Source organism: Urocitellus parryii, chromosome 5, assembly GCF_045843805.1.
Source record: "Urocitellus parryii isolate mUroPar1 chromosome 5, mUroPar1.hap1, whole genome shotgun sequence".
Classification (NCBI taxonomy): Eukaryota; Metazoa; Chordata; class Mammalia; order Rodentia; family Sciuridae; genus Urocitellus; species Urocitellus parryii.
The window spans coordinates 98,046,963-98,119,051 of NC_135535.1; the positions used below are offsets into that span (position 1 = coordinate 98,046,963).

At 36.0% G+C, this 72,089-nt stretch overlaps 4 protein-coding genes and 1 pseudogene across 4 annotated transcripts; 4 read left to right on the forward strand and 1 right to left on the reverse strand.

Annotated features, from left to right (window-relative positions):
• The first annotated feature begins 4,069 nt into the window (after positions 1-4,069).
• Positions 4,070-5,044, forward strand: Tas2r42 (taste 2 receptor member 42). The gene has a single exon (XM_026412104.2). It carries the CDS (start codon positions 4,070-4,072, stop codon positions 5,042-5,044), a length of 975 nt encoding a protein of 324 aa, XP_026267889.2.
• Positions 5,045-26,625: 21,581 nt separating this feature from the next.
• Smim10l1 (small integral membrane protein 10 like 1) lies at positions 26,626-28,118 on the reverse strand. Its single transcript, XM_026412109.2, has one exon. The coding sequence runs from the start codon at positions 27,764-27,766 to the stop codon at positions 27,503-27,505; it is 264 nt and encodes an 87-aa protein (XP_026267894.2). The 5' UTR covers positions 27,767-28,118; the 3' UTR covers positions 26,626-27,502.
• Positions 28,119-42,053: 13,935 nt separating this feature from the next.
• On the forward strand, positions 42,054-42,995 carry LOC113199232 (taste receptor type 2 member 43-like). The gene has a single exon (XM_026412103.2). The coding sequence runs from the start codon at positions 42,054-42,056 to the stop codon at positions 42,993-42,995; it is 942 nt and encodes a 313-aa protein (XP_026267888.2).
• A 3,967-nt stretch (positions 42,996-46,962) lies between these two features.
• On the forward strand, positions 46,963-50,695 carry LOC113199231 (taste receptor type 2 member 14-like). The gene is made up of 2 exons (XM_026412102.2): positions 46,963-47,034; positions 49,766-50,695. Exons 1-2 carry the CDS (start codon positions 46,963-46,965, stop codon positions 50,693-50,695), a joined length of 1,002 nt encoding a protein of 333 aa, XP_026267887.2.
• A 14,093-nt stretch (positions 50,696-64,788) lies between these two features.
• Positions 64,789-65,718, forward strand: LOC113199229 (taste receptor type 2 member 140-like; annotated as a pseudogene).
• Positions 65,719-72,089: the final 6,371 nt, after the last annotated feature.

The following is a 72,089-nucleotide window of genomic DNA, read 5'->3' on the forward strand; positions in this document are numbered from 1 at the left end:
AGTTAATCTTAGTTCATTTTTTAAAACAGAGATAACTCAACCATTATTTAAATCCCAACTATTTTCAATGAATACCAAAGTGCTATAGAAGGAAATTTTAGCTATTTAGGTTAATATCTATTTTTCTTATTCTAACCAAGTTTTTGTAGCAGGGCTCCACTTCATTCTTTGAATATAACCCTAGCTGCTTTGCCACTGTGGCTTATTTTAAGACTCAACATTTTTTTTCTTTTTTTTCCCCCTCACCCACCCCTTAACTACAGGGGAAGCAAGATTAACCTTTCTCCCAGTCTAGGTGTAGTTATCTGTCATTCTGGTCATCGACCACAGGAGTGAAGGAATCCATATTTGGGGGCTGGTACCAGCAGGTCCGAGAAATGGCTCCCTCTCAAAGCTATCCATGAATTATGACTCCTGACAGGGCACAGCTGAAGGGTGTCCTTTGGGGTCCCCTCTTTAAGAGCCCACTGTTGTGCCTGGCAGTTAGAATCACAGCCTCTGGGACAAGAGTCCCTGATATTTCTCTTTTGCTAACAAAGCAATAAAACTTCTTTTTCCTTCTTCTTAAAATCTTGTCCTAGTTATGGGATTGACATCGGGGACAAAGACCAAGCTTTTGGGATCATTTTGACAACCATAAATAGAATTTGAGAATTTTCTTTTACTGTGAATCAAGAGTATACAATTTCACTCACTTCAGGAGATGAAAAAAAACTTATGGTCATTTACTTGGAAAATTCAGGACGTGGGATCTCTAAAACAAGACTAGGATCTCGAGTACTCAGTAAGTGGCAGCCATAGTGCTAGGCATTTTTAGTACATTGTCTTGTTTAGTTATCAGAGTAAACTTCAAAGCAGTGATATTGTTGCTATTTTACAGAAGAGACATATAACACTGTTAGTACCACAAAAGCTCTCTTCCTGTACCTTCCCAATCACTGTCACCACACACTTCTCAAAGATAACCGCTATTTTGATTTCTTACACTATGGCTTTGGCTCTTAATAAAGTGTATGTTGGGGCTGGGGTTGTGGCTCAGTAGTAGAGTGCTCGCCTCACACGTGCAAGACCCTGGGTTCAATCCTCAGCACCACATAAAAATAAATAAGTGAAATAAAGGTATTGTGTCCAACTACACCTAAAAATAAATATAAAAAATGTGTATGTAAACTTTTGTCTTTGTAGGATTCATCCACATTTCACTTCACTGAAGCTTATTTATATTGTTTTATTGTATGAATGATATCACTATGAGTATTCTCAAACATGTTCTTAGGTGAATGTATGCATAAATGTTAATAAATAATATTAATCAGAGCTGCACATTTGATGCTACCTATTCTTATTACTGTTGTTACAATTTTTTATAATTCACAAAATATATCCTTAAAGATGTTTATGATTTTCCCCACTTGCTATTGTTTGGTTTCTTCTAAACTAAATTGTAGACTCACTTTAAAAATCACTTAAATATTTAAAAAAATACTTGAGCAAGTGGACATAAATAATGTGTCAATTACTACAGTGGACCTTAGGAAGAGTCATTCTAATCAGCACAAAATCCTTTATGCTAATAAGAATGGCAAATTCTGGTAAGTAGTTTCCTTTAGGTTCAGATTTTTGACCTATTAGATAAGAGAATATTGTAGGTGTTGACTCCAGTGATGTTTCAGATATAGACTCTACAGTTCCTGTGAGCAAAACAGAATAAATCCTATGGTACAGTACAACAAGATGTATTTATTTGTAAATGATCAAATTACTGCTGATGATGGATGATAGGACGTGCCCCAGACACTATTATTCCTATGCTGAAACATATTCTGACCAATATTTTTCCTCACATACTTGAATGAAGAAATATTTAGGTTGACTTTTACAATTTGTAAATGTTTTCCCTAGATTTTCCATAGCTATAGTTACAGATACAAATTTGTTTGGTAAAGGAAATGCAAAAAGTGATGAAATATCAGTTTGCATTTGCATATTAACAAAAAAGAAGTTTATCTTGTCATCCATCTCCTCACATGCAAAACTAGGCTTCAGTATGGTAAAAAGAAAAAATATCAAGTGATGGGGCTAGGTGGATTTGTAGAAACCTTACTAAATGATCATATTCTAATACTACATTGAAGGATATGTTTACATTTACTGTATAATCTCCATTATAATCTATGAATAAATACAGTTTCTGTTTTATAAGTTTTTGTTTTAAGTCTTTTTCTTGCCAAATTGCAATTGGTGAAGACCTCTAAAATATAGATGTGGTAAGATGGTTATCATTGACTTGGTCCCAAACTCAAGAGGAATAATTTCAGTGGATCATAGACAGGTATAATGTTTACTCCAGGTTTTTGTAGGCAACATTTTATCAGAAAAAAAGAATATTTCATTATATTCCCTTTTTGCTAAGAATGTTTATTATTAATAAATGTATAATTGACCAAATTATTTTTTCCTAGGGTTTTTCCTTTAATCTGTTAGTATGTTGAATTACATTAACTAGGTCTTTTTTTTTGGTAGTGAGGATTGAACCTAGGGGCACTTGACCATTGAACTACATTCTCAGCCTTTTTTATTTTTTATTTTGGGACAGGGTCTTGCTAAATTGCAGTGGGTATCACTAAGTTGCTGAGGCTGGCTTTGAACTTGCAAGCCTCCTGCCTCATCTTCCTGAGTTGTTGAGATAATAGGCATTACTGTTTCTTTAATTTTTTTAAATTTGATTTTTTAGTTATTATTTTATTTATTTATTTATATTTATTTTATTTATTTATATGTGGTACTGAGAATCAAACCCAGTGCCTCACACGTGCCAGGCAAGTGTGCTACCATTGAGCCCCAGCTCATCATTACTGTTTCTTAAATGCTTTTCATAGTCATGAATTTCTTTCCTCTGGACATGAATCTGGCCAAAGCTATTATTCTTTCCAAAATACTCCCACATTTCTTTATTTTAATTTAGCCTTGCTGTAATAAATTCAGCTTTCTTTCTCTTTTTCTTCCTTTTTTTCTTTTTCACTGTTTCTTTGTTTTATATGAAACAATCTTCTCCCTGCCTGTTAAGGCCAAATTCAGTATCATGTCTAGGGCCAAAAAAATCTACATGTAACAAAGGGAAAAAGCAAAACTGGGGTGCACATTTAGCTGTGAATATGTTACTTTGAGATATCCAAGGAACATAGAATGAAATTAAATGTTGAAATTTGTTGAAATTACCAGTTACAGGCTTTAATTTCAAAAAAGTAGTTTCAGTTTTGGTGTCTTTTTTGCATATTGTTTGATCAATCCAAAATGTGACTTGTCAGTTTCTTCATAAATTCTAAATATCTTCAAGATCCAAGGCAAATGAACCTTTCCCCTTTCTCTCCCAGGATAGTGTTTGTGAATTTTTCTGTGTTGAAGTTTCATTTTATTCTCGGTTCTAACTGTTTCCATCTGTTGTCACTATTTTATGGATTTATTAGTGCTTTCTTTTCTTGTGGTAACATATATTGCATTTGGAAAAGGTCAGACAGATAGCAGATTGTCCCAAAATGTATTGATTGCATAGCTAAATCATTTAGTTTTTTTTTCTATGAAAAATAACAAAGATATTTGGATCCAAATAGTATAGTGTTTCAGGTCAGGAGGAAAGTACAAATTAGTGAAAGGGAATCTGACCCAAATTTGCATGTTAACACACTTGATTTTAACCTTTTAAACATTGAAAGTTCAAGCCAAGGACACAGAAAGTGTTTGGTTTAGAGTTTAGCAGTTCTTTCAAAGAAACAGAAATGTTTGCATGAAGCTATGCACAACTGCATTCCATATCAGATCTTTCTGGATAAAGATCAGGATTACAATAGAAGCAGAGAAAAGGATTTTCCTTCCTTTCTTTTTTTAAAAGAAAAGGATTTTTTAAGCGTATGTCAGACTGCATCCAATAGCAAGCAGTTCTGATCAAGCCTGAAACTGCAATAAGAGCAACAAAGACAAAAATCAGAAATGAATGCCGTTCTTCAAAATTTTGATTGTAAATTGATCAATGAGATAAAGTATTAGAAGTTTGGATTTTTTTCCTATGGAAATGTTCACTGGATCTGGTACATTGTATCTGATATTGTTAATAGCAGAACTGGTCATTGGAATGCTGGGGAATGCATTCATTGGAGTGGTAAACTGTTTGGAATGGGTCAAGAACCGAAAGATCTCCTTAGCTGACTGCATCATCACCTGTTTGGCTGTCTCTAGATTTTGTTATCTGTTGGTGGCGTTGTTTGATTCATATACAGTAGTACTATCTCCATATTCGTATGGCCTTCATAAATTATCGATCTCTGTCACTAGACTTTGGAGTGTGATCAATTATGTTACAACCTGGTTTGCCACGAGCCTAAGCATTTTATACTTCCTCAAGATAGCCCACTTCTCCCACCCGCTTTTCCTTTGGCTGAAGTGGAGAATGAACAGAGTGGTTCTTGGACTTCTTGTATTTTCTTTGTTCATCCTGACTTATGATTTTCTATTGCTAGATAGCCTTACTGGTGTCTTACTATATGTCTATGGGATAGATAAAAGTAATCTAACTTTATATTCAGATGAAAGTAAAATTCCTGGTGTTAAGAGACTAATTCTTCATGGCTTGAACTATCTGATCCCCTTTGTTCTGACTCTGGCCTCACTGCTCCTTTTATTTCTGTCCTTGGCGAGACACACCAGAAATCTGGAACTCGGCTCCATTGGCTCTGGGGATGCCAGCACCAAGGCCCACAAGAAGGCCATGAAAATGGTGTTGTCTTTCCTCTTCCTCTTCATAATTCACTTGTTTTCCATGCAAGTGTCGCCTTGGCTCTATCTTGCATCTCAGAAAAGCAAGTTAATTATTTTTTTTACATTAGCATTAAATATCTTTCCTTCAGGCCACCCATTCATTCTGATTCTGGGAAATAGCAAGCTGCAACAGACAGCATCAAGGGTTCTGTGGCATCTTAAATGTCACCTGAAAAGAGCAAATCCCTTAGCTTTACACATACGCTTCCCAGAGTCTTTTCTGAGAAAGTAATTCCACGAGGAGCCTTCGAGGATCACTTCTACTTCTTTTTTTTCCTCTTCTTCTTCTTCTTCTTCACCCATTTAAGTATTGAACATGCCTGAACTTTTCCCTGACTAGACTGTTTTCAATGATAATAAACACACAGTGAGAAAACAGAATTTTAAAGAAATCATTTTTGTTTAGTGTAACAGGGGTTCACCTGATGCTTTGACTATATATCCTTTGTGGCTTCCAAACTTACATATTTTTCCCCCAATCTTCTTTCCTCTAAACTTCTCCTTCCTGATCTTTTCCCTGATCATTTCCTTTCTGATCTCTCCTCCCTAATCTCATTTTCTCTGAATCACCTCTATAACAGCTCCCTGTTCCTGTAGATGGGCAGAATCACAGCCTTTGGGACAGAAGTCCCCTGTGTTTCTCCTTTGCTAGCAAAGCAATAAGCCTTTTTCATTTCTCTCCAAACTGTGTCTTTGTTAATGAATTGGCATTGGAGACAAGAACTGAGCTTTCGGCAATAAATTTGGCACCCCAGATGGGACCTGAGAGCAGCTCCACTCCAGCTTTCTTTGGCAGATGTGGCTCTCCAAGCAACCCCCACTTCCATACTGAAGATAGGTGGCTGGTGAGTTTGTTGAGAGCCTACCTCTCGAGAAATTGGGATAATGTGTGAGTTTGCCTTGCACCAAACCAGAGTAGCTGTTCCTGTGAATAAAGGGAGGGATTGAGGACCCATCCCAGCAGCTGCTGAAGCTCTGTTTTGCTTCAGGGAACTCCCGCCTTCTCTCCCTGAACTACATAAGTTGTTCCACTTTGAGAAAAAGGAAGCTGAGCTCAAGAGAGTTATGACAAATTTGGCCATTCTGCAAACTCCCACAGTGTGCACACCAAGATCCTTGATTCTACACATCTGGTTCCCCTTTGTGGGAACATCTGGTCCTTCTTCATGGGGACATCTGTGGCACGGCTGGTGTAGAAGTTACAGTTAAGCAGGAATTGGGAATTTGGGATTTTCCCCCTATCTGATCTATTTGTTTTAAAGGTTCCCATCTGTTGGCCATGGTTTGGGAATTCCCTCTGCTTGTCTGTTTTGTTTGAATCTGTTACTGCCCCTTTTAAGACATGGCCAGTACTGCATTAATACTATAGTCTCTAAGGATAGATCTTGACTAATCAATTTAAAGGTTCCCATCTGTCAGCCATGGTTTTGGGGCTCCTCTCTGGTTGTCTTTGTGTTTTTTTTTTTGTACAATCTTGCAACTGGCGTTGGTCCCCGTCAGAGGTGAAGTGAGTTGAAGAAAGGGCCACCTATAAGTCTAAGATAATGTTTTACTGTAATGTTCTGGCTTTTAAATAGCTTTCTAGATTAATGTACGATCTTGCAGTTGGAGTTGGTCTGTCAAAGGTAAAGTAAGTAAAATAAATTTGTGCCTAATGTCTGTTTGTTTTAAAGGTTCTTGTCTGCTACCCCATGATCCTCTAGTCTGTTTTTTTTTTTTTTGATATGTTACTGGACCTTTAATACACGGGCCATGCTGTGTTGAACTGACCAGTAGTCTCATAAGCAGAGGGATCTTGGCTTAATGGGCCACCTACAGGTATAAGCCTGTCTAAGAGAAAGGCAGTTTATGGTAACACAAGCTGGCCTTTGAATTTTTTTTCCCTAGATTATCATACAGTCTTGAAGTTGGTCTGTCAGGGGTAAAGTATATGAAAGAGATTCTGTGTGTACAGGCCTTGATGCAGTTGCATGATAAAGGTTCTGAACCGTCAGGAACTAAGTTGAAGGTGCCAAAAGGCACTGTCTCTGGTGTGCAAGAAAAACCTGGCTTCTGCCCTGCCTTTCAGCCCCTTTGCCTGGGTGTATGGAGATTGTCACAAAGGATGTGACAGTAGGTTCTGGCACTGTCAGTTTATGACCTGGAGACAGGAATGATCTCCCCTTTTAAGATCTGGCAGGAGTCTCCATTTGGCCAGGGGATGTTCATCACTGAGGAAAAGCAATCCTTGCTATAATAGTATCCCAACCAACTAAATGCCTGGGGAGACTGGCAGAATAAACAACTGCACCCAGAAGAGAAAGACAGAAACTAAGGCCAACCTGTGTTTTGTGGGCTGCCTCTACAAAGGGATCTCAAGGAAGCCCAAGGAAAAGGATGGAAAGGGCCTCCTTCATTGCATATCAATATGCCTAGTATAAGAAAAAGCCCAAAAGGAGCCTCTGGATACAATTGACAGTGGGAGACTCGCTTCAAGTTGATAGCATTATGATAATGGTAACAGAGACAGGTCAGGCTCAAAAATATCCTGTGCTTCAACCTCTTGAATGCAACCTGGGAGGAAGAAGATTAAGGTACAGTTTTGTATATGCTGGATTATCCAATCTGCTCCTGGGATAAAATTTGTTGTGTAAATTGAATGCACAGATAACATTCATAAGGTCTGTTTCAGAATATGACTTTAAGAAACGGTCTGTAACTAGAGAGAAAGTTATAGGTATTGGAAATATATTTTAGTATGGAAAATTGGAAGGTAAAAGATACGTTTCTGGATGAGAAAGCATTTTGTCTGGTAAAGTAATGTTCTTATGCTAAATCCAAGATGAAGGAGGACAAAACTAAGGATATAAAGAAGTTGCAAATATTCAAGTATATCACAGAAGATTTGAGGAAGGTAAATCTCAAAAAGTTTGTGTTTGATTAAATTGGATACAATGCACAGTCAGTTAAAGTTCTTTGAACTTACTGATATGAAGCAAAGTCTGAAACATTGATCTGTTCTTATCTATGGATAATTTTCTTGTATTTGTTCACTTTTATTACTTGGGGAAACCAAGTCTTAAAGGAATTAGGGTTTGTCTCTGTTTTAAAGTCAGATGATTACTTTGTGACTGGTTAAACAAACAACTGTTACTTAGGTTATCACAATATAGTTGGCACCTAAATATATGTGACTAGGTATATGTATGCATCTTCGAACTGTCTAAACCTTGTCTAAGTGTTATGTAAACATTTATAAAATGAAATTTTATGTAAGTTTAAAGGCAAGATAACCAATAAGTGCTCTGTTTTATTCATCTATTTGACATAGAAGGGCCACACTGTCATTTGAAGACCTATCATATCTGTTTGCTTTGACTAAGTCAATTTCTGATCATTAACACTGTGTCCTAAATGTATAAGAGATGTAAGGCTATCCTTTGATTTTTTTTTTGTTAACCCATGAAGACCTGTGATCATTGTTTTCATACACTCTGGATTCTAAATTGTACTTTAAAAGATAAACTTAGTTAAATGTAAAGCTTAGGAGAGCACTTTGCCAACTTGGTGCTATCCAAACTAAAATTACCTGTAGTAAAAATCTTGGATTTGTATAAAAATAACACATTTGGTATTTATTCATGTCATTTGTTTTATAGCTGGATATAATCATCTCTCAAAAAGTCATGTATACATTTTTGTGTTACTCTTCACACTGGAATTGGAATTTAAATGCATTTTTGGAAGATAATAAGGAGAGCCTGATCTTTTATAGGTGACATTGTAAACCATGGAAGTATTCTGCCACTTTTTCCACAAAAACAAAGTTAAAAGCTCTCTTGGTCTTTCTTTGATGTATCAGATGTAATTATGTATTGTGTTACTTGTGAAGAGCCTCACCTTACCTGAGGTAGGGGTCTTCCTCCCACCTTACTCCATATTAGAATGTCTCCAAAATAGGTTAGATTTCAGCTCATTTAAAGTTATGTCAAAAGATTGATTTTTGTTGTAAAGATTCCTGTGATCTCAAAGAGGGGATATAATATGTAACTAAAGTTTCCTGTGATCTCAAAGAGGGGTTATAATATGTAACTAAAGTTTCAAGAGCATAAAAGTCATTTTTCTTGATTCATAGCTATTCTTAATATGTTTTTGCTCTGTTAGTTTCATTTTGTATTTTCCTTGTAAGCTTAATATCTGTTGCCTGATAGAGGTACTCCTTCTTAAAAACAACAACAACAAACCAAAGACCAACCTGGGTTAATTTGAAATGATAAGCCATCACTACAAGACAGACAGTTTATAATGCTGACTTCTAGTACTAATATTAACCCTAATTAAATGAAAGGGGTATCTGTAAAATGATAGCTATGGAAGTTATAACCTTTTACTCCCTTTTTAAGACTGGTTAAACTGGCTTGCTGGGTATTTAAAACCAAAGACTTGGAGACCACAATTCAAGGAAGTAAAAGGGCCGAGGAAAAAGCAGCCAACATTTTGGCCCTTGCCCTCTAAGGTCAGCTGAGACTCAGAGAATTGCGGGACCCCTCTCTGGGCCCTGCAACTCTGAGTTACCTGATCAGTAGATCAGGGAGATGGAGAGGACCCCACAGAACAGGAATCCAACTAGTGCACATTCTGTAATGAGGAGGGTCTTTGGAGATGGAAATGTCTCTGATGCTTCCAGAAGAAGCCACATATGGTCAGTTAGACCTCAACCCATCCTGGCAAGTGGCACCACAGGTAGAGGAAAGCTAAATAAGTCAGGAGGCTTTGCACATATTCCCAAGAGTGATCTCTGAGGAATCTCAGCTGACTCTTAAGAGTAGATAGGAACAAGGTCAGTTTTGACCAACTTGGTCTTAAATACCTGGCAGGAGAGTATAGCCTAAAAGCACAGTCCTACATGGACATTTGAAAGGAAAAGCAACATTTTTAAAAAAATAAATGTAACTTAAGATGTACACTTGTGTCACCTTTACTAAAAGTAAGGCTGGAGGATATAAAGGAAGGGTTCTTGTGTGAGAGTGCCTAATATTAATGATCATGAGAGTCTCAAATTTGTCCTGAGTTAATTTGAGTCTGATTTCATAGATCTACAAATATTCCTAATATTCACCAATATTCATTGATGAACTTGATATATTTTTCACTGATAAGATTATGAGTTATTGTCCTCATGGTTTTCAGATATTGGCTAAATTATGAATTGTTTTTTTGTGCTAATTATTTACAAAAAAATAATGTTTTGCTGTCTTTATTTTTCTCTTAGCATGATTCCTGCCCTATGTATGCCTTGTCCAGTCACCTGCCACTGTGGACTCTGGACTGCTCTCACGCTGAATGCCCTTAACTGTCCTCGAACCACCTGGTAGAGAGCAAGGACTCTGGGTTATTTCCCCCAACTTCACCTGCTTTTAGCAGGAAGTAGCTTGGATATGTTGCCACGTACTTTCCATAGAAATGGAAGCTAGAAATTGACAGTGGACAATTGTAACAGGGGTTCACTTGATGCTTAGACTATATCCCTTGTGGTTTTGAAACTTACATGTTGTTTTCTTTTTCCCAATCTTCTTTTCCCTAAAATTCTTCTTCCTGATCTTCTTTTTCTTGATCTTCTTCCTGATTGCTTCTCCCTAATCTCATTTTCTCTGAATTACCTCTACAAAAGCCCCCTGTTCCTGTGGATGGGTAGAATCATAGCCTTTGGGACAGGGGTCCCTGTGTTTCTCCTTGGTATGAAAGCAATAAATCTTCTTTTTCCTTTTTCTCCATACTCTGTCCTTGTTAATGCATTGTCTCTAGGGACAAGGACTGAGCTTTCAGCAACAGTAGTACAAAATAAAATAAATTATCCTTAAGTAGAAATTGGAAACACATGCTTGTACTGCTAATCTTAATCTGAATCTTTAAATTATAAACATTTTTTATGTTTGTAGGTATTTGCTAATTGTGTTAAATTCCAGAACACATAGTATGCATTTTCACAGTGACAGAAATCAATGTTTCTACCATGTTATGTAATAAAACTAAAAATAGAGTCCTCCCTCAACTCAGAAGTACACTCACATTCCACTACAAGATCACACATTTTGAGAATGATTGTGCCTGCATTTTGTTGCAATCTGATCACTAGAATTGTTAGAGCAACAAATAGAAACAAGACATTTGAAAAGATCAAGAGGGGAGGCACAGAAAACAAAATTTGTAACAGAATAACAAAGTTCTTGCTAAATTTGGATGTACATATGTATGTATAGTGCTATGGTAATCTAACTTTAGATATAGTAACTATAAATTATGAATAGGGTTAAGGTATAGAAATTTACTATAAATTTTCAGCATGATAATTTTGATAATAGGGATTATGGCATTGTATAGATGACATACATGTGTATATAGTGAAATTCTTTATATTGTGTGAGAATAAAGAAACAAAAAGCTGCAATTAAAGGTCTTATGTGCTTTAGTTTGAACTCGATGGAGCTGTAGGTAAGGGTACTGCTCTACTGCTATGCCCTGGGTTAATATTTCCTGTCCTTATATATAAAACTAAGGTGTAAGTACATCTGAGGTCTGTGCTATTTCCATGTATCAATACTGATGATGATGGCTTTATTGATAACATAGCATCTATTTTACTTGGTAATTTTCATTTTACAAAATAAAATGTGCATGTTATTTTGGGTATAGTACATATTTTATAAAAATTCTAATTATCTTGCCTTTGGAAAAGGTAATGTGCAAATCAAGCTAAATGCATTTTAAATTTAGATACTGAGTTTGTTTTGCTTTACATATTTTTTCATGTAAATGATTTAAAGATAACTTTGTACTCTTTACAATACGATAATCAAAAACATTATTTAGTTTTTAGTGTTACTGCATTTTTGATAAACAAGATAAAACAATTAAGCCAACTTGTGAGCAACTTTTCCTTCTAGTTAGGGGTAAATGAGTATATGTCTAACTTTAGCTAAATCCACACTTGGGCAGCAAATTTAGGGAAATGGGACTACAAGAAACAGAGGCCTATTCTTGACAATGGGAGTACAGCAAAGGACTGTGTTTACCCAGCCCAAAGGCAAGGGAAATTGCAATTGACATGTGTATAAGTGAATGGCAAGTGAGATCAAGTGCTACACTTCTACTATCCCCACATTAAGGCCTTTCAGGTGACTCAGCAGCAGCCAAGCCATAGTCCAAGAAGAACCTCTCTCAACTCATGCATTGCCAGGCCCATGCACTCTGGAGAAGAAAGACTGACATGGTGAGAGCTCACCATGGGGTTCAAACTGTTAGGGAGAGATGGAAATTATCACTGGTTCTTGCTGATTGCCCTTCTCTCTTCTGCTAAATAAATGTTCATTTTAAGAATCTGGGTGTAATGATTGTTCATTTCCATTCATCCTTCTAGGTAACTGGTAGAAGAGGAAAAAATAATATGTTTCTACTGTATAAATTGTCTTATCTCTGGTCTCTAGACCTAGTTCTGAAGGTATCTGATAAACAGAAATCAGGTACACCACGGTATGCTTTTTTTTGGCTCTTCTGAATGTATACAGCAGATAAAAACTCACATCCATATTGGTCTTTAAGAACAAGGCCTGTGGAATGAGGCATGGTGGTGATTGCCTGTAATCCCATCCAGGTTGGGAGGTTGAGACAGGAGGATCACAAGTTCAAAGCCAAAACTGGAAACTTAGTGAGGCCCTAAGCCACTTAGTGAAACTCTATAAGAAGGGCTAGGGATGTGACTCAGGGGTTAAGTGCTCCTGGGTTCAATCCCTGTTACCAAGACAAACAAACAAACAAACAAACAAACACCAAGGCATATGCATCTCCCTAATGTCTCAGATGGTTTATCTGCTTTCTCTTGGTAGGTGGCTTCTAGCAAAACTGTGACTAGATCCTGTCTCCGCTGAGCCCAGGTCAGGCTTTCAGGGGTGTTTGCACCATCACACAGTCATTCCCAATTCTCCTACTCCAGACACTGGGTGTTGTCTAGAGTAATTTATGTCCTATTCCAGACCCTGTGACCAATTTTCACAGAACAAATGAATCTGAAATATTTGGTTGATGCATATGAGAAACAGCCAACCTTTTCTGTCTTCTTGTACAACAAATCTAATTTTATAACTTTCATACACACACGCACACACACACACACACACACATACACAGTTGCAGGAAGATATCACAGGAGAGGTTCAAAGTTTTGTGTGAATTAAGACAAAGTGCATTTCTGAATGTACTTTTTCAATACTCCTTAGAGGAAATGCCATTCTTTATTCTGGTAAATCACGAAATCAATGTTCATGAATTTTCTTATTTTAATTACATCCATCATTACAAGTTTAGACTAGTTATTTTGTATTGTCACCAAAACAGATACATACAATAACACTTCCTCTAACATGTGTAACACTCCAATTTAATAAATGAAGCATATATACGTAGTTCAACAAAGGAAGTGAAAATAATCTGTAGTTATATAGATTATAAAAAGTATGGTTATGAACTTGGACTTTGAATTTCACTCATAGTATATAGCATGTGATTTTTATACTTTGTGTTAACTTTTTGTTACTATGATCAAAATATCTGACAAGAACAAATTAAAGAACTTAAAGGAGGAAAAGTTTATTTGGGGCTCCCAGTTTCAGAGGTTTAGTCCATGGTTGGTTGACTCCATTGCTCTGGGTCCAAGGTAAGGCAGAGCATCATGGTGAAGGGGCATGGCAGAGTAACACCCCACTGTTTATGATAGTTGGGAAGCAGGGGTGGGAGGAGAAGAAGCAAAAGGGGGAGAAGGAGAAGGAGGAGGAGAAGACGAGAAAAGTGCTGCAAAGAAGATGAACCCTTCCAGAGCACACCCACAGTGATCCTCCTCCACTAGCCACAGTCTACCTGCCTACAGTTACTACCTCATCAGTCCATTAAAACTAAGATGAACTGATTAGGTTACAGCCCTCATTATTATTGTACCTCTGATTATTTTACCTCTGAATATTCCTGAATTAACACAGGAACTTTTTGGGGGGATATCTCATATCCAAACAATAATGAACTTATATTGCATCCTTCATACTGAGTTTCTTCTTCAGTGAACTCAAGTGTTAATGACTAACTCCTGACTGATTCATTTTTTTTTGTTTTGTTGTTTACTGCTAAACTATCAATGAAGTCTTTTTCTCAGTTGGCTTTTATATTTCTTTCAGTATATTTCTGAAATATATCTCATCTCCATGGTCTCTTCCTTCCCATGCATGAAGTCTAGAGTTTTCTAGCCATCTCCAACTCCCTGAATTAGAATAAGTTCTTTTCATGTGAAATGGTACAAAGGTCCCCACATCCTGGGTGCTAGACTTACATTTTAAAATTTTTATTCTGCCTGACTTCTGAATTAAGCCAGAAAGAGTATAGAAAACGTAGATTTTTTTGAGATTAGTACATAAATCTTCCATGAGTTCATATATGTCACAAAACTTTTTCTAGTTTTAAGGAGTTTCTTTCCCTTCTTGTTTTAACTCTTGTTTCTTGTCAAATCTTACTTTTTCTTTTTCTATGCCCCATGTAGAATAAACAACTTAGCACTCATTCATTTAGCAAATAGTAATTGAAGGTCTAATGTTTGCCAGGCTCTTCCTAGTCCATGAATTGGTAATCAATCAATGGAGAACAAACAAGTCTCTTTCCTTATGGAGATTAGATAATTGGTAGCTAATGTTATTTTTTTAACCAGAGTCAAAATGGACTAAATGGGCAAATGCATTGTCAGAAAACAAGCAGGCAAAATCCTGTGTGGAAGAATTTGCAGAATCTTTATACATTTGCACCTTGTGGGTAGAAAGAGTTTTGCCTGTGCTTGAGGTGCTATAAAGCACGCATCGGGGAAGTCTTACAGAATCCAACAATGCTGATTGTTGATTAAATAAAAATCTTTGGAGGTGACTTGTAGGCACAATATATATTTTAAAGCTCTTGGAGAAAATGCTGATGTGCAGTTAAAGGTGAAAATCATTTGTACAAAATAGTACATATAAATAATATAAAGTAAATATATTTTATTGTGAAGTAATTTTTACCAAAGTAAGAATTAATGAAAAGGAGAATCTCTCTCTTATTCTCCTTCCCATCTGTTTGCTATTTTTCTTCCTTTTTTTCCCCCTTTTCAGCTGGTAATGTCTTATTGAGAATCAAATAACTGTATAGGATAACTGTCAGCTTAGCACTCATTCATTTAATGACTTACTGGAAACCAGATTCATAAATTGAGAAAAGTCACTCAGCCAGAGGTATGGATTTGGTACTACAACATATGATCTTACATTATTTTAAAATCATTCCCCCTTTTCTCTGTTTCTTTAAGAAATCCTAAAAGTTTCAAGACCCAAGCCAATTATTACTATCCTCATGAACAAGAATCAACTACTGATCATGGGCTTTGTAGCACCCTTCTGTGTTTTAACTAGATTTTGATCAAACTGTGATCACATTCAATAGTAAAAGTGTATTTAATGTTGCTTGTTCCACTACTGTGAGTTTCTTACTGTGAGTTCCTCAATACTTATTTCATCTATAACACAATCTGAAACACGTTGGAGTTTATTCTAACGAAACTAATAAATGATGTGTATATTATAGAGATTATTTTTAGAGAGTTTTATGAAAATTAAACCCAAAAGGCATTGAGTTTCAGTTAAGGAGGAAAGTACAAATCAGTGTAAAGAAATCTATTTCATATTTGCATGTTTGCATATCTGACTTCCTTTTCCAGACGTCCTTGCTGGTGGAAAATCATTGCAATGCCAATGTTGTGTAGGTACATTTTCTGTTTAACTTGGAAATCAGTAGCCAATTGAAAGTAATGTTAAAGTTTATCATTTAGACTTTTGAGACTGAATCTCTTGGCATATATTTCAGGTCTAAGGCTAGAATTAATATGAAAAAAGAGAAAGGCTGGGTGCAGTGGTACATACCTATAATCCCTGTGACTCTGGGGGAGGAGAATCACAAGTTTGAATCCAGGTCAAAAATTTAGCCAGGCCTTAAGCAACTTAGTGAAACCCTGCCTCTAAATAAAATATAAAAGGGGCTAGGGATGTGATGTGGATCAGTGATTAGGTGCTTCTGGATTCAATTTCTAGTACCAAAAGAGAAGGGAGGTGAGAGAGAGAGAGAGAGAGAGAGAGAGAGAGAGAGAGAGAGAGAGAGAGAGAGAGAGAGACCTTTTATGAAAATAAATGAGCAGAACATTACTTTGAGCATTTTAAATATAAAAGTGAAAAGCATTGAACTAGATATTGTTCTGCAACATTTTGACAGCAAAATTATCAGTTAAACATAGTGTTGTTTTTTTTGGATTTCTTTCTACAGAAAAGCCATCTGGAATTGAAAATACCTTTCTGATAGTGGCAATAGGAAAATTCATAGTCAGAATGCTGGGGAATGGGCTCACTGTACCAGCTGACTTCATTAACTGGGTGAAGAATCAAAAGAGCTCCTCAGGCAATCTCATCCTCACTAGCCTGGCTATCTGGAGTCAGCCATCTTTGGATAATGCTATTTAATCCGTTGATCATGGTGTTTATGGCCACTTCGGCAGGCCATAAATTATCAAGCCAGTTAAATTAGCAAAACTTGTTGTTGTCTTTTGGACCAATTGCCTAGCTCTCTCTCTCTCTGGTTTACCACCTGATCTTCCATCCCTGCTTCACCTGGCTGAGATGGGGAGTTAGCAGAGTACTTGCTACTTTAGGTCCTAGTGGGATCTTCTCTTTTCCAAACTTATGTTAACAGACGTTTAATAGCCAAAGGATTAATGAACATAGACAATGTGAAAGAAAGATAACTTGGTCTTTAGATGTAAGTAAAACTCTGTGTCTTAACAGTTTGATGGTTTCTATTTGGAGCTCCTAATACCCTTAAAAAGCTAACATGTTAAAAATCTTCCCTATCCATGTGCCTACTGTGACCTTCATACATCCTTGATGGAACTTCTAAAGAATGCTGCATTCTTGGTGGGTTTGGCTCACTCTTGAGAACTCAAGAGTCATTTACTTATCTCAAGGCTATCCCTCCTTTTCTTCAGTGATCTGCCCAGTCCTTTCGAGGATGAAGTATCCTTGAGGAGATTACTAGGTCATACAAGTTGTTGGAAGGAGTTTTCTTTGTTCTACCTTGTATTTAAAGGCCCCCACTGGGAATAAGACTTTGGAGCCTCACTCATGGAGAGGACACTCTGCCTGGGACTTCCCAGTTGGGAACCTGAAAAGCTGCCCTGGGACTCCCCAGCTGCATGACTTCGGGTGTTGGTGTTTCCCCTGATCTGGTGATGTATTTTCTTCCCTTTCTCTCTCGCCTATCACTTTTGCTTTTGCTCTTGCTTCCACATTATGACTAAAATAAATGCTATTCTGTATAAAGAGTGTCTTTATTTATTGGATTCAACCTGCCAAGTTAAGCAGCTGAACACTTTAGAGCTACACCACTTGCTTTTGTCACTGATCTCATAGCTCCTTTTATTCCTCTCCTTGATGAAACATCATCAATTCATGATTCAATTCCACGTGCTTTATGGTTCTCAGCATAGAGGTGTGTGAAAAGGCCATGGAAATGGTGATGTCCTTCCTCCTCCTTCCTAGTTCACTTTTTTTCTATCCTCCTTACAAGTTGAATTTTTCTGATACTAGAGAAACATCAGATGAATTTTCTTGTCATTTTAACATTCACTATTTTCCTTCAGGACACAGCTAGCTGAGATAACCACTGTGGCATCTTAAATGCCACTTGAAAAGAATAAAATTTAGGCTTTATAGACTTTTCCCAATAATTTTCAGTACTCCAGAGAAATTAAACTAGTAAGATATTGAAGATCCATTTTAACTTCTGATTTTTCTCACTGGAATCTTTTAGGTACCTTCGAACACCACAAAATTTCCCTAGAGCAGCCTATAAACTAACAATATTGGATTTTTAAAAAGCAATCATCATTGTCATTATAATACTTTCTACTAAGAAGAAAATATTGGAGACAATGTCAATGTAAACTATATAATGCAACATTTATTAATTTTATACATGTTGGAAATACATAATTACATTTATACATAAGGAAAAAGGCATAAATATTTAGATATAAAAATCCTCTCCAAGTTAGAGAAGGAAAAATATTTGTACAATAGTAAGTGAAAAATAAATCAAACACTAAAAATGTTTGAAGTATATAATCTCATAACAACACATTAACTTTTAAAACAAATGAACAAATGTATCATTAAGATCTGGCTTGCAATTCAAGCTCTCCTTTCTTTGAAGGATAAGAGAAAAATATCAACTAAATTTATAGGAAATTGTATAATTTTCCTTAAGTGTAAAATAACACTTTATTTCTACTTTGCAAGAATAAAAACCACAATTTGGCAACAAATGTGTGTGTGTGTGTGTGTGTGTGTGTGTCTATAAGGTTGTATAATCATGTGCCACATGATGATGAACCACATATAACAACTGTTTCCATAAGATTATAATGAAGCTCACACATTCCTAACACCTGGTGACTCGATAGCCATTGTAATGCTGTAATACAATGCATTTCTCATGTGTTTATGGTGATACTGGTAAAAACAGACCTCCTGTACTTCCAGTTGTAATCAGGACTGGTTCCAGGAGAATGCACTATGTCACAGGAGATGATGGCTCCAAGCACATTACCGCCACTGAAGACCTGCCAGTGGACAAGATGTGGAGGTGGAAGACAGTGATAGTGGTGATCCTGACCTTGTGTAGGTCAAGGTAATGCATGTGCTTGTAGTAGTTTTGAACAAAAATGACGTAAAAAGTAAAGGAATGAAAAAAATCCTAAAAATAGAAAAAGTTTATAGAATAAGGATATAAAGAAAATATATACAGCTGTATACTATGTTTGTGTTTTAAGACAGGTATTATTCCAAAAGTCAAAAATTTAAAAAAAAAACATGTTATATGGTAAATAGTTAGAGTAAGCTAAGGGTAATTCATTATTGAAAAAAAGAAAAACAATTTTAATATATAGTGTAGCCTACGTGTAGAATGTTTATAAAGTCTGCAGTTATGTACAGCAATATCCTAGGCCTTCACATTCACTCCCCACTCACTTGCTGACTCAGTGAGAGCAATTTTTATTCCTCAAAGTTTTTCATGGTAAGTGCCCTATACTGGTGTACATTTTTATATTGTTTTTGTTGCATATTTTTTAATGTTTAGAAATGCTTAGATACATGAATACTTACATTGGGTTACAATTACCTGAAGTATCTAGTACTATAACATGCTATATAGGTTTGGTGTCTAAGAGCAATAGGCTGTATTGTTCAGCCTCGGTATGTAACAGTCCATACCATCTATGTTTGTAAAAGTACACTCTATGAAGTTCACATAATTATGAAATCACTTAATGACACATTTCTTAGAAAGTGTCCCTATTGTTAAGTGACACATAACACCATTTTTGTCATATCATGTGCTATGTTTTGGATGTTCTTCTTGTCCACGTTAAAAGTTAAGTTGAAATTTAACTTAACTTTTAATGTGGTGTTGGGAGGCGGGGCTTGCTATAGTTTGGACGTTAAATGTTCTCCAAAGGTTCATGTGTTTAAAGGCTTGATCCACTTGATTCAAATAGTGCTTTGTGGCACTATTTGAAGGTGGTGGAACCTTTAGGATGTGGGACATAGTAGGAGGGTTTTAGGTCTTGAGGACATGATCTTTTCCTCTTTTTCTGCTTGTGGGTTGAGATATAATCACTGGCTTGCTCTTCATATGCACTCCTGCAATTATGTGCCACCCTCACCAGAGGCCCCTATGGGACTACCTGATATTGGACTTGAATACAGAGCAAGGAAGGAAAATAAACCTGTCTTTATTTCTTAAGTAGCCTGTGTCAGGTGTTTTGTTATAGCAATGGAAAGATGACTAACACAAGAATTTAAGGAGGTTTTAATGCTTCTCTCCAGACTCAGTTCTTGTTCTCAGGGGATTTGATTGGTAGCTTCAGGATGGGTGATTATAGAGCAAGTCTGGTTTTTTGGTTTTTTTACCTCTTGGTTTTTTTGAGCATACTGCCTTTCTTCCTCACATGCTCACTTCTGCTCTTGTCGCCTCTCTCATCATGTGCTGTCCTTTTGCCACAATAGATGCTGAGCAGATGCCAGCCAGCATCATGCTTTTGGGCTTCCAGAACTGTGAGCTAAATGAACTTCTTTTCTCTATAAATTACTTACACTTGGGTATTTTGTTGTAATGACAGAAAGTGAACTGAGATACCATGAATGTAGTATCTCTTATTAGAGAAAACTAAAGCAACAAACTCACGAGGGATAAGAATAGAAAAAGAGCATGGATTTTAGACATGTTTGTGTGTTTACTGCTGCACTGACTTTATCATAAAATAACTAAGTTAAATCAAAGTATTTGAAAATGTATATAATCTTAAGGCCAGCAGGTTGTTAATTGTGCTTGCTAATAATATAATTTTGAATATAGTATTTTACAATATTTTAGTAATTATAATTGTAAACATCAAAACTATCAATGAAGAAATATGTCAGGGTTTACAACTACAAACACTTTTTGATGATAGAGATAAACAAAAACAAACTACAGAACATAAGTGCTAAAAATATGGTGGTTTTAAGTTAATTTTGATGAAGCAGAAAATCAGTAGTAGATGTTGAAAAGAATGGTAAGAACCATCAGGGTTTTGAAAAGCATTTTTACTCCAGGAAACTGCTGTGTGCTGCTCTGATGTGTCTATGATGGTGAGATATATATATATATATATATATATAATATGTATATAGACATTTATATTGTGCAATTCCATTCATTGTTAGATACTGTATAAGAAATGTTCTAAAGATTGTCATTGGGGTTATCTTTCTTTAGGAAGGGTAAAGTTAAAACCACACTGACTATATTTAGGTTCTGATGGGATAATTTGGTTTAGAATGTACCCCTTTTAGGAAAAAAGCTTAAATTACTTTGCAATTATTAGAACATTCCAAGAATATTTAGTTTAGTACTACTAAACTTTTTTTTTTTAAGACAAAACACATTTAAATAACTACACACAGCCCCTGTGTAAATGTTTTGTTAGAATGAAGGCCCCACTTCTCATGTACTAACCTTGGAAAGTTGGAGCTATAAGGAGGAGGGCTATCTATTCCTTATAATAGAAGCACAGAAAATGACCTTTAAAAGATAAAGCCTATGAACTTTGATTGGGCAAAGGGGAGGGTGGAATGGGGAGAGGGCATGGGGGCAGGAAAGATGATGGAATGAGATGAACATCATTACCCTAGGTATGTGTATGACTGCACATATAGTTCGATGTTACATCGTGTACAACCAGGCAAATGAAAAGTTATGCTGCAATTATGTACAATGAATCAAAATGCATTCTGCTGTCATATATACCTAACTAAAATAAATAAATAAATAAGTTAATTAAAAAAGACAAAGCCTAGGGCATAGGCTGGTACAGTGGCTATTAATATATTGCATTCTAGTATAATGGTATTTTAAGATTAAGCTCTGTACCAACACTCATAATAAGAGCCTGTGTTGGAGGCCCAAACTAGAATCTAAGAACACTATTATTATAACTGGTGTCATGGGATCTGGAGAGAATTGTATCCAACACTAGAGCCACATATTTGGGGAAAAAAATGATCGTCATTGATTTCTTGCCAGTCACTTTCCCCTAACATGAACTTTTAATCATGAACTCCTCTCCCTCCTTTTCTTCCCAGTGTGGTCATACCATTGAGTTATAGAAGAACTGCCCAAACAGGCTTATATGTAAGCCCTGCCATTAGGTTAAAATTTAAGCTGAGAATATATTTTAGAGTAGTCAAGCCATGTTATTTTGAAATTTTCTGGAAGTATGCATGGATCAATATATATTTCAAAGCATGTAAGTCTTGAGTTAATTTTGGATGGTTTAGCTGGTTTGCTGCTGCTCTTAATTTAATATCCTTTGAACCAGGGACTTCTTTAATTGCAGACAAAGGGACATCTGCAAAACCTCCACTTCTACAGTCTATTCATTGGGAAACACTGGTTAGCACTGTGTAGAGTGACCTATACTCTAATCTGGATTGCTAAGAATAAATCTCCAATTAAAAAAAAAATTGGTCAGATGGTTGGTCTGAGCAATTTACAAAAATGTTAAAAATTTTGGGGTGGGTGACAGATTTATTTGTATAAGAAACCAAACATGACAGATGGACTATTTTTAGCTATTTGGTGTGTGTGGGGAGGGGTACCAATGTAGATGCGCTTTCAGAGGACAAAGGCTCAATACCAACTTTTTTGTTAGTGTCCCTATTGCCTACATGTAAATGAGATGGTTTTAGAAGTAATTCAGTTTCCCTCTCTTATAGATATAACCTGGTATATGAATTTTAAAGTTTCTCTTTTATTTTTTTTAACTTCATTTGTAGATGATTTCAGAGTCAAGACATTCTAGTTATTACATTATTGGTTGCAGCTGACTTATTTTCCTTATTTTGGTTCATGAAAAGGCATACCCAACTTCCCTCACTAATTTACAAAAGAACTCTATTCCTCTGTTATTTGCTGATGCATGTCATTACCTCACTGTGAATATTTGGTGTTGAAAGTCATAAAGATGGTCAAGATTTTCTCAAGTTCACTGCAGATTCCTAATCAGGATAGAAACCCTCAGATGTCCTGTCATTTAGCTTATCAGAATTGCTTAGTTTCTTATTTTCCCTTGTAACAGGCAATTGGGGATGTCCTTTGGCCCATCAATTCTCCCAAGGACATTGCTGATTTTGTATTTATGGAGCATGTAGGTGGGGGAGGTTTAATTCTGTCCTGAAAGAGATTGGTGAGCTGGCCTGATGGGAATCCTGCTGAGCAATAAGCTATCAAGTTGTCTCAATCTATTCAGACTGTTAAGCTATTATTAACAACCTATCAGGAACTGGGTGACTTATAAACAACAGAAATTTATTTCTTAAACGTCTGGAGGCTAAGAAGTGCATAGACAAATCAGCATCTGGTGAGGGTCCCCTTGTTTGTTCATAGATGGCTCTGTTTTCACTCTTAACTGTACATGAAAGTGAACATTCTCTGGGACTCCTGTTTAAAGGCACGAATCCCATTCATGAAGGCTCCCGTCTCCATGACATAATAGCCTCTTAAAAATCCCATTTCCTAATACTATCAACTTGAGGGCTAAAATCTCAGCGTTATGAATTTGGTAGGGTCAGAAGGACATAAACATTTAGATCACAGCACAAGTGTTCTTGTTAAAATTGCAAGAGAATCCCGCAAATTCATAGGAATCTAAGTAATGGACTGACGTGACTTTATCCAACCCAAGTTTTAGGAATTTTAATAGTTTTTCCAAGATCCCTTTCTTGGTCTGTGTGCTTAAAAATCTCCCAAATCTAGTCTTGAGGTTATTCTCCATGCTCAAAGTTTTTAGAAGTAGAATTTTCCTTCCCCTCACCTTTTGTTCCTATAATACTCAACTTTCATTTCTACCTTTTATGCCTCCATGTGTATGCCTTATTTCTTCTTGACTGCATCAAAGGCAGAAAAATCCTCCATTAAAATCAAACTGCAAGATTCTGTAATAGAAAATTTAGTTACAGCACATCAGGACAGCAAGGATCAAAATTCAAGATGCCTGATATCTACTGTGTATAAAAGAGGAAAATACTTCCCTTCAATTTTAGGGAAAAATGTTGTTTTCTTTTTGCTTTTGTCCCCTTTTTCCAATGATAAAGGGCAGCAGAAAGTATAAAATGCTTAAATTCACATATAAAATTGTTTAATATTTATATTCTAATACAAAAGGCTGTTACTATTACATTAGAAAAAGAAGAAATTCACTCTTCATCAGGTCATATTTCTGTTTGGCAATTTGGAAGAGAGGATTATTTGGAATCACCTAAACACTGAAAAAAAGAAAATGGAACCCCTTATGAAATATACTTCTAGGGACATCTAGAGACTTAATTCCCATGACCTTGGGAACTGAATCTAAATCCTGTTCCCTTATCTGAGAAACAGTGATAAAAATGTTTTCCTCATATGATATATGTGAGAATTATGGAGCTAATATATTTAAATAACTTCACAATTCCAATAAAATTAAAAATGTTGATGGTGATGATTTGCTCTTTAGGTCAAATAATCACACACTTTTACCTTGAATTAAAAAAATAAAAAAACTCTTCTACCCTTTCATTTATGTTACAGTGTTGACTAATTCTCTGTTAAAGCATATTAAAGTATGACAGTTACCATTCCTCAGTAATTTTAAAAATTGGTTATACTTCATGAACAAGTTTTTTTCTTTATGTGTAATAATCACACCACCTCTCTGCTTCTTCATGCTTGAGGGGATCTCTAGACAAACCAATATTCATGATGATCTGAAAAATTCAATTTATGGGTAATAAAGTGGAACACTTTGATATTAGAGGCAAACATAACTTTGTTTCCTTTACCGACTATTGACTGTACTGAATAACCAACTAAATTGGCATTCGTTTACCTATTCGGCAATATTTGTTCTTTGCTTTGCATCAGACAATAATGCTCTAGGCTTGATGATAGAGCAGGAAACAAATCCATGGCCTCCTGGATGTTCCTGTGTGCCAAGAGGAATAAAATTAATTGTGAATTAGAACAATAAGAGGTTTAGTCATGGCATAAATTTCATTTTCTCCCTGGGAAACTTCACCAAACTGCGTCATGTAAGAGGAAAAATACATATCCAGGTTTGAAAGCATTTATGAAGATGAAAGGGCAAATCACCAAGCTGACATTTAGATCCTACTATAAATTTGCTGATACTACAGGATATAAGATTGGATAGGATACAGAAGCTTCCTTCTCACAGCTTCTAATCTAGTGGGAGGAAGAGATAAATATTTTAACTGCTATGAAGGCCTTAGTTTCTTTAATGTAATAAATGGTATGATAATAAAAAGCTGATGGAAACATGTTCATACAGTTATCAAAATGAAGTACTCCACTGTGTCACAATTTTAGTGCTAATGGCAAACAGATTTTTAAAATGTTACAAACTAGGACATTAGTGCTTCTGGGATATGATACCTACTGTTCTAAGTGCTTCAGTATTACAATTTCATTGACTGAACTACCTTATAATATTTTAGAGTAAAATGTTTTGGCTTTTTACTCTTAGTCATCCAAGAAATCTGTGTTCTTGGAATATATAAAACAAAAACAAAACCAGATAATTAACTTATTATTAGGGAAATGTGGGAAGCCTGTAAAAACAGCATTGATATTAACAGATCTTAGATGGATTAGAAGTTGTAAGCCCCAATCTGTTCAGGGGAATTTGCGAAAAAATAATGGAAAAAGTATCACCTAAACTTGTCCTTAAAACAGGAAGAACATCTATGGGCAAAAAAGCAGATAGAAGAGGAAGATATACTTGATAAGTTTGGCTGCAGAAAAAGAATAGAGTAGGAAGAGCCCAAAGCCAGGTAAGGTGAGGCAGGGGCAGGACTCCTCTTATTTTAAGACTATTGTTTGACAGACACAACCAGAATATAGAACAGTGCTAGCGTTTAAATCTTTACTTAGGCAAACAGCCCCCTTGTGTGCAAATATCTCAGCTAGGATCATTCTAGAGCATTTTTTCCATCCTGCTATGATCTCTACCTTACTTGTTACCTTCTTTAGAACTTAAAACTTCTTTTGGAAAAGCATCTTTCTAACGTGGTATTATTATAAGAAATATTATAAGAAATATTGTTTATTATGGATATATGAAGAACTAGGGCAGGTTTACTTCTAGTTCTTAGACTAACTTTCAAGGTGGGGGTATTACCCTCATTTACAGATGAGGAAATAGGTTTAGGAAGATTAATGGATCTATCTCTCACTACAAAACTACAGAATATGAATATTTGAAGAAGTTTGCCTGATTGAGCAGCTCAGTCCCATTCTACTCTTGTGACTTTTAACCAGTGGTATATATTTAAATTGCCTAGGGAACTTTTAAAAAGGAAATGTATTTAAGTAAGTAAGTTTTATTTAAGTAAGTTTTCAATTAAACAAAAGCTTACACATAGTTAAAAGAAATCAAATAATACTATTAATAACTGGTAGTGAAAAAAAGCAAAACTTGGCCTTTTTTTGACCTACCCTTTATTTCGTTCTTCCAGAGACAACAGCTTGTAACCTGTTTCTTACTGCAGATATTTCTGAAAAACATGTTTGTATCGCTTTTTCTAGATATACATATATGGGTATACACACACACACACACACACTCACACACACAGACTGAATCCCAATCCTGGTGGATGCTAGGGAAGCACTCACCTCCACCCCCATATTAATCTTGATTTGACTTTTCACAATTATATCTCTCTCCTCTTCCACTTTCTCAAATGCTATATAATCATTTGCTAAACTAGTAGTCAATATCTATAAGTGAATTTACATGACTAATATTCAGTTGCAATATATTTTTTATAACTTTTCATTTTTCCTTGGATTTATTAGTTTTGTTTTCTGAATTTTGAAAAGGCTGCAGACTAATAATTCATCCCAGCCTCTTTGAAAAATTCCTAGTCTACATTCAAATACACCAGGTACCCTTATCAATTTTTCTTTTTGAGGAGTCCTACCTGAACTCTCCATCTTCAGGATTTCCTGTTGACTTCATGCTGATCTCGCCTCCCACCTTCCCACTTTTAATAGTTATATTTCTAGTTTAGAAACCATGGCTACCTTGTAAGTAACAAAATATCTTCTTTTCCCTTCACAACAGACTGTGTCTCTCAACTCTCCACTTTATTAGAACACGAAACCATTCCAATTACGTTTTCCTCCCTCCCACAACATTCCCATTTGTATTTTTACATCGAGACTGACGACTTTCACATTCTATTCTGTAACCATAATTAAATATTTCCTTAAAAGGGGAAAAACCACACACAGAATTTGCATTATGATGGTAAAATATTATTCAATGAATAGCCAAGTTTTATGCTGTTTGGATTTCCTTCTTGCAAAGATCGTGATCCCAATGCTGCTCACAGGGACATTAAAACAGAATGCATTTTCTCACGCTTCCACCATTTATTCAAAATCGTGCAGCATTTCACATTTAGTGTTTGGAGGATGTTTTTCCTGTACAGTTTTGCTTTGTCCTTCACGTAGGATGAAAAAACATATGCATTCCACTTCATATCCTTAATACCATCGCCTTTTCTTCAGCGTCTTGCTAACAATCCACACCGGTATTCCCTAAGTTTACTGATTTCTTAATTTTCACTCAGGCCATGAATTTGTTGCACAATTTTTTTTTTTCCAGAAAAATTCGGTCTTCCTTTTTAATGATATATTCTGTGCCTTTCTGTTATATCCTGGAATTCGATCGGAGTTTAAGAATACAAAGTTTCTGATTTTGGGGGGTTTTAGCCGAAGGTCTCAGTTCCCGGACTCCCCTAAGGCCTCTTTTTGGTCCCAGCAGGTGTCCCGCCACGGTCCAGGGAAGGCTAGGAGCGCAGAGCGCAGGCGCGGAGTGCGTCCGGGCCCCTCGCGAGAACTCCGAGCTCCTCGCTCGCAGGTTCACTAAGTCCCGGGGATGCCTGGGAGTCGGCCATCATGCTAGCCGCCCAAGGCCGGCAGCTTAGTCACTTTTCTAAATGTGTACCTGCAAGCGGATGTTGAGGATCACCGAGCCTGCGATGTAGAAATACGGGAAGTTCATCCGTAGCTGCCAGGCCAGCTCGAAGAAGGCGAGCAGGGTGCGAGAGAGCCCCTTGCAGAAGACCCCATAGGAGGTGGGGGCTGCTGTCGGGTTTGGGGCCTTGACAGCCAGGGACAACGGAGCCGCCACCGGAGTCATCGCTGGAGCCATGGACCCAATATCGCTGCCTGCCCAGCGCCTGGAACCGAGGTTCATCGTAGGCTCTGCCGGCCCCGGAGCAACGGCCAGGACCAAAGGGCCGGGATAGCAAAGTGGCCGCCGGGCTCACCCGCGCTTCCCGCAGCGGTCGCTAGCTCGGGTGCGGTGCTGGGCCGGCGGGCGCTCCGCCCCTTCCTGTCTGCCTCTCCTAGTGGTATTTACCATTTAGAGCATACCCAGTAAAAGATCGGCAACAGGATGTGTTATGTAACGAGTATGCACAGCCGCAGTCATTATTTCCACTTTAAAGTGAAGTTACATAATTTTCCCAAGAGCAAGCAGTTTGTAAGGGCCAAAGATGGCTCAAATTAGGGTTTGCTGTGATCTGAGATCTTACCCTTTCGATTTTATAATTAGGGCAAGATGGATCTCCTTACCTAAACTAGTACAGGCATATCTCTACAAATAAATACTTTTATAATAAATACTTTTTTATAATAAATACGTTTATAGTGTAAAGTCACAACCTTGGACTATGAGTTTTCCTATGTATTAAGACTATTTAGGTTGCAAGCAACAGAAATCAGTTATTTTAAGAAAAAAGGTAAAAATAGTAAGTAACATCTATGAATTTTTTTCCCAGAGCATATATATAACGTCATTTACACTAATTTCTTCATGAAGATGCATTGTGAAACCTGGAGTGGAGTCAAGGCTTGGAATATTACAAACATCTACTTCCATGTCTTTAATACCCTTAGAGTAACATCATAATGGATGTCCCATAGACAATGCTTTTCTTGTATCTAAATGATGTACAATTCATTACCTTCACTAATCATTTTCTAGTTTTGACTAGAAATCATTGCACTTTTCATCATACATAACCTCTGCAGGGATTATGCAAAGGTCTAATTTTTGATCATAACCTTCAGATTACAATGTAGTTTCAAAAGTCATTTCTCCGTTCAGCAAATCTATAGTAAGCTATTCAAAGCATAATTACTGTAAGCTGGAGTATTTCTGCTTCTATTGTCCTGCTAATAGTAACATGCCTTTGTGAAATTCGTACGATTTAATTGTGTGTCCACAGCCACAATTTCTTCTTTTGTTAGTTTGTACCAATACAACCCCAGCATTAAACAGCAAATAAAGGAACTGCTTATGACAGCCTCTAAAATACTGGTAGGTGGACACAATACCTTTATTTTTATGTGATGCAGAGGATTGAACCCAGGGCCTCATGTGTGCTAGGCAAGCACCCTACCACTCAGTCCCAGCCCCAGCCCCAGTGTAAAATGAATGACAACTCTGATAACTGAGAAAATATGTATAGTTTTAGTACAAAGGTGCAGTTCTCTTTGAAAATTGAAATACCATAGAGCCATTTAGCATTCAGGATTACAGAAGTCATTTTGTCCCTGGCTTTCTATTTCCAGCTCTGTAAAAATTATGTGTTATCATTCTTCTTTTTACTCACAGACCTCACAGCTCAGCTCTGGTTAACTATGAGAATACTGTTTTCCATCCTTACTGCATGGGAAATATAGCAGCAACCCACTGATTAAATGGCAAGGTTGAATGCCTAGTCCAATGGGAAGGGATAGGCAAAGAAGACCAATTTAAAGCTCCAAATCCTACCCCTTAATGCTCTGAAGCTGATGAAGGATTTCTATTAAGTATCCTCCTGACAGTATATATATATATATTTTTTTTTCTTTTTGGTACTGAGGATGGAACCTGAGGTGCTTAACCCACTGAGCCACATCCCTAGTCCTTTAACAAATTTTATTATTTATTTTTATTTTGAGACAGGTTTGCTATATAAGTTGTTTACCTAGAACTTGTAATTCTCCTGCCTCAGCCTCCTGAGTTACTGAGATTATAGTTGTGCACCACTATACCCATCTCAGGACCAATATTTTAGATGGTGTGTGTGTGTGTGTGTGTGTGTGTGTGTGTGTTTAAGTATTTATTTGTAGGTGGACACAATACCTTTATTTTTAAGTGATGCTGAGGATTGAACCCAGGGCCTCATGTATGCCAGGCAAGCACCCTTCCACTCAGTCCCAGCCCCAGCCCCAGCCCTAGATGGTTGTATTTTTTAATTCTGTTCCTTGAATTTTAAACTTGAAGACTAATCTTTGCTTCTTGCCAATAGATACATAATCAAGCTATCAACAATAATGCATGTCTTAAACCATTTAACTGAATGATACTTCACTTGGCCTTTTCTAGTTTTACTCCCTTATTTTTTAACTCTGCACCCCAGCTTTAATATTTTTTAATGGCTTATTTAGCTTGATGATCCTTTGGAAAAATTTTAATATAAGCTGCAGTGAGTCTGCATAGCATCATATTTACAGATTCTCATTTTTAAAAAGGATTTGCCATATAAGTGCTCTGTTTTATAAGGAATGCATTCAGAATGCAAGGATTGGATCCAAATGATCCAAGCCTAAAGGCAAGAGAAAAACTATTTGCATGCTAACAAATAAAGTTCAACAATTCAATCTTTGGACATGGACACTTTGAGGTTTAGTTGAGACTGTTACATTGGTTTAGTAAAATTCTCAGAGGAAAATCGTTATCAGGTTGGTAACAATGATTATGTTTCATAGCACACTGGTCAGTTTCTGGATCATGAGTAAAATTAAGCACAGATGTATCATACTGAAGTAGACTATCAGTTAAAACATCAGAGATTAAGATTTTCTCTTTGTATACTAGTTGTAAGGAAGGATATTTTGCTAATGATGGTATTAAGAGAAATCATGATGGGTATGTTTGGAAATGGCTTGATGATACCAGTTGACTGCATTGACTATTTCAGGCATAAAGATCTCTTTTTAGGCTTTTCATAAGTTTAGTCATCTCCAGAATTTGTCAGCTGTGTTTAATAGTATGTAAATTTGTATACTTGTGTTCACACCATACCATTAACTTTGCTCATAACAACCTTATAATGTTTTCTTTGGACACTGATCAATCATTCAACCTTCTGGTTGCTCTCTGCCTAATAATTGTTTTTGAGTTCAATATGGCTAATTTTCTCAACCATTTTCCTCTGGATGAAGTGTAGAATTAATCATATGATCATTATGATTTTAATGGAGTCTTTGGTTTACTACCATTCATATTGGGTATAAAAAAATAAAAAGTGTTTTATGGATACTGGTCATTGGTAACATGTGAAAAGAGAGACATATGAAATCATAAAAGTTATAGTTTCTCGTTTCCTTTTATTTTTAAATATTTATTGCAAACCTGATTTACTTTATTGTAAAAAATCCAGCTGAGTGTGATGCCTTTGGAGATAGTAGCTATCTTCTACCTTTCTGTTCACTTCATTGATTCTGATTCTAGGGAAGAGCATGTTGAGATATGCCTCATTGATAATGCTATGGAAAATTAAACTCTACCATAAATATCATAGCTCCACAAAAACCCTGTAAATACCTGCCCCATTTTTTTGTTCTAGGAAAAGAGAAACAAAGTAGAAGTCCTTATAAGAACAGCCACTCTTTTTTTTGCAATTGCTTTATTTATATTAATATTTATTTTTTTGAAATGGTCCTTTTCTGTTGTCCAGGCAATCCATGAACCCTGGGTTCAAGTGATCCTTGTGCCTTAGTCTCCCAAGTAGCTGGGACTATAGGTATTCACCCAGACTTCTGGTTTGTTATGTCTTTAATATGTTGTATAGTTTTGAATCATTGTAATTCTCACTAGAATATGCTCATAACTAAACATATAGTCATTTACAGGAAGACTTTCCTCTCTCTTCTCCCCCTGCCTCATCTCTCTTTTCAATATCAGAATTGGAACATACTTAGTAATTCTCAAGTTATTAAGATGTATTCTGTTTTAGTTACAACAGCTGGAGATGCTTTCCATAAAATCACTTATCTCTGAATTTTTTACTGAAAAAAATTTGAAAAGTAGCAAGTTTGCAAAATTTCATGTTGAAGAATATGATATATATATATATATAATATATGTATTAATACATGTTTTTTTTGAGAATCCTACTTTGTTCTGGGGAATAGAAAACCATGAGAAAATGTTTTTTCTACCATTACAAGGAAAATAAACTGGCTACAAAGTCATAATTTATTTTGTGGTTATTAGAGTTGAGGTTGCAAGTAAGCAGATAAATTGAATTCTGAAAGATGACTAGCCCTTCCAAGTAAACTATGTGAACTATTTTTATCTTCAAAAAGAAGAGATTCTTGCCATAAACATAGGCTGAAGTTTTAACAGTTCTTACGGTGGTTGAGTGTAGGCTAGTGGGACAGTTTTGAATCCTTGGGAACTTCAGATATTTGTAAATACCAGCTCTTTTCTCTGGGCTTCTATCAGGTTTCCTAAACATTGGGAATAGGGCAGGATAACCAAGAAAGCCCCTTTGTAGTACATAATAAAGATGTTCATGTCCTAATTCCTGGGACCTGTTAATATGTTGATTTATATGGCATAGGAACATTGCAGATGTGATCAAGGGTATGCACCTTGGGATGGGAGATGTCCTGGGTTATGTAGGTGGATCCAATCTAATCACATGAGACCTTAAATGTAGACTGTCTTAGTTAAGTGTGTGTGTGTGTGTGTGTGTGTGTGTGTGTGCGAGAGAGAGAGAGAGAGAGAGAGAGAGGGGGGGGGGGGGAGAGAGAGAGAGAGAGGGGGGGGGAGAGAGAGAGAGAGAGAGAGAGAGAGAGAGAGAGAGAGAGAGAAGATTTCTGATTTTGAGGATGGACAAAGGGAGCCAAAAGCTACAGGCTGGAAGTGATTTCTAGGAGCTGGGAATGGAAAGGAAATGGATTCTCTCCTTGAGTTTCTAGAAATCAATAAAACCCTGTCAACCACTTGATTTTAAACCCTTTTTTTTCAGACTGTGAAATCCTCTGTGAAAACTTTGTCAGACTTCTGATTATAGTACTGTAAGATAATTAGTTTGTGGTATTTGTTATTAAACTTCTGGAAAATCTTTCTAGCAGCAACAGAAATCTAGAACACAGGGAAGCAAGGTCTACTTAATCTGTACTTTGAATCCTGCATGAGTAAAAGGTGGTCATTGGCTACTACCTGGGGATAAGCAAGAAAACTGCTCATGTCCTGAAATCCTGAATTATTAAGCAAAATTTGCCTGTGCTGGTGAAGGACAGAGAATCTGTTGCAATTTGGACCCTACTGTAATATCATGCAGAAACTGTTTGGCACCACAGTAGGAATAGGAAATTTCTACTCCTGGATCTGCACTGATACATGTTAGAGGTCTGCTGCCATAGAGGAAGGACAGGAAACTCTGGTCCCACATTGAAACTAGATAGAAGCTGTCACTGAGGTGCAAAGCCTACCTATCCCAGACTCTGCATGGATACTAGGCAAAAGCCATTTGCTGCTGGAAGAGAGAAGTTAACCTCATGATACCAAGCTAGCCCCACCAGTGACAAGATATTGGTTGGTTGACACTGAAGAAGGATCAGGAAGCCTGCCTGACTTGGATTCTTATACTGACATTAGGTGAAATCCATTTGTTGCTACTGGAAGAGGGAAAAGGAAACCCCTTATAACCAGAATCCTGCAATGATTATAAACTTTTTTTTTTTTTTTTTTTTTTAGTGTGTGTGTGCGCGTGTGTGGAAGTGGTAAGAACACTATGCCCACACACATCCCATGTAAAAGTACAGAGTCTACCTGTTATGGTTTAGATATGAGGTGTCCCCCAAAAGCTCATGTGAGAAAATGTAAGGTTTAACAGCAAAATAATTGGGGTATGAGAGCCCTAACTCAATCAGTGAATCCCATGAGAGGAATTAACTGAGTTGTAACTGAAGGCAAGGAGAGTGTGGCAGGAGGAGGTAGGTCACTGGAGGTGTGACTTTGGAAAATATATTTTGTATTTGGTGATTGGAGTCTCTCTTTCCTGGGTGCCATGTTCCCAGCTGCTTTCATCCACAACACACTTCCACCATGATATTCTGCCTCACCTTGCACCCCACCCCAAGGAATGGAGCCTACTATGTATGGACTGAGACCTCTGAAACTGTGAGCCCCCAAATAAAGTTTTTCTCCTCTAAATTTGTCCTTGTTGGGTCTTTTGGTCACAGCAGCAAAAAAGCTAAACACTACCGTAGAGGCAGTTGCTGGAGGAGAACAGAGAATTCCCATTGCCCCACCACTAACTTTGCTCTGAGTAACAAGCAATATCATATCACTGGGAAGGGAGTAAACGTATGGAAAGTGATCTTTCTTTATGTTGGATGTGTGTTCTCCTGAAGCTGAGCACAAATGCTGAGAACTCGGCTGTTACTTAAGTTTTCCCACTAAATACAGATGGTGGCATTCAATCATTGGAGTGATTAAAATCTAAAGTCAGATAAACAATGGATTGGATTGCTTCAGTTTCACATACCTGATGATTTCACAGAGTAAGAGGCGTGTCTACTTCTTCTTGATAATATTTACCTTAGAATTTACGTATGTGTGCCCACCAAACTAGTAACCATAGTTAAGAGGAAACAATGGCCTAGAGTTTGGAATTATCATAAAAAGAGACTTAAAAAATAATCATGATACATTAAAAATGTAGTAGAAACGTGAATAAGTTGTGCACAAGTGGGAGTTTTTAGCAGAGAGATGGGAATTACATAAAGCATTCTGATGAAAACACTACAAATGGAAAACAGTGTTGGAGATGAAAGATTTCTTTGCCATTTATCAACAGACTGGACACAGTAAAGAGAAAGAATCAGTGATTAATGAAGTAGGTTAATAAAAGTTATGCAAACATAAAAGGAAAAATGAAGAGATGAGAGAAAATTGGAAACAATGGTTGGTGAGGATGTGGGGTAACTGGAATTTTTATGTATTACTGGAGGAGATACAAAATGGTACAGTGTCTTTGGGTAAAAGTTACATATTTATATACAAATATATATTTTAATGAAGTTAAATATATTAAGCTAGCTGGAAAGCTTAAAAACTTGAGGATGGTATAAAATATCTAAAAGATATCTGACATACCCAGTGTGTTTAAATGTTTAGGTTTTGTATTTGCTTCTTCAGACCTTGTAAAGACTCTTTGATACCCTTTAATAAATATCTTTTATGTGGAATAGATTCTTCTAAAAATTTAATGAGTTCATACTGATATTTCCTATTCAAATTTTGTATGCTTATTTCTCTTCTCTCATTCTAAAAATCTTGGTATCTAATAACAACATTTGCAAAATTTGTGTCCTTCTGTATTTATAATACTTTGAAGCTAATAATATGTAGGTACTTCTAGCAACATATCTATTATACAATTTTAGAGTTTTTTTTATTTTAGGATATATCTTTGTGGATATTAAAAGTCAAAATACCATGTTTTAAGATAATTTGAAACAATTTCTCCTTTTAGTTAAAGTATACATCAAACAGCATGCATCAAAATACATAAATATTTGTTTTTTTGTTATTTTTAGAGATTAATATGCCTTTTATTTTGTAATTTTATGATTGTTTAGTAAATTTTTATAGTATTAGACTTAAAACTTCAAAATTGAGTATATTTAGAGAAGCCTAATTTTTTTTTCTTTCCTTTCCTCTCTGTTTTCTTTCCTAAAGCTAACTATTAAAAAAAGTTTTAGTTTCGGGCTGGGGTTGTGGCTCAGAGGTAGAGTGCTTGCCTACCATGCATGAGGCACTGGGTTCAATCCTCAGCACCACATAAAAATAAAATAAAGATATTGTTATAACTAAGAAAAAAATATTAAAATTAGTTTCTGGTAAGGACTTCTACCCTTTCTTAGATTATGTATAGCATACTATATATTGTTCTGTATCTTGTTTTTTTTTTAATTAATAATACAGCTGGGCATGTGATGCATGCCTGTGATCCCGTTGACTCAGGAGGCTGAGGCAGAAGGATTGCAAGTTCCAGACCAGCTTCAGCAACTTAGCCAGGCCCTAAGCAACTTAATGAGAGCCTGTGTGAAAATTTAAAAAATGAAATGAAATAAAAAGGGCTGGAGATGTGGCTCAGTGGTTAAAGGCCTCTGGGTTCAATCCCTGGTACTAAACCAAGTCAAACCAAAGAACAACAGCAAAAAATTTAAAAATATTATTAGAAATGACTCTATAACACTCCATAGTAATCTTCTTAAGTCCTTTTTACAGCTGAATGGCATTCCATTCATCCTTTCTCTCTTCAGGTATTCATTGATTCAGGTTATAGAAACTTAACACATTTCAATGCAATTTTCATAGTTGCCCAGAGGTCATTTGCCTGTGTGTGTGTTTTTGGGGTGAGGCAGTACTATTGGGGTATATAGAGTTTTTCACATCTCATATTCTCTTGAGTAGAACTCAGTCACTCAGTCACACTTAACTGCACTTTAGACTGGAAGATATACTCTTGTGTGCTCAGGAAGAAGAGGAGAATAAGAATTTTGGTGAGTTCCATAGAATCTGCCACAGTTTTCATGCCTAATCTTAAATCATCATGTATACTTTTCATCCTACACATGAAGGACACTTATCCTCCTTCCCTGGGAATACAAATTGAAATTCTATATTCAATTGTATTGGCTTTAAGTCCAGAGTTTCTGAATGATGGGTAATCCTCATCATCACTTCTGATGTGATTCCTCATGGTCTGGAAATGAATAAAAACAAAAATCACAAGATGAATACTGGCATCTATTCCCAACTCCAAGATTAAAATTGATAATTAGGGACATGGGTAATTGAAAGAACAAACTCCTTTCACTTAGAAGAAAATAGTAGAAACATAACAGTGAATTGTCCGCAGCAATGACATCTCCTGAATGGCTATGGAACCACTTGCACTGGCTTTACAATGAAATTCCTGATTAGTCCCTCTATCTGGGCACCCTTATCCATCCATCTCTATGGTTTCTGGCTCATGAACATCATAGAAGTCATCAGAAATATTAAGTATGTAAGCCAGAGGGTGGAAAGGTAGAGTGAAAAAGAACAAGTACATCTAAATGGCTGTACCTTCTATTCTCTTCACGGGTATTTACATTTAAATAATGGACTTACACTCCTTTTCTAGTTACCGAAAAAGAACAAGACATCAGCAATAGCAAAAGTTCTAAACAATGATTCTGCTCCTCTGCCCATTTTTCTTTTCCTTTGATTCTGGGGGCACTTAACTGATCCACATTTTCACCACTTTTTATATTTTAATTTTGAAACAGGGTCTCACTAAATTGTTTAAGGCCTCACTAAATTGCTGAGGCTGGGATCCTCTTGCCTCAGCCTTAAGATCCACTGGGATTAGTGGCATGTGCCACTGTGCCCTGCTGCCAATTTGCTCTTAAAATGCTTATCTCCTTTCTTAATTTGCCTTATGTTTCACATCAAGTTCTAGTTTGGACATTTTTTATTTCATTGACTTCAGTGGTCTGTGACTTTATAGAAAGATTAACACCCTTTCCCCAGGTATTTGCAACTTTCTCTGGTTTTACTTAAATGAGAAAATCTACAGCTAAGCCCTCATCATAAATTATGTGGGCAAGTTTTCAAACTTTCTTTTGTGAGTAGAGATTCAGGAAAGCTGGCAATTGGATCCAAAGGATCCAAGCTTTAGGGATAAAATTGCAAATCAGTGCAAATTACTCTCTCATATTTGCATACTAACAAAATGGAATTTAACATTTAAATCAAAATTACAAATAGACTGTTACTACTTAGGACTAGCAGAACTGTTTGATAGGAACAAAAACTTTATGTTAAACAGAATTCATGCCCACAAAAAATTCTTAAAGATTTCTCAATTAAAACTGTTCAATGATGCATCAGATATATGCCACACTAAAAAAGATATGGCAAAGTGAAGCAGACTATAATTATGTTCTTAGGAACTAAAATTTTTCTCTCTTCAGATATTTCATTTAGTTGAATTGGAGAATATGTGACTCATGGCAGAATTAGGAAAATTATTGACAGGATTTTTTCTAATTATTATTATTATTTTTTAAATATTTATTTTTTAGCTTTAGGTGGACACAATATTTTATTTTATTTTTATGTGGTGCTGAGGACCGAACCCAGTGCCTCACACATGCCAGGCGAGCGGGCTACTACTTGAGCCACATCCCCAGCCTCAAAGTCACGCCCAACGTTAATTATTTTATTATGTATCCACAAATTACATTATTGGCTTAAGGATGATGTTATCATCTCCAGAATTAAGTGCATTGAAAAAGATTTAAATTTTTTAAACTCATAAAATCTTTTATTGGGGTTGGAGCTGTAGCTCAGTGGTAGAGGGGCTGCCTCCCATGTGTGAGGCACTAGATTTGATCCTCAGTGTCACATAAAAATAAATAAAGATATTGTGTCCATCTACAACTAAAAAAATATTTAAAAAATGTTTTATAATATTCATATCACTAGAAAAAACATCACTATTTTGGACAGACTAGTCATTCAACTCTCCTGTTTGCCATTTTTTGGTGGGAGGGGAGAATATCTATATTATTATATTCATTGTAATGATAGGGGACAGACAGATTATAGTGGAAGGAACATGAGGTTAAGGGAATAATTCTATAAAACGGGCTCACTGTGCTAACCCCCACATACTTTCTTTGCCAAGAAGCCATTTACAGGCAACCTGAGTGGCTTCTGTGGATAGGATATGTCACATTCCTTAGCAAACTACGTGTTATCTGCAGGATAAACATAGGCCTGAAATAATATTGATAAGAGGAACCCAAATGATCATGAAGGGGGAGACTTTTGTGACTCTTTTTACAGACCAGATCCCAAAACTCATGGAGACACGGATAATTCCTCCTAACCATAAAATCTGTGAGAATTTATGGTTAAGAATTTGATTAGAACTGGTCAGCATGGACCAAAGTGACTTAGAGTTGTCATGATAGTGGGGAATGAAAAGTTTGACGTCATCCTGGAGGTTTCCTCAGTGAGGGGAGGAAGGCTGTTCCTCTTGGTAAAGGTGTTTGTGCAAAATTTAGGGTTTTAGGGTCATCAAATCCTTTGGAATTTGCCCATATGCACCCATCCTAATTTCCAGGGTTCCATTCCTCCTTTTATTTTAATTTTTTTGGGCCATACTGGGGATTGAACCCAGGGGTGCTCCACCACTGAGCTATATACCCAGTCTTTTTATTTTTTTATTTTGAGACATAGTTTTGCTACATTGCCCAGAGTGGCATCAAACATCAAACCCAGCCTGCCTTCTTTTGCCTCAAAACCCTGTAATGAGTTCTCCTGAGGTGGTTGCCTTACAGAGGAATGTTGTCCTCTGGAAATATCCTTACCTCAATTTTCAGCCTACTATCACACAAATGATAAGGTGCAAGAACCTCAAATTATAAGGTAAAAGTTGTGATTCAGGACAAGGGAAAATACATACCAAAAGATCCTCCTGCCTTAACCTCCTGAGTTACTGGATTACAGGTATACACCACTGTGCCCAGCTGGGTTCATTCCTTTTAAATAAATCCCCTGACTTTAACACAAAGTTTGTGAAGTTTTCAATTTAATTTTCTATATGATTCATCTATTGCAGGATTTGATTTGAGTTTGCTTTTCAGAAAATTCAGTCTTTCTGCTTCTGGAGATAAGGATTTCATTTGAATCCAAGAATGCTTCACCATTGATCGACATCCCAGCCCTTTTCATTTTTAATTTTGAGACAGGGTCTTTGGGCCTTACTAAATTGCAAAGACTGGCCTTAGACCTGAGATCCTTCTGCCTCCGCTTCCTAAGTTGCTGGTATTAGAGGTATGCACCACCATGCCTGGTGAGTTACACAATTTCATGGCAGTTTTCCCTGCATTTGCATGTTACCCTCATGAGTTGCTTTCTTTGCATGCATTATGGCTCAGGGCCCCAAAGGCAGATTGAGGCCCAGTGAATGAGTCGGATTTTTGAAGTAGTTTTGGAAGTGACCCAGTGTCAGTTCCATGATTATAATCACAAGAAGTAAAATCAAGAATTGATAAATGGGATGCATTCAAATGAAAAATCTTCTTCTCAGCAAAAGAAACAATCAATAATATGTAGAGAGAGCCTACAAATTTGGAGAAAATCTTTACCACATGTACTTCAGATAAATCACTAATCTCCAGGATAAATAAAGAGCTCAAAAAACTTAACACCATAAAAACAAATAACCCAATCAATAAACGGACTAAGGAGCTGAACAGACACTTCACAGAAGAAATACTATCGATCAACAAATATATGAAAAAATGTTCAACATCTCTAGCAATTAGAGAAATGAAAATCAAAACTAAGATTTCATCTCACTCCAGTCAGAATGGCAATTATCAAGAATACAAGCCACAATAAATGTTGGTAAGAATATGGGAGGAAAGGTACACTCATACATTACTGATGGGAATGCAAATTGGTGCAACCATTATGGAAAATGGTATGGAAATTCCTCAGAAAACTAGGAATGAAACCACCATGTGACCCAGCTATCCCATTCCTCAGTTTATACCCAAAGGACTTAAAATCAGCATATTATAATGACACAGCCACATCAATGTTTCAGCATATTATAGTGACACAGCCACATGTTTATAGCAGCTCAACTTATAATAACCAAACTATGGAACCAACCTAGGTGCCCTTCAACGGATGAATGGATAAAGAAAATGTAATACATATATATGATGGAATATTACTCAGCTTTAAAGAAGAATGAAATTATGGCATTTGCTGGTAAATGGATGGAACTGGAATATCATGTTAAGCAAAATAAGTCAATCCCAAAAAAACAAAGGCTGAATGTTTTCTCTGATATGCAGATGCTAATTCACAATGGTAGAGGGGTATGCTAGGGAAGAATAGAGTTACTTTAGATTAGGTTGAGAGGAATGAAGGGAGAGGAAGGGATATGAGGATAGGAAGGATAGCAGAATAAAATAGACATTATTACCTATATACACATTTGACTGCATAACTGATGATTCTACAATATGTACAAACAGAAAAATGAGAAATTATATTCCATTATGTATGATATATATCAAAGTGCATAAATATATTCTACTGTCATGTACAACTAATTAGAACAAATAAAAAAGATTTTAAAAAGAAAACATTACAACAAATTTAGTTTAAGGATATTAATTTGTTCTTATTTACAATTCTAGAATCTGGAAATACCTTATTCTGTAAAATAGAGTATCATGAAGAACACTATTCTATTCTGGCTCTGTAGACAGAAAAGGGGCTGAAGAAAGCAAAAACAGAACAGAAAGGTGGTTTCATCCATGTTTTCTGAGGAATTTCCATACCATTTTCCATAATGGTTGTACCAATTTGCATTCCCATTAGTAATGTTGGTAGTTCTTTGTAAATATTAAAGCAGAGAGGACTTTCTTATCATGGCTGCCAAGACTGCCTATTTGGAAAAAAAAAAAAAAAGAAGACAGGCCTAGGATCACTAGATGTGATTCCTTTAATGTACTGAGCTTAAATTCTATGTGCACTTGCTTTCTGAGTGCACAGTAATGTTCAGATTTCTTTTAATAATAATTACACATAGGTATTATGTATAAACTACCAGATTTTAAGCTGTATGAACTTTCCTGAGTTTATAAGAAAAACTGGAGTGCTTTTTATAGGAAAAATTTTGATTCTTTCTACATAAATCTGATATTAAAAATATATTGGGGCTGGGAATTTGGCTCAAGTGGTAGTGCGCTCGCCTGGTGTGCGTGCGGCCCGGGTTCGATCCTCAGCACCACATACAAACAATGATGTTGTGTCTGCTGAGAACTAAAAACAAAAATTAAATATTAAAAGTTCTCTCTCTCTCTCTCTCTTTCTAAAAAAATATAGAGAGGTGATAATTCTAGTTATGACCAAGCTTTATCCAACAATTTGAATACTCACTATATGTTCTAAATATTAAATTTTAAAATTTTACTAACAAAAAACCCTGAAGTTTCTGAACACAAATCATGAGGAGGTTAAACAAGGAAAAAATTGCAAAACGATGAAACAGAATATGTCTTTATTTGCCTGCTAGCAAATGAGAATGTAGCTTTCACCCTAATGTCAGCTATGAAATATACCAGGGTATGGGAGGGACATAAAGTATATGAGTCAGAATTAATTTGAACAATTATAGGAGTGCACTGTTTTCCATAAAAAGGACTGAATTCTTCCATGAGCACTGTGGTGATTTTCGTTGACACTGGTCTCAGAATTTAAAAGAAATCTGAACATTACTGTGCACTCAGAAAGCAAGTGCACATAGAATTTAAGCTCAGTACATTAAAGGAATCACATCTAGTGATCCTAGGCCTGTCTTCTTTTTGCTTTTTTCCCTTCTGGTTTCAACATGGTTAATGTACTAGCAAACATTGCTTCCATTCTCATAATAGTAGAACTTGTCATTGGAAATTTTGCCAATGTCTTCATAGCCCTGGTGAACTGCATTGACTTGATCAACAGACAAAGGATCTCCTCAGCTGATGGAATTCTCTCCGCTCTGGCTGTCTCCAGAATTGGTTTGTTATGGGTAATATCAATAAATTGGTATTTTACTGTGCTCAATCCAGATATATACAGAAAACAAACAGAAATTATTATATGTATTGCCTGGGAAGTAACCAACCATTTTAGCACCTGGCTTGCTACCAGCCTCAGCATATTTTATTTGCTCAAGATAGCCAATTTCTCCAACTTTATTTTTCTTTACCTAAAGAAGAAAGAGAGGCGTGTCATTCTTGTGATAATGTTGGGGACTTTCATGCTTTTGTTTTCTCATCTTATGATAGCAGGCATTTTGGAGACAATGCAGATGAGCGAAAATATAGGGAATGTGACTCAGAATACTAAACTGAAGGACATCACAACCTTTTTAAATATGACTGCATTAACTCTACTGAACTCCATGCCCTTTTTCATATCCCTCATCTGTGTTCTGCTGTTAATCTACTCCCTGTGTAAACATCTCAGGAGGATGCGGCTCCACGGCAAAGGATCCCAAGACCCGAGCACCAAGGTCCTCCTGAAGGCCCTACAAACGGTGATCTCCTTTCTCTTGTTACTTGCTGTGTACTTTGTGTCCTTCACTATATCAGGTTGGAATTCTAAGAATCCTGTCACTCTACTGTGCCAGGCTGCTGGCCTGCTCTATCCTTCAAGCCATTCATTTGTCCTGATTTGGGGAAACAGGAAGCTGAAAGAGGCCTTTCTGTCAGTTTTGTGGCAGGCAAGATGGTGTCTGAAAGAACGGAAACCACCAAGTCCACAGATCAATAACAATGACACCATGTGACTTCTGGCAGGTTTCAAACTGATGGAATCTGCAACATTTTATGCTTCTTACCACTTTTTTCATAGTGTATATATATTTGAGAAATTTCTGAAGATATGCCTAGAAAGCCTTTTACTTATGCTTATTAAATAAAAAGATATGAGCTTGTCTGTTTGTTTGTGTGTATGTATGAAAAACATGAGGATGCTTGTCAATAACATACCCTTAATATTTTATTTTGCAAATAAATTAATTATGCAAAATATGACAGGATACAAAATATATGTCAGAATTATGAAACCATGTGTATTTGACATGCACATTCTATTTTATCCTCCATTTGAAGAATTTATGATTTGTATTTATGCCCTATGTAGAACTGTCAGATTATTTCAGGAAATTTTTGTTTTCCATGGTTCCTTGTACAGCATATATGTATCAAAGTGTATTAGATTTCAGTGTTTGAACCTCCAACTGTTTTGGATGGCAAAACATTGAATTCTAAATCACTTATCAAAGATGTATGTTTTGAGGTAAGTTTATTTTTTCCAAGATTCTTATTTCATGTTTAATAGAATAAACAATTATTATAAAACATTCACACAATAATATTCAAGACTAACAAACATCTGTTGAGTAGATTTAGCATGAATACCATAATTGTACAAAAAAATATATTTAATACAAAAAAGTGAGAAGCTTAGAAAAAGAAACTTTCTATAAAGGGATGGAGAAGGTAGGATTATGATCATGACTTGACTTCAATGCTATTAACATTTCAGTACACAGTTAGGAAACTCATTTCTTGCTTTTCCTGCAATAACAAAGACTTTTTATTGACATTGAGGTCTGATTTTAAATATTTCAGCTTTTCTTAAACCATATCTGGACCTCTTAAATGCCAACTATTTCTTTCATTTTTCATTCTTAAAAATTTCTTTGAGCTTAACAGATGAGGACTCTACCTTTCCTTATCTTAAAAATATGCTTACTACAAAAATAACACATAAATCATTACCCATAATTCAATGAACATATCTGAAACCATTAAAATGGCATCTTTGAAATTCATGCGATAATTATAGAGAATTTCTTGAAATTCTGGTTTAGTATAATTTTGTGTAAAATGTGGAAATGAGAGAAAGTGGGTTGACAACCATAAATGGTAAGTTCTATTATAAGAAGGAAATGTATAACTTTATGATAGCTGAATTCTACTGATTGTATTCTTGGTGTTGTGAAATCTTAACGTTATCATCTAAAACAAGTTAGATCATTTTCACAACTAATTTATTTATGTGTTTATCATTCATCTTCCCAGTACATTGTAAGCATCACTGAAGCAGAGATTGCTTTGTCTTATTTACTGTTTATTCCCAGCACCTAGAAGCCAGCACAAGGAATATTATAAAAAATGATGTTTTACTGAATAAAATGGTTGAAAGAATGTATGAAATATATATGGATAGGTAAACCATTAGAAATAAAACTCATCACAAAATCTTCAGTTTGCATGGATTTCTAGGTTCTTGTTTTATGTTGAGGTTACATGTTTAATCAAATAAAATCATTTCTCAGAGCAAAACACTAACTATTCCACAATTCCAATGAGAATATTTCTAGACTGTAGACTTGATGCAATTATATTAGGAATGTGATGTGAAGAAAAGTTGGAACTCCAAAATTAGATAACATGACAATAGATGACACAGTAGTTTCAAAAAAGCATATAGAAATTCTGGTAAATTTGCATATATTTTTTCTACTGTGAGTGACATTATTATTGTGATATGTTGTAGTTGCCTAATTTCTACACAAAAATGGCTTTTGATTTAAAAATTTAGCTACTATTTTTTTTTCTTTTTGTGGGATGGGGATCAAATCCATGGCCTCTCCCGTGAGAGGTAAGCACCCTACCACTGAGCTCCAATCCCAGCCCAACCCCAACCACTGCCTTTCTAGAATGTTATTTTGATATATTTTTAATAGTAATCTCTCTATATAAACTTTTTTTTGTACCTAGGATTGAACCCAGGTACTGTACCTTTGAGCTACATCTCCAGCCCCACTTAATTTTTTTTTTTTAAATTTTGAGACAGGTTCTCACTTAATTGCTGAAGGTCCCAGTAACCTGCTGAGGCCAGTCTTGAACTTGCAATCCTCCTGCCCCAGTCTTCCAAGTTACTGGGATTACAGGTGTGTGCCACAGTGTGCCTGGATCTCCAAATAAACGTTTTATCATTGTTCTGTAAACTCAAAGAAAAGTGAACAAATAAAAATTATAAAATTCAATGGATATCTTAAGCTTGGGGCTTCTAAAACCAGATTCAACGTTAGGGATTAAATTAATAATATGTGGAAAGTCAGATCCAGGGTGGAATTCCAGAGGACCTGGAATCTAAGAGGAGAGAAGAGGGGGAAATGGTGGGAAATGACGTGTTATTCTGCTGGCTGCCATTTCACAATGAGCTGAGAGAATCATTGTGCTGGGCACAAGAGGGCACTTGATGTCCAGGACTTCCCTAGGAAGGTCCACAGGTGGACCTGACCTGCCTCAGTCCTTTAAAGAGAGAGAAGAGTACAAATTGGTCTTCTCAGTTCTCTTCTTTCTACAGTTATCCATTGTTCAGGGTTTACCTAGGGCAGAACCAATCTCTGTTTTTTAAGTCTTAAACCATACAGCTCCTTGGTGGCCATTTACAAAGTTAGATCTCATGCTCACAGGATGGAGTTGCTATAGTACAAAATAAAAAGATAACCTGGATCACACAGATGTTGACCAAGAGAACAGGAATTGTCAAAATACCTGAAGATATGCACAGATTTGTGTTCAATACAGTTCACCCCTTGGGCACTGAGGTGTGCTCATGCCCTCCAACAGTGACTTTGGCTTTGTAAACATATTAATTATTAGCTGTTGAAGGCTCTGTGCTTAGAGAGACCTTATGCTTGTTTTAATTGTCTGTTTTTACCATTTTATTTCTTAGACAAAATACTCTTCTGATGAAGAAGAGGTGGCTTCATGCTAATTCAGTGGGGGGTTTTTCACCCTTATGAGTTTTGTCAGAGACATGCACAGCATCCTTGCCCACTTACAAATGCCTCTATCAGCCTTGATCTGCTGAATCATCTGTCAGAGCAATGGGCAGAACATGTTGGATATCAGCCTGCCTGAGTTGTTGAACACTCTTCTGCTCTGGGGTCGCTTAAAACCAGCAGCCTTTGAAGAAACCCCATAAATGAGTTAGTGCCACATCCCTAAATGTGGTGATGTTGTCTTCAGAGCACAAAAAGGCCAAACAAACACTGTGGCACTTTTAGTGACAAGAAATAGAAGGTAGCTTGAGAAGACAGTAGAAAAGATGTTTGCCTATGTAGATCAGACCACTGGACCCTTAGAACATTACTTGTGGTGGAGGTCCCTAAATCCTCTCAGGTTTTTCTCCCTCCTACAGAATTTTCCTTTTCTGTAATGTTATGATATTTTACAATATTTCAGGAACTTGCCACTTCCTGCTTTGGGTACGAATTAATATAACATCACTTATATGTTATATTTAATGAGCACAGTGTTTGGAAAATGTTAATGAAACTGGAAGCAGAAGAAGTGGTACAGTCCTGACATACCACTGTGAGGTGTTCTGCAGCTCTTAACACACAAATGTTAGCCTGATTTTCCCCCCAAACGGCTATAGGTGGAACATCATTCACCAAGTCAATAGCCAGAAAATAAGTGTCAGAGGCAATGTTTGGCTCAATAAAGATTTTGCTTCCTGGAGCATTTATTATTGTAAATCAATCTATATTAATCTGCATTCATTGTATATTCCATCTGTCCATTGCAGGGTCAATATAGGTTAATTTAATAGTGTCACGAGAAGGAGCACCACTCCTCTATTTTCCAGTGTTTTGATAGTTCAGTAATTAATTTTATTCCTTGGAGAATGTGGTCATTCTATCTTGCTCATTATCAGTAGGGTATACGATAATGTCCACTATTGTAGAGACCAGGAGCAATATGAAAGTTTTGCCAATGGCTAAATCTGCCCATTTCAATCAGGTAAATAACTGTAACCCCATTAGACTAACCTTGGGATGGACGTGAGTCCAAGATCTAGGGAGATTCCAATATTCCGAAATTCCCATGCTATGCAGTGGACCACAAGGCCTGTTGGGGTCCCCAGGTATTAGAATCAGGTCAGATCTGGAAATCCCAGAAAATGTGGATATGTGATGTGCCTTTTCCTCTGGGGACTGTTCGCTGGTAATGCTCCAAGTCTTTGAGAAACACCATATGAGGACATCCTGACTAATCCTGAGGTGCATGTTGAGTCTTTTATCAGGGGGCTTAGCCCTGGATTCTGCTTCTTGACTTATCCTCAAAGCTGGGTGAGCTCTTTGAAGGTTGAGTTCAGAAATACAGTTTTTTCTTGTTTCCTTTTAGTTTACAGTATTTAGCAGATAGCAAGACCTCTTCACCGCTGTCTTCTGGACCTGCTTCCCTCAGGTGTTGCTTAAGACTCTCCTGAACCTGATCCTGCAGGGTCTCCAGTGAGTCCATGCTGCCAGTGCTCAGGCTTCAACCCGCAGGAGCTCTGAGCAGCCCTGAAGGAAACCTACTTGCTTCCCAGGATACCGCCCTCTCCTGGTTATGTCCTTGTCCACTGAGCACAGATTCTCTGTCTCTTTTGCTAGTACTTACTCTTCTCCCTAAAGAGTAAATATCAGGTGGACCAAGAGCTCAGTTTTACAAACTGGAATCAGTTATGCTGACCTTGCTGCTAGTCCTTACTGAGAGCCTAGCTGAACCGTCCCAAAGAGTTGAATAGCTTGACTGTTCAAATCTGTCTATCTATATATCTGTCTATCATCTATCTAGCTTATACTGGAAAGTATACTTTTCTTCTTTGATGGGAAAGGTATGTTCAAAAATAATAATATAAGAAAACCACAACAAAATCTAGATAGAAGGGAGCTTCAATAATATTTTTGCTTGAATTTCTACTAAATCAGACTGGTATTGGGTCCTGAAAACTAATTTAATTTTATTTAAAAGAAAAACATAAATATTGGAGATTTATAGGTGGGATACTATCATTATAGAAATAACCATGTAAATAGAGAGATATATAGATAGAATTTTGGTTGGTTAAACTCTTTTTGATTATTTGGTAAAGGGAGTCTCAAGCTTGTCATGAAAGTTCTTTCTTTCAAATGAAATGTACTAACTTCTTCAAATATATGAGTATATCACTAACTCTGAAATGCATGGAGACCCTGCTCTTTTCTCCAGAGTTGACTTGTTACTTTGCTTTCTAGACATAATTTTTGGGAATTATCCTGGGTGCCATCCTTGCCTTGCTGGAAGAGCATCTTTCCCTAGAAGCTGATGTTCAGGTGGAAACCTAACACATGCCCAATCTAGAATGAGAGGTGCAGAATTGGAAGCCTCAGGAAGACCTGCTCTGGGGTGAGTGCAGCCTTCACTTGGGACCGGAGTTCTCTCTTTTCTAAAAGCCCAAGAAGCTCCTGTTCTAGTGCCCCTCTACAAATCCCCACCCCTAGGGTTGTTTGCTTTGCTCTCTGTCACATTTCCTACCTCCTCTCTGTTACAGGAAAGGAGGCAAACCAGGAACCTTCCTGCCTGTAAAGAGTTGGTATGTTTTCTCTAAAAATGTTCGAATGCTGACCTAATGTACATTTTCAGTATGTCTTTTCCTTAAATGTTAGACATTTGTGAGAAATGTCAAGATATTTGAGATTCAGTTTCTTAGCTCAGTACTGTTTCAAGGGACTGGGGTTAGCCTCAGTCCTTCATAGTGAACCTTATGTCTTTCTCTGCTACCTATGACGTTTACTATACATATTTTTGTGCTGTCTTTGTTAGTTGTTCCTGGATTTATTCTGCTCTTTAGCTATCAAAGAATGATTCTTTAGGCTGCTTATTTTTCCTCTTGCCTAGGCAGCATATCATCCTTCAGCTCCCTGGGTGCCAGTCATGGAGCCGATGTTAGTGGGAGGTGAGCAGAGGAGATAAAATCTGAAGATCTCCGGTGCTCATGGGGGAAAAGTCTCCCTTATCATTCTGAGCAAGGGAGAGGCAAAGAAAGATGTATTCTTGCTGTGTAGATGAACTCATCAACCTCAGCAACTGTTTCATGGTACAACAGGAAGATTTTCATTGCTTTTCAGATGCACAGATAAAATAGTCCCTAGTTTACTGGCTATTTACAGTAATACTGCATCAATTATATTTGAAAGCATTTTTTTAAACAATGTGTTAACTACCCAATCACAGTAATAAGCATGAGCTAGATGCATAATGCATATTGAGTAAACGTAAAAGCTTAATTATTGAAGTTGAAAATGAAGGGGGTTTGGATCCAAATAAGTGTGTGTGTGTGTGTGTGTGTGTGTGTGTGTGTGTGTGTGGTGTGCATGTATGTGTTAGACACGGGGGAGGGGGAGAGAGGGGATGTAGACCTTACAAAAGTAAAATGGTAAATATTATTTTCAGCACTTTCAGAAGAGCTTTGGACAATGAGTGCATAGTCCCTGTACAGAATAAATTCTAAAGTATTTAAATGAATGAAAGAATGTCAGGGCTTAGGAAGTTTTATACACCATTTAGATTGTTTTTGCTATCCATATATTGAATTTTATAGTGTATATGAGAGTTTTTATAAGCCAGTATGTTATGAATATTCAAGAGTCAGATATACATAGCATTTTAAATGAATGCCTTAAGAAATTTTCAACACTATATTAGAAATTGGGACATTCTCTTACAGACAATGAATCTTATCATACTGAGAACACTGGAAATTATTTTAAGTGTGGAATTCATAATTGGAAATTTAGGAAATGTATTCATAGCACTGGTGAACTGCATGGACTGGATCAAGAGAAGAAAGATCTCTTTAGCTGACCAAATCCTCACTGCTTTGGCACTTTCCAGAATTGGTGTACTCTGGTCAACAACCATAGCTCTAGTGATATCTTTGCAGAACCAAGATTTGTGGATGACTGAAAAAATCATAAGAATGATTAATCTTACTTGGATGGTGACCAACCATTTCAGCCTCTGGCTTGCCTCATGTCTGGGCATCTTTTATTTTCTCAAGATAGCTAATTTTTCTAACTCTGCTTTTCTTTACCTAAAGTGGAGAGTTAAAAAGGTGGTGTCAATGACCCTGCTGGTGTCTCTGGTCCTCCTGTTTTTAAACATTGTACTTATAAACACACAAATTGATGCCTGGGTTTGTGGATATAAAGGAAACCTGTCTGACAGTTTCTGTTCGAGGAAGTTTGGACAACTTTCTAGGATTAGTGTAATCATCAACACTGTTTTCCTTTCTGCACCTTTCACCGTGTCCCTGATGACTGTTCTCCTGCAAATCTTTTCTCTGTGGAAACATCTGAAGAGGATGCAGCACAGTGCCAAAGGATCCAGAGACGCCAGCACCATGGCCCACGTGAAAGCCTTGCAAACTGTGATCGCCTTCCTGCTACTGTACGCCCTTTACTTTCTGTCTTTTGTGCAATTTTGGGTCTCTCAGTTTGTGGCAAAAAGTGTGATTGTTTTGTTTTGTTTGGCTGCTGGAATAGTTTTCCCTTCAGGTCACCCATTTGTCCTGATTCTGGGAAATAGTAAACTGAGGCAGGCTTCTCTGTCAGTGCTGGGGGGACTGAAGTGCAGGTTCAAAGATGTGGACCCCTAAAATCCCTAAAACATTTTGGGGATCCTCTTGCATTCTAGAGGAAGATCACTTCATTAGAAATTGTTAGATGCTATCAATTTATAATTTTCCAACATTCTTTTATTCTCTATTACTTTGTGATTTTACAAAAATTATGTTTGGAATAAGTCCTATTCAAACACTTTTTGACTTTAGCAGAATATACATAGGGATGAATATTAATGTGCTTATAAAAGAAGGATGTGAGTATAGACTACTTAAATATAAGAACTTGTTATAGTAACATGATACAATCTTTTGTCACTCATTAATCTTCTTGAGTCATTAAAATGATTAAACCATGATATATGAGATATACATGTGAATATGCAAGAGACACTGTAAAAATGAAATGGTATAATTATATACACATAAAATAATTTTTTAATGTAGAATAAATGCCTAAAATTCCAGATTAAAAAATTGAGAATAACATATAGACTAGGAAACTAAATGCACTAGATACAATATTTTAAATATTTCAAATCCAATTTAAAGAAGCTTTTTAGAAATTCCTCAGAATAATGAAGCTACTTTATTTTGATTACTCTACCTATATTGTTAACCTTATAATCAAGAATACTTGGAACAAAATGACATTATTAGGAAAATGTAATTTACATTTTGAAATATGTTGCTTTTTTCTAGGTAATTTAATCCATTTTAATTTTGATACACGAGAATACTGAATGATGGATAATGATAGTCCTTTTGAATGTCATACTGGGAAACTGGTGTTTTTGTTATACAATATGTCGTGATATACCTGTATATTACTAGGGTGGAAAACAATCATGTTGTCATAGAAACAGAAATTTAGAGTAACATGTGAGTGACCAACAAATAATTAACATGAACTTTTGCTATGTATATATGTTTTTAGTATTAACTCTGGTAGAAATTAAAAGTAAATAAAAAGTTACACAAACTTAATGAAATAGGTGAAAAATTTAAATTACTTCAAGAGAAGAGATAAAGAGAGGGAATCATGGTCATGTGCTGTGTGTTCAGTGTTGTTAAACCTTCAGGAAAATAGAATCCTATAAATTTTTAGAAATGAAGAATTCTTTGTTCATAATTTCTTTTGAAAACAGATCTATTCAGGCTGGCTGGTTGGTGTTTGTATAGGTTTTTTCCTTTAACTTAATTCTTCATTTATTTATTCATTTTAAAAAAACCTTTTCTCTGTGTATTTGGAGGTATTTTCATGAGAAATAGATGTTATAGAATAAAGTGAATGTGTGTGATAGGTGACCTCTAAAAAGAGAATACTATAATATTTATGTGGCAGGTAGTCTGTATGCTTAGTACCTTTTTAATGCTCATATACCTGTAATGCTATTTTACATGGGAAGATATTGTGATGCTGAGATGCTAAAAGACTTATGCAGCAGTGCATGGAGATGACAGCAGAGAGCCAGAGCAATAACTCCTGATAGAGGGAGGCACCCCTCAATTCAGTGACATATCAACAGGAGGATGTTGTTCACAGCCACATCTGTGAGCTGGTAGAAGACTACTCAAGTTTGGTGGTTATATTCAAGGTTATTTTTTCTATGATGTTAGAAACCTGGCTAAGATGTACACAAAGAGTTACAGGTATTGTTTTTGTTTGCTTGTTTGCTAATTAGAAGTCAGCTGCCTTACCAATGTGTCATATGAACTTTGTGTCTTTAGCTCATCCTCTTTTCTTTTGCAGATGAATATCCTATCATCTGCATAAAATATTGCATAGTGGTTATTTTACTTTTTCCTTGTAATTATTTATTTTGGATGGGTTGCATATTCAAATGGCTCAAATACTCAAAATCTTAGGTACAACTGTGTTAACTGGCATCTCTTTGTGAATGGATTTTCCTGGTGTTTCACCAGTTAAGTGTAATACTGACTTCAGCTTTGAGATTAAATACTTTTAAAAAATTATCTTTAGAGAGACTCATTCTCTTCTTATCTTTTCTGATAAAAGTTGTCTAAAAGGCATACAATATGCATTCTTATTAACATGTCATATATTTCCCTCTCCTCTGACCAATTAAAATAATGATGCATGTTAATAGTCTTGCATAAAACACTGAGGTCTTCTGTCATACACATGCTTTATTTAACGAAATGTTGTGTAAGTATTCACATTCTATATATAGAGTAAGAAATTTGTAACTATTAGAGGCAAAGTGAAATTCAGAATATATCTATAAGGTAATGATAGGTAATATCCAAAAGGGAAATAACAAAATTGAATCATGAGAGAAATCTATTTTAAAAAATCATATGCTTGGGCTGGGGATGTGACTCAAGCGATAACATGCTTACCTGGCATGTGCGGGGCGCTGGGTTTGATCTTCAGCACCACATAAAAATAAAATAAAGATGTTGTGTCCACCGAAAACTAAAAAAATAAATATTAAAAAATTCTCTCTCTCTTTCTCTTTAAAAAAATCATATGCTAGAAGACAACTGATTCATATTATCAACATGCTGAGCAATGTAACTATAACCCTCAATTCTTGGCTAAAAATATGTCCTTAGAGATCCAACTAATTAATATTTCATATGAAAATGATTGGGGCAATTCCCTATACACACCTCTTCTCTGTAAAGGCCATTAATGGACCTACTTTGGAAAGACTGTGGTAGACTGAATGGTTTGCCACTAAAATCCAAACGTTAAAGCTCTAACTCCCAATGTGACTGCATTTGAGGATAGGGGAAGTATGGATGTCATTAAGTTTGAAGGAGATCATAAACTGAGACCCTAATCCAGTAGGGCTGGTGTCCTTATGAGAAGAGGGAGATCCTGTGTGTCTGAGTTCACAGAGAAGGTCTTGCTGGGTCACAGAGAACAGATCCTGTGAGAAGATGACCCACTGACCAGCAGAGGCCTCAGCAGAATCCAGTGCTGCTGGCCTCTTGATCTGGACTTGCAATCTCCAGATCTGTGAGGAAATAAACTCTTGTGCAACACACCCAGTCTGTGGTGTTTTGTTAGGGAAACTGGGACATTACAATAATAATAATAATAATAATAATAATAATAATAGACAAAAATTTAATAGGGAAAGACTGATGCTTACCAATTGAAATGCTAGATATGTTGAGAAAATAAATAAGCACTGGCTTTGTATGAGTGGTGATAAAGTTGGTAGCTTATAGTTTAAAGCAAGATATGATAAGATCTTTTATCACATGAACTGCACAAACACACAATTCTATCTATATAAATTATTCTTAATAAAACTGGTTTATAAAAAAAAAATCTACATAACACCATTGGAAAAGGTAACAGTTTAAGAGGATTATAGACCATGTCAAGGCCTTTGCTTAAATTGAGAGAAGACAATGATTTAATTAAAAATAATTTTGAGAGAAGACAATGATTTAATTAAAAATAATTTGAAAGTGTGTGTGTGTGTATGTATGTGTGTGTGTGTTGTTTACTAAATAAAATAAAGATAGAAAGCTAAGATAAAATCCCCAGTACTGGGGAAAAAAAGAAAAAAAGCAGAGACCCTCCAATTTTAGAGTAGTACATATACTCTAAAACTATCTAATTAAACTAGTAAATTCAATTATCTAATTAAACTTTACTTGTTTACTTTTTTACGTGTACTACTCTAAAATTATGCATATATAATATTATGTAACATTTTATATAGTGTTAGTATGGTCATATATTTTGTACATTTGAAATTATTTTATTTCATACATTACATCAAGAGTCACATGTAAAATAAATAAGTGGAAAATGGTTTAAATTGTGTGAATGAAAATGAAAGAATACAAGTGGCCAAAGGACTGTTGGGTGCTTTGTAGTATTTATTCTTCCCTTCTTGGTTAGTGAGAGAACACCAGTGTCATCCAGCTGATGTTGGTATCTAAATGCTAAACATTGAATACATTGTTAGATGAGAGATAGTTACATTTTTATCTAATTAAACTAGTAAAAATTTTACATGTTTACTTAGTTTTTAACATGAATTTGAATTCTGAACTAATATACCAAACAAGTAAAAGCTGGTGGAACAATACTATTATCAAAAGAAATACTCTCTAACAATGACATAGTTTTTGTTACATAAAAACAAAAACAAAATCACAACAGGCAAAAGAGGTTAAGTACCTTGCCTAAGGTCCCATAGCTAGAACACAGAAAAAAAAAATCAAATGTTAGCCCAAGTTTCACTCCTAAGCTTAACTACTTTGTGATCTGCATATATAGACATCCTTTGCTATCTGTGCAGGTTGATTCCAATACTCATGGTTTCCAAAATCCGTGAAAGCTTAAAAATGCCTTATAAAAATGACAGTATTTGCATATAAACTGTGTGTATCATTCTGTAAACATTAAATCATGTCTAAGTTACTTGTAATTCCTAATAAATGTAAATAAAATGTAAATAGTTATTATAATGTATTCTTTAAGGAATAGGGGTAAGAAAAAGATGCATATGTTCAGTAGTGCCAACATTTTTTTTCCAATTATTTTTTATCTGCTGTTGCTTGAATCCACAGGGATGGAACTAGTGACTATGGAAGGCTGACTATAATAATAAAAGAAGAAATTAGTGATATAGAAAACCTAAGTAAAATGCAGGTGAGGATAAAAGGATCTCTTGGTATAAATCAATAAACAGACAAAAAGTAAAATATAAATAACATTAGAAACACAATAATAGTCTATCAATAAAAGTATTTAAACACCATTTTTCAACAAAATGTACAAAATTTAAATAAATTAAACAGTTTTAATGCTTACATTGGTGGCATGGGAAGCTTAAGTGCCCAGAGGACCACAGAATACTGCTGTCTGCAGCTTTTCCCAGCAGAACCTCAAATAGTTTCATGCAGAGCACCTCTGGTAAGACATGTGTCTGTGAGCAGCTTTCCCAACATCCAAGAGGTGGAATTCTGGAAAGGTCTTGAGAGTGGATTTCCAGTTGTTTTTGTTGGCTCACCTGGATGAGCCATGGCTGTTATCAATGGGGTCTTGTTCTTATTCTTGGATGGTGTGTGTGTGTGGGTATGTGTGCGCGTGCATGCATGCACACGCATGTGCACATAGACTTGTTTTTGGTGCTAAATCTTTGTTTTAGGTATAACAGTTATCTGCTATTTTGATATTCAATCCCACTGTTATAGTCAACAATTCTTTATATTAAATGTTTCCTGTCAAAATTCCTGTGTGATTTGTCTTTTGATTGAACTCTGATCATTAGCAGATATTGAAATATCATTTGATTAAAATTTCAGTGAACCAAAAACAAAAAGACCAATCTATTTGTACTGATAACTATAGTACATTTGCAGTGTTTTAAAAAATGACATATTAGAGGTAATCAAAATGAATAAAATCATTACTAAACAGTATTATGTCTATATATAAACTATAAAGTCAAAACATATTAAAAGTAAAATGATGAAAAAAGATATGACATGCCACCATAATAAGGAAGCTAGAGAGATGGTATAAATTCAAAGCAATAGATTTAAAGACAAAGAATGTATTGCCAGGGACAAAAAAGAAGATTTCATGATGAAAAAAGGTTAAATTCATTATGAGCAAATAAAAGCTGAAAGTTGTATATGTCTAATAACAAAGAACTGAATACATTAAGAAAAAGTAGATATATACTTCTTTTTGTTGTCCCTACTCTTTCTCTTTTCCCTTTTCTTTTTCTCTTTCTCCTTCCCTCTCTCCCTCTCCCTCTTCTCTCTCTCTTTCTCCATGAAAAATAAAATAGATATCTGAATTCCATTTGTTCCCAAATAATATTTCCTTGTGAAAGTGATCTGTATTCACTTCCACCAGTACTTCTGTACATTTATAAAAATGGTAAGAGAAAATTAAATTTCCAAAGAAGAATTTTAGTTTTCTTTCAAATGCAATCCATGTGCATATAGTGTTTTCATTTTTGAGCATTTAGAGCAGCTTCTCATTAATGCTTTTTTGTTCTTTGTTTTGTTTTGTTCTTGGCATATAACACAAGTAGTCCATCAAATCAATTTCCCCCCCTATGGGCCATTATATAATTAATTTATTATTATTTTTTTCATTTAAAAAGTACGATAACAAGAAATCTCACATTCCAAAACTGATTTTTTAGATAATTTTTTATTCAGCTCATGGATCAATTAACCTGCAGAGGTGTAGATTGCTAATGTATTTAATCATAGTCATCAGCATTATCACTTGTGAGACCTCCATGAGTAACTTATATTGATAGAAGTGATGTAGATACACATTTAGGGGAGTTGAGACCCACTGAAATCTAGAATCATAATTCAAAAATCTAATTATTTTTAATTATTTTTGGACTTTTGTACAGAAATAAATCTTATACTACAGACCCAAAGATGAGGGAAATAGACTCCAACCACCTCTCTTCTGTTCTTATTGATCTTATCTTTATTAAGTGGGATTGAGGATTGGTTTACATGTACTAATACTACTCTCATTTAATCAGGGCAAATAAATATATTTAAAGACTTGAAAAAAAATTTTAGTGAACCAATATATGTGGAAGAATGATGACAAACCAACAAAATAAGTGAACTAAACAAATATAGGAACATTATGAATAATGGTGAAATGTAGTATATTAAGAAGGTTTGTATTAGAATTATTAGTGTTAACATAGACAAAAGAAAAAAAACTATAAAAAATTGGATGAGATTGACAAAATGATTTATTTGTCTTGCAGACAGAGTTTTGTCTAGGAATTTTGTCTAGTGGAATTCACAAAGAAGTGGGCAGTGAGTGTATCAAATACAATCAGTAAGTCTTACAGAATTTCCAAATATGATATTAAGGTATTACTATTCACCATTAAGGATTACTTAGAATATGACATTTGAAGCTGGATTTCTTGTATAGCCAGAAGGGGCATGGAAATAAGTCTCATACATCATCCTTTGTTGAGACAGTAATTAAATTGCACAGGAGAACACAAAAAAGGTTCTACATAAATGTATACATGCACCATGTCCTTAAGTTATAGAATCAATTTCCTAATGTGCCTCGTATGCTCAAATCCTCCAGTTCAATATGATTCCGGTAAAAATCACAAGAAATTCCAGGAATATCTGTAAAATTACTGAATCTTTTCATTAGCACTGACCATTAAATATTAAATAGGGTTAGGAGGGAAACCTTTGTAAAAGACCTAAGCATGGAGACATGCTTGATTAATGTTATGGGCTAAGAAGATTGAGTATGAAAGATTGGGGTTGTGGCTCAGTGGAAGAGTGCTTGCCTGGCATGTGAGGTTCTGGGTTCAATTCCCAGAACCTTTATTCCCCCTGAGGATTTAAATTTCAAGTTCTCTGAGTTCTCATTTTGAAAATTACAAGATAAAATATTTTCTTATTTCTTAGATTTTTCTTTCAGAAACCAGGGTGGTGGTGAATGTGTGTCTGTGTTTATGGTTTATAAGCAATGCAGCTGCATATAAATACTTCTATCAATATCTAATTGTAAGGAGGGTCAGCTTTCCTGGGAGTTCCTAGAAAAGTCTAGGAAAGAGGAAAAACCTACAAATCACTTTCTTTAAACCTTTCTATGTGGATCCAGTATTTTCCTTGAAATAAATCCTCTCTAATAATAGTCCATTCAGGTCATCTCCACATGACTAGGTTTCATCTATCAATTTAGATATTTCTGATGTAGCCTATGTATTAGGTTTTAAAATTTTACTAGCTGACATCCAAACCCAAGGAATGCAAATTATAAACAAGGCAAAAAGCCTGAAAGAGAATATGTCTTAATTTGCATGCTAGCAAATGGGAATTCAGCTTTCCACTGACACCTGCTTTGAAAGAACCCAGCCTATGGTATTGAAGTAAGTTAGGCAATATTTTGAGCTATTTTGGAATAACAATGGTTTCCATAAAAACATCATAGACTTGTTTTTTAGTATATTTTCTATTTCCTATTTGACCTTGGTCACAGAATATAAAGAAAATAAGAACTTTAGTGTACATCCAGAAAAGTGGGGCTGATAGAACTCTAGGTTAGGAGATTATAAATCACAACCAGATATTAAGCATGGATCCTCCTCCTCCCCCAGAGATGTGATAAAATTACTATGGAGCATCATTTCTGTCTAAGTAACGGTAGAATTTGTTTGTGTCTTTGTAGTACTGGTAGCTGCAGTGACTTGAGCAGGAGTCAAAATATCCCTTTGCTGATGGAATTCTCACTGCTTTGGTCATCCACAGAGTTGGTTTGTTTTGGGAAAGTTAAAACACTGAAATGAAACTATGATTATTCAGGTTCATATAGTGGACACAATTAAGAATTATTTTTCTTATTGCCTGGGCAGCAACCAATCATTTTAGCACCTGGCTTGCTTCTAGCCTCAGCATATTTTATTTGCTCAAGATAGCCTTTCTCCAACCTATTTTTATTCACCTAAGGAGGAGAGAGAAGAGTGTCATTTTAGTGTCAGGGTTGGGAATTTTTATGATTTTGTTTTTCATTTTACATGGTAACCATAAGTGAGATCCTGCAGGTATAAGTATACAAAGAATTGTGTCCCAGAGGAGCAAATTGAGCAACACTGTATCCCTCCAATACACTCTAACAAACTCCATACTCTGTTACATCCCTGAGCTGTTTACTCCTTAGGTAATGGCCTGAAGGATGGACCAAGCCAGTAGCCTGGCAAGAAGATGGCCAGTTCTTTCAGCATTCTGTTAGAACCTCTGAGGAACATGTAGGTCCATGACAAAGGGTCCCAAGCACCAAGGTCTACATGAAGGCGTTGCAAGCTCTGGTCTCCATTCTCTTGTTATTTGCCATGTCTTCTCCGTCTTTAATTGTATCTGTTGGCCTTCTAACAGAATGCTGAAAGACCTGGTTATCTTCTTGCCAGGCTACTGGCTTGGTCCATCCTTCAGGTCATTCATTTGTCCCGATTTGGGGAAACAAAAGCAGAAACAGACCTTTCTGTTGTTCCTGTGGCCAAGAAAAATCGAAAATCTTCAAGTCCATAGATCAATAACAGGGACAAAGTGTGATTTTTAGTAGAAATCACATGGAATCAGCAACATTTTATGTTTCTTATCTTCTTTGCAGATAAGAAGTATGTATATGATTTTGAGTAATTTCTAAGCAATTTTCTAGAAAGTCAGTTACCTAGGCTAATTAAGCAAAGGTATACACATGTGAGTATGTTTCTGTGCATGTATGGAAAATGAGAAAGATTGACTATAACATACAATCATTGTTTTTTTGATGTAAACAACCTAATTATACAAAGCAAGGTAGGACATTTTCCAGATATATTTATGATCAGTATATCTCAGGAAATGAATACTATTTTCCCTTGTACTTTATACCTTACTTAAGTGGCATAGTATGTTTAAATTTCATTTTTGAATTTCTAACATTTTGGATTGCAAGGACATTCAATCCCCCTTGCCCCCATACTAGGAGTTGAACCCAGGCCCTCACTCTTACTAGGCAAGTGCTCTACGGCTGAGTTATATCCCCAGCTATGAGCATTCAATTTTAAATCAGTGTAGAGCAGTTGGTGGTGCTTGCCTGAAATCCCAGCACCTTGAGAGATGAAGGGGGAGTATTTTAAGTTCCAGGCCAGCCAGCCTTAGCAACCTAGTTAGACCTGTCTCAAAATAAAAAATAAAGAAAGACTTAGGGATATAGATGAGGGATAGAGTGCCCTTCTGGGTTCAACCCCAGTATTTCAAAGAAAAATATTGTCAAAGCTTATATCAAAGATGCATGTTTGAAATAGATCTTATGTCATTATGAATTCTTATGTCATGCTTAATAAAGAAAAAACAGAATTGTTGGAATAAAACATGCACACAATAAAAACAAATACAGTGCTAATGTAGTATGTGACTACCATAAATAGTACTGAAAAATAACAGATGGAAAGATTAGAAAAGGTTAATGTCTATAATAAGGATGGATGAAAAAGGAAGAACTGTGGTCATGATCTGATTTTAAAATATTTCCATTTTTCCTAAAACACCTCTGTGCTTTTTGAATTCCCCCAAATCTCATTCATCTTCCATTCTTAAATACCCTTTAAATTATGATGTGAATTTTCTAATATTTCTGATGTTAAGAAAAGATGCCATACAAAAATAGTATAGAAATCTTGTTACATAATTCAGTGAATATTTCTGCAACCATTAAAATTGTACCTATAAAATCCACATAATAATTGCAGGGAATTTCCCATATATCTGTTTTATTATAATCTGGTGTAAATGTGGGAGTGAGAGAAAATGTGTTGATGTTATAATTATTTACAAGTTCAATTATAAGATGGAAATGTGTGGCCTAATTAAATTCTGCATGACTACATTAATTCTTGGTATTATGAAATTTTAGCAATGTCTTAGGATAGATCAAGTCCACATCTGATTTATTTATTTGTGTAGTTATCGTGTATCCCCAGTATCGTATAAGCTCTAAATAACCTGAGGTCAAATCTGTCTTTTTGGCTGTCTTCTTCTAACATCTTGATTTTAGCGCAAAGAACATTTGGTGAAAATAATATTTTATTAGTAAATGCAACAATGAAGTATATTAGGACCAGCAAACCAATGAAAATGAAGTCCACCATCAAATCTGCAGGTTACACAGATTTCTTGGTTTTGATTCCACATTGAGGTTACAGGCTTACCCAAATAGAAGCATTTCTCAGAGCAAAAGGATGGCTGTTCCACAATTCTAGGGAAAATATCATTAGAGTTTAGCCTTGGGGCTGGGGTTGTGGCTCAGTGGTAGAGCCCTTGCCTAGTATGTGTGAGGCACTGAGTTGGATCCTCAGTACCACATATGAATAAATAAATAAATAAATAAATAAATTAAAGGTCCATCAGCAACTATATATATATATATATATATATATATATATATATATATATTACCACAACCTAATTAAAAAAAAGGAATATAGCCTTGATTCAACTGTATCAAGAGTGTGAAGTAGAGAGAGGTGGAACACCAAAAGCAGAAGGCATTCGCCACAACACAGTATTAAAAAATAATAAGTATAATAGGCTTTTAAAATTTACATATGTATTTTTATTATGAATGATAGATTATTATTATTTTTGTAGCTGGCTAATTTATACACAAAAGTGTCATTTGGCTTTTTGAAATTTAGCTAGTAACCAGCTTCATTCCTAAAATATTAGTTTAGTGTAATATTTTTCCAACATATTTTCTTTTCTTTTTTAAAAATACTTATAGTTGTAGATGAACATAATACCTTTATTTTATTTATTTATTTTTATGTGGTGCTGAGGATCAAACCTAGTGCTTCACATGTGCTAGGCAAGCGCTTTACATGAGCTACAGCCCCAGCCCCAACATATTTTCTAAATAAACTTTTAAAATTGCCATATTATAAATTCACAGAGAAGTGAACAAATAATAATCATGCAATTCAATGCATGTGTTAGCTTGGGGCTTTTAAAATCTGAGTCATTCCTGGGATGATAGAATGATTGTGTTTATTTGAGAAGGCAAATCAATGCAGAAGTGTGGAGGGAATGTGGAAAAGGAGGCAAGGAAAGACGTGAAGCAAGGTGATGTGACTTGGTTCTACTGGTGAACTACAATAAGCTAAGAAAACCAGGGCTCAGCATGTGTAGGAACTTTTCTAGGAAAGTCCAAGGGGAACCAGATTGAACATTAATCCATGGAAGAGAGGAGTGACTATTCATGTCAGCTCTTCTCTCTTCTAATCCGTTGGTCAGAGTTTACCCAAGGGGGAATTTAAAAAAAAACAAAACAACTTTATTATACTGCCCCCTAGTGGCCATTTACAGAGTCAGCTCTTAGGCTCATAGAATGGAATTCTGCTACAGTACAAAATAGAAGGATAACCTGGACCACACAAGATGTTGACCAAGAGAATAGGAGATAGGAAATCTAAGGATATACACAAATTTGTATTCCACACAGTCCACCTCTTGGAAAATCAGGTGCTCATTCCCTCCTACAGTAACTGACTTTGTAAATGTATGACTTTTGTAGTTGTTGAGGGCCCTGTGCTTAGAGGGACCTTATGTTTGTTTTAACCATCTGCTCTTACCATTTTATTTCTCAGACACAGTTTACCCCTTTGCTGAAGAGGGGATGGCCTCATCCTAATTCAGTAGGCATTCAGTCACCCCTTTTCCTATGAGTTGTGTCGGAGACATACATAGCATCCTTGCCCCCTACAAACACTTCTATTAGCTTTGAACTGCAGAATCATCTTGCAAAGCAATGGTCAGAGCATTTTGGACGCTGGTCTACACTGGATATACAGCTGTCTTGAAAGCAGCAACTTTTAGGGAAACTCCATAAATGGTTCAGTGCAATATCCTCAAATGTAGTATACCTGGCTTCAAAGCACAACACATATTATGGCACGTTTTTAGTAATAGGAAATAGAAGATAGCACAACATGTTTGCACAAGTAGATCAGACCACTGGACCCCTTAAACAACATTGAAGGTGGAGGTCCCTAAATCCTCTCTTTCTTCTCTCTCCTTATAGTGCTTTTCTCTTCTGTACTGTTATGATATTTTACAGTATTTCAGGAACTTGCGACTTCCTGCTTATAGGTACTAATTAGTAGAACATCACTAATATGTTATGTTTAATGAGCACAATGTTTGAAAAATGTAAATGAAACTGGGAGAAGAAGAGATGTAATTCTGACATACTTCTGCAAGATGTGCTATAACAACATTATAAATAAATGTTAGATTGTTTGATTTTTCCCAAAATGGCTATCAATGGAAAATTATTCACCAAATCAATAGCCCAAAGTGAAGCATCACAGACAATTTTCTGCTCAGTTAAGATTCTGCTCTGATTGTATCTGTCTTTGGCACAGTCGGAAGAGGTTAATTAAATAGGGACATGAGAAGGAACACGACTCCTGTGATTTACAGTGTTTTTATGGTGGCAGAAATTAATTTCATTCCCTAGAGAATGCAGTTATATTATCTAATAGTAAGGAAGAATTTCAGAGGCTTCCCCATGTTCCTTTTACAACAATGTCCCTTACATGTCATGGAGCAGATGTTGTTGTGAGGTGAGGGCAGGTGGCTGTTCTGAAGGTCTCTGGTGCTGTGGAGGAATGGTTCCTACTGGGCAAGGAAAAGACAAAAAATGAGGAGTATTCTTGTTTCTTGGATGAACTCATTCACTGCAGTGAGTGCTTTAGGGGACCAGAGAGATTTCCATTGCTTTTCAGATGTGCAGAGTTATTAGTTCCAAAATTACATTAATACTGCAAAAATTATACTTGAAACATTTTTGTCTCAACATCTATCATAGTACTATACATGAGTCACATGCATAATAAATGTTGAGTAAATGAAATGCTGAATTATTGAAGTGGATAATTACCAGGATTTGGATCCAAATAGTGTTTATATGTGAATTGTATATGTGTGTGTGTGTGTGTGTGTGTGTGTTTGTGTGTTATGCATGACCTTGTACAAAGTAAAATAATAAAGAACTGAATATTTGAGGGATAACAATCTCCATGAGATCACTAGATAACTGATGATTTACAGAAAAACTTTGTACAATGTGTGCATAGGGCCTTATAGAGACCAAATTTTCAAGTGTTTATAGAACCTCAGTGCTTGGGAAGTTCTATTCACCACTGAGATTCTCATTGTCTTTTGTACACACTAGAATATTGTGATGTTGATTGCCCATAACTCAAGTAGCCAGATTAAAATATGTAAATAAGACAGAGCAAATCAATGCAAATAAATATATCTTTATTTCCATGTTAGCATATGAGATTTTAGTGTTTCTTTCACCCTCAACTACCACAGACTCCTGTCTACTGAGTGAGGAGGCACAGTATCTGGTTGAAGCTCAGTTGGTCTGTCTTGGAAAATACGTTTGTCGTGAAGAAAACTGGTTATTGACAAATCTTGATGTTCGCTTGTTTGTTATTGTGGATGGGAATTTTAAAAAGTTGAGTATATGAATATTGAAGAGTCAGATATACTTGGCACTTTAAATGAATATGTGAACAAATCTTCAGCAGTATACTAGAAATTGGGGCATTCTGTTATAGACAATGAATAGTGTTGTACAGAACATATTTGGAGTCATTTTAAATGTGGAGTTAGTAATTGGGAGTTTAGGAAATGGATTCATAGCACTGGTGAACTGTGTGGACTGGGTCAAGAGAAGAAAGATCTCCTTAGTTGATCAAATCCTCACTGGTTTGGCACTCTCCAGAATCGTTGTGCTCTGGTCAAACATGGTGTATTTATTGGTATCTTCACTATACCCAGGTTTAATGATGACTGGAAACATGTTAAGAATCATTTTTAATATCTGGACAGCAGCCAACTATATCAGTGTCTGGCTTGCTACAAGCCTTAGCATCTTTTATTTTTTCAAGATAGCTAACTTTTCTTATTCTTTTTTTCTTTACCTAAGGTAGAGAGTTAGAATAGTTATTTCAGTGACACTGCTGGTGTCTCTGGTTCTATTATTTTTAAATATTATGATTATAAGCACACAATTTGATGTGTGGAATAGTGGATATAAAGGAAACCTGTCTTACAGTTCCAGTTTGAGCAACGTTGAACAGCTTTGCAACCTCTTTTTTATCAACACTATGTTCATGCTCATGCCTTTTATTGTGTCCCTGACAACTATTGTCCTGCTCATCTTCTCTCTGTGGAAACATCTGAAGAGGATGCAGCACAGCGCTAGAGGGTCCAGGGACGCCAGCACCACCGCCCACGTGAAGGCCTAGCAAACTGTGACCACCTTCCTGCTACTGTATGTCATTTACTTTCTGTCGCATTTTGTACAAGTTTGGAAGTTTCCAGAGAAACATCTGATTGTTTCATTGATCTGGGTTATAGGAACAGCTTCTCCCTCAGGCCACTCATTTGTCCTGATTCTGGGAAACAGTAAACTGAGACAGGCCTCTCAGTCAGTACTGTGGTGGCTGAGGTGCTGGTCCAAAGATGTGGGACCATCGGATCCCTAAAACATTTTGAGGATTGTCTGGTGTATTCTAAAGGAAAATTTGGTCATAAGAAATTCTTGTATTCATGAATTTATACTTTCTGAATAATTTGTTACATGTAAGTTTATCAAATTTACAAAATATGTTTGGATTAAGCAGTATTTAGGCATTTAACAACTTTAGCAAAATACATAAAAATATGTATATTAGAATACTTATGAAAGAAGGATATAAATATATCCTTTGCCTAAATATAAGAACTCTTTATAGTAACATTATATAATTTCTTGTCACTCACTAACCTTCTGTTAGGGTCTGTAAACAAGTCAGGATGGCACCTAGCATTTTGCCAGAGGGAATGGTTTATGAGGTGGTGCCAGCTAGCCATTAAGTGTGGAGATTCCTTATTGGTTGACTGCTGTATCTAGTTTATGTTAATTAAGATAAGCTGTGTGGAATGTATATATACCCCTCCTGTCCTACAATAAACGACTCCCATTCCTGCTGTATCAATGTACACAAGTTGCTCGTCACCCCCTGGTTATTTTGCTGCAGCCAGACTGTGGCACCTTCTTTGTTGCGGGCCATCCATAGGTTGTGTATGTGAGCTATGTGCATTTGAGTGTATGAGAGGACTGGCCTGGTGTTGCATGCTATTTGGTCAGTGCAACACATGTGTGTACTTTTCTCTCACTCTGCCTATGATCCCCACACAAGTAAGATGATCTTAGGTAAGATGGATGTAATTTTCCAAGATGTCAGTCAAATTGCCGACCAAGACATCATCAAGCAAGAATCGACCCTCTGAAACCCGACTCGTTGTTTTCTTGTAATAGTACCTCTCTGCCTTAATTAGATGGGAGGTTCTATGGAACAGTGCTCCCCAATAAAAATTAGGGTTTGAGGCATGCTCTCTCTCTTTCCAACGGACCTCTGAGGTCAAGAGCCGTCCTGGATTTTAAAAAGGTATTTCTGTGCTTGTGTACTTTCTTCACCATTTTCTCAGTTATTGATTTAGTCAGATTTTGTGAACCCAGCATAGATCGCCAGCTTTGCTAGATGGTGATACTTCTTGATACTTTAAAATTATTTACCTATAACATATATATGTGTGTATATGCATGTGAGACATATAAAAAATAAAATTTATAATCGTATGGCCATAAAAATAATTCCCCAATCTGGAATATGTGCCTACAATTTCAGATAAGAAATGAAGACTAACATATGGACTTGGAAATCAGATGCACTAATATGATGTTTTAAATATAAGACCCAATTTAGAAAGGTGTTTTACAAATTCCTCAGAATTGTGAGGCTATTTTATTTCGATTGCCTTACCTATATTATTAGTTTTATAATAAGAATTCTTGGAACATATATAGTATTATTAAAAATATGTAATTTATATTTGGAAATATATTGTATTTTCCCGTGAATATCATAATCAATTTTAATTTGAATGCACAAGAATAACAAGTCATGGCTAAAGATAACCTTGTAATTAAATACCACACTGGAAAATTAGTATTTTTTTTTTTTTTGTGTTTTTTTTTTTTTATTTTTTTTTTATTGTTGGTCATTCAAAACATTACATAGTTCTTAATACATCATATTTCACAGTTTGATTCAAGTGGGTTATGAACTCCCAATTTTACCCCGTATACAGATTGCTGTATCACATCAGTTACCCTTCCATTGATTGACATATTGCCTTTCTCTTGTCTGATGTATTCTGCTGTCTGTCCTATTCTCTACTATCCCCCCTCCCCTCCCCTCCCCTCCCCTCCCCTCCCTTCCCCTTTTCTCTCTCTACCCCTTCTACTGTAAATCATTTCTTCCATTTGTATTATCTTGTCTTACCCCTCCTTTCCTCTTATATGTCATTTTTGTATAACCCTGAGGATCGCCTTCCATTACCATGCGATTTCCCTTCTCACTCCCTTTCCCTCCCACCTCTCATCCCTGTTTAATGTAAATCTTCTTCTCAAGCTCTTCGTCCCTACCCTGTCCTTGTTTACTCCCCTTATATCAAAGGAGTCATTTGGTATTTGTTTTTTAAAGATTGACTAGCTTCACTTAGCATAATCTGCTCTAATGCCATCCATTTCCCTCCAAATTCTATGATTTTGTCATTTTTTAATGCAGAATAATACTCCATAGTATATAAATGCCACATTTTTTTTATCCATTCATCTATTGAAGGGCATCTAGGCTGGTTCCACAGTCTTGCTATCGTGAATTGAGCTGCTATGAACATCGATGTTGCAGTGTCCCTGTAGCATGCTCTTGTTAGGGCTTTAGGGAATAGACCGAGAAGGGGAATAGCTGGGTCGAATGGTGGTTCCATTCCCAGCTTTCCGAGAAATCTCCATACTGCTTTCCAAATTGGCTGCACTAATTTGCAGTCCCACCAGCAATGAACAAGAGTGCCCTTTTCCCCGCATCCTCTCCAGCACTTATTGTTGTTTGACTTCCTAATGGCTGCCAGTCTTACTGGAGTGAGATGGTATCTTAGGGTAGTTTTGATTTGCATTTCTCTGACTGCTAGCGATGGTGAGCATTTTTTCATGTACTTGTTGATTGATTGTATGTCCTCCTCTGAGAAGTGTCTGTTCAGGTCCTTGGCCCATTTATTGATTGGGTTATTTGTTATCTTATTGTCTAATTTTTTGAGTTCTTTGTATATTCTGGTTATTAGGGCTCTATCTGAAGTGTGTGGAGTAAAGATTTGTTCCCAGGATGTAGGTTCCCTGTTTATCTCTCTTATTGTTTCTTTTGCTGAGAAAAAACTTTTTAGTTTGAGTAAGTCCCATTTGTTGATTCTATTTGTTAACTCTAGCGCTATGGGTGTCCTATTGAGGAATTTGGAGCCCGATCCCACAGCGTGTAGATCATAACCAACTTTTTCTTCTATCAGATGCCATGTCTCTGATTTAATATCAAGCTCCTTGATCCATTTTGAGTTAACTTTTGTGCGCGGCGAGAGATAGGGATTCAGATTCATTTTGGTGCAAATGGATTTCCAGTTTTCCCAGCACCATTTGTTGAAGATGCTATCCTTCCTCCATTGCATGCTTTTAGCCCCTTTATCAAAAATAAGATAGTTGTAGTTTTGTGGATTGGTTACTGAGTCCTCTATTCTGTACCATTGGTCCACCCGCCTGTTTTGGTACCAGTACCATGCTGTTTTTGTTACTATTGCTCTGTAGTATAGTTTGAAGTCTGGTATCGCTATACCGCCTGATTCACACTTCCTGCTTAGTATTGTTTTTGCTATTCTGGGTCTTTTATTATTCCATATGAATTTCATGATTCTTTTATCGATTTCTACAAGATATGCTGTTGGGATTTTGATTGGCATTGCATTGAACTTATATAGGACTTTTGGTAATATCGCCATTTTGATGATGTTAGTTCTGCCTATCCATGAGCAGGGTATATTTTTCCATCTTCTAAGGTCTTCTTCTATGTCTTTCTTTAGGGTTCTGTAATTTTCATTGTATAAATCTTTCACCTCTTTTGTTAGGTTGATTCCCAAGTATTTTATTTTTTTGGGGGATATTGTGAATGGAGTAGTTGTCCTCATTTCCGTTTCAGAGGAATTGTCGCTGATATACAGGAATGCCTTTGATTTATGCGTGTTGATCTTATATCCTGCCACTTTGCTGAATTCATTTATTAGCTCTAATAGCTTCTTTGTAGACCCTTTTGGGTCTGCTAGGTATAGAATCATATCATCTGCAAATAGTGATAATTTAAGTTCTTCTTTTCCTATTTTTATGCCTTTAATTTCTTTCGTCTGCCTGATTGCTCTGGCCAGTGTTTCGAGGACTATGTTGAACAGAAGTGGTGAGAGAGGGCATCCCTGTCTTGTACCAGATCTTAGAGGGAATGCCTTCAATTTTTCTCCATTCAGAATGATGCTGGCCTGTGGCTTATCATAGATTGCTTTTACAATGTTGAGGTATGATCCAGTTATCCCTAATTTTTCCAGAGTTTTGAACATAAAGGGATGCTGTACTTTGTCGAAAGCTTTTTCTGCATCTATCGAGATGATCATATGGTTCTTATTTTTAAGTCTATTGATGTGGTGGATAACATTTATTGATTTCCGTATATTGAACCAACCTTGCATACCAGGGATGAATCCTACTTGGTCATGGTGTATAATTTTTTTGATATGTATTTGAATCCGATTCGCCAGAATTTTATTGAGGATTTTTGCATCAAGGTTCATTAGAGATATTGGTCTGTAGTTTTCTTTCTTTGAAGTGTCTTTGTCTGGTTTCGGAATCAGGGTGATGTTGGCCTCGTAGAATGAATTTGGAAGTTCTCCCTCTTTTTCTATTTCTCCCTCTTTTTCTATTTCTATTTTTTTCTATTTTTAAAAAAAATTTTTTAGTTGTAGGTGGACACAATACCTTTTTATTTTATTTATTTATTTTTAAGTGATGCCGAGGATTGAACCCAGTGCCTCACACGTGCTAGACAAGTATTCTGCCACTGAGCCAAAATCCCAGACCCTAATACACTTTATGTAATCACATATTTGTATTTTACCTATGTTTTACTAGAGTGGAAAATATTCTTTTTTTTTGGGGGGGGAGACTTTATCTACAAAAATGAAATGGCTGGAACATTCCAAATGTTAAGTAATCGTGGTGATGACCGGCAACATTTTTGTAAATGGAGAGTTCCCTAGTGTTTCACCATGAATTGTAATACTGTCTTTAGCTTTAAGATAAATATTTTTAAAAACTCATGTTCAGAGTGAATTGTACTTACCTTTATTGATGAAACCTGTGTCAAACATGTAATATTATCAACTATGTGTTATTATTTATAAATATAATTATATATTTCCCTCTGACCAATGAAAATAATGATATGTGTTAATAGTGGCTCATGAAACAATGGTATATCTTTTAAAGCATGCATTTTTATATTCGATGAAAAGTCCCATTAACTATTCCCCTGTATGTATTTTAAGAAACTTGCAACCAGCAGAGGCAAAGTGAAATTCAGAAAGAATCTACAAAGTTATGACAGGTGATATCCAAAGGTAATAGAAAAACTGTTTTTACTAAATGCACAGATTCTTCATTTAGGCCTACTGATTTCCAATAGGTAATTAGGAGCAGGATAAAATCTTCAGATTCCTGCGGCAAACTGCATGTAGGTATATTAGTCATTTGAGGAGTATTTCTAAAAACTGGTAATATGAGGCTTTATTAGCTCTAATTTTACTTATCTACCTTTAATGCAAAGATACCAAAATAAGAGTGACTAAGCTATTTTCAAGATTTTTAGGATTGAACTGTTTGCCTCCAAAATCCAAATGTTAAATCTATAAACCCACAATGTGACTTTATTTAATGATAGGGAAAGTATGGATGTCCTTAAGGTTAAAGGAGGCCATAAACTGAGGCCCTAATCTGGTAGGACTGGCGTTCGTATGAGGAGAAACCCAGGTATCTGAGTGTGCAGAAAAGGCCATGTGTGCTCACAGAGGACATGTCATCCTGTGAGAAGGTGGCCTGCTGACCTGTGGCAAGAGTGGCCTCACTAGCCCTGCTGGCCACTTGATTGGGATCTTCCATCCTTGAGAACTATGTGGAAATAAATCTGTTGTTTAAGCATCCAGTCCTTGGTGTTTTGTTATGGAAGTCTGGGCACACTAACGTAGAGAGATAGAAATGAGAGGGACTCATAGGTTCAGTGACACACACTTGTAATCCCAGCAGCTCGTGAGGCTGAGAAAGGAGGATCACAAGTTCAAAGCCAGTCTCAGTAACTAAACAACTAAGCGAGACCCTGCCTCAAAAAATAAAAATGACTGGGGATGTGGCTCAATGGTTAAACACCCTGGATTCAATCCCTGGGGGGGGTGGGGAGAGACAGATAGATAGATATCAGAAACAAAAATCTAAGGTGCTGAAAAGAATTGGGTTCATATGAGTTGTAATAAAGTTGAAATTGTTTTCAAAGCAAATTGTTATTAAGATTCTACATGAAATAAACTTACTTCTCATAATACTCAATTTATTTTTCATAAATTCTTCTTTTTAATAAAGCTGCATATTACAGCAAAAAATATTTACATGATACATATTGGAAGGGTATTTTTAAGCATGTCAAGACCTTCACTTAGATTGAAAGGAGACAGTGATGTAATTCAGAATCATTAGAAAGAGAAGTGTATTAACTATGTTTTAACAAGAGTATATGAACCAATAAAAAATCATAAGCAAACTTTAAAATAGCTGGGAAAAGGGCTGGGGAGGGGAGAGAGAGAGAGAAAGAGAGACAGAGAATATGAATAATATCAATTTCATCAATCCAAAATAAAGCAGAAAAAAAAACGAATTGGAGAAGGCATGTTAGACTAC

Bases quoted from the DNA above. Each gene is read 5' to 3' on its own strand.
- LOC113199231 (XM_026412102.2), top strand. From the start codon at position 46,963: ATGTCCACTATTGTAGAGACCAGGAGCAATATGAAAGTTTTGCCAATG. The intron at 47,035-49,765 runs GTAAATAACTGT...ATTCTCTTACAG, and splicing joins AATCTGCCCATTTCAATCAG to ACAATGAATCTTATCATACT.
- Tas2r42 (XM_026412104.2), top strand. From the start codon at position 4,070: ATGTTCACTGGATCTGGTACATTGTATCTGATATTGTTAATAGCAGAA.
- LOC113199232 (XM_026412103.2), top strand. From the start codon at position 42,054: ATGGTTAATGTACTAGCAAACATTGCTTCCATTCTCATAATAGTAGAA.
- Smim10l1 (XM_026412109.2), bottom strand. From the start codon at position 27,766: ATGAACCTCGGTTCCAGGCGCTGGGCAGGCAGCGATATTGGGTCCATG.